Source organism: Thalia democratica, chromosome 2 (assembly GCF_965202585.1).
Source record: "Thalia democratica chromosome 2, ktThaDemo2.hap1.1, whole genome shotgun sequence".
Lineage (NCBI taxonomy): Eukaryota > Metazoa > Chordata > Thaliacea > Salpida > Salpidae > Thalia > Thalia democratica.
Genome location: NC_139166.1, coordinates 100,169,471 through 100,241,559, shown reverse-complemented (window position 1 = coordinate 100,241,559; position 72,089 = coordinate 100,169,471). Strand labels below are relative to the sequence as shown.

General features: G+C 24.5%; 3 protein-coding genes across 3 annotated transcripts; all 3 read left to right on the top strand.

Moving 5' to 3' along the window:
- The first annotated feature begins 23,432 nt into the window (after positions 1–23,432).
- Positions 23,433–36,590, top strand: LOC145829709 (uncharacterized). The gene is made up of 22 exons (XM_082937568.1): positions 23,433–23,690; positions 24,309–24,487; positions 24,836–25,039; positions 25,329–25,486; positions 25,849–25,990; positions 27,210–27,449; positions 28,206–28,379; positions 28,691–28,875; positions 29,186–29,412; positions 29,685–29,895; positions 30,162–30,297; positions 30,645–30,825; positions 31,147–31,349; positions 31,736–31,912; positions 32,240–32,413; positions 32,732–32,916; positions 33,321–33,547; positions 33,831–34,041; positions 34,297–34,432; positions 34,952–35,132; positions 35,524–35,726; positions 36,215–36,590. Exons 1-22 carry the CDS (start codon positions 23,494–23,496, stop codon positions 36,247–36,249), a joined length of 3,966 nt encoding a protein of 1,321 aa, XP_082793694.1. The 5' UTR covers positions 23,433–23,493; the 3' UTR covers positions 36,250–36,590.
- Positions 36,591–43,877: 7,287 nt separating this feature from the next.
- On the top strand, positions 43,878–49,693 carry LOC145849814 (DNA/RNA-binding protein KIN17-like). Its single transcript, XM_082954882.1, has 7 exons — positions 43,878–44,069; positions 44,496–44,602; positions 44,903–45,010; positions 47,386–47,510; positions 47,886–48,071; positions 48,319–48,507; positions 48,909–49,693. Exons 1-7 carry the CDS (start codon positions 43,892–43,894, stop codon positions 49,207–49,209), a joined length of 1,194 nt encoding a protein of 397 aa, XP_082811008.1. The 5' UTR covers positions 43,878–43,891; the 3' UTR covers positions 49,210–49,693.
- Positions 49,694–49,780: 87 nt separating this feature from the next.
- On the top strand, positions 49,781–68,265 carry LOC145829703 (hyccin-like). The gene is made up of 14 exons (XM_082937559.1): positions 49,781–49,921; positions 50,322–50,409; positions 52,290–52,471; positions 52,816–53,035; positions 54,830–54,937; positions 55,829–55,971; positions 58,111–58,264; positions 62,725–62,869; positions 63,088–63,189; positions 64,049–64,100; positions 64,562–64,683; positions 65,431–65,498; positions 67,140–67,272; positions 67,822–68,265. Exons 1-14 carry the CDS (start codon positions 49,794–49,796, stop codon positions 68,079–68,081), a joined length of 1,905 nt encoding a protein of 634 aa, XP_082793685.1. The 5' UTR covers positions 49,781–49,793; the 3' UTR covers positions 68,082–68,265.
- The last annotated feature ends 3,824 nt before the right edge of the window (positions 68,266–72,089 follow it).

The window sequence follows — 72,089 nt, the reverse complement described above, 5'->3', positions numbered from 1 at the left end:
AATAAAAACTGTTTTATTTTAACACAGGTTTTAAAAACTTTAAATTTTTATATTTTATATTTTCTTACATACTAACGGTCTAGGCATTCTTTTTATAAAGTTTTTTATCTTACTTAAATTATCATATTTACTAGAAAACAGTTGTACTTTGACGCAAATACTTTAAACGTTATCTCAGACTAATAAATAAAAAAAAAACAAAAAGGGTTTATTTTAAAAAGATATTCTTCAAACTATTAAAACTTATAACTTGTAGTACTTTTTGGAGAAAATAACATAATCTCATTTGGGAAAACATTTTCGCGTTGAAATATTTATCAGGATTGACTGTAGAGAAAAAATATTTTTGTTTGATGTACCTAAATTCGCTATATTTCTAAATTTGTTAAAAAATATTGTTGTAATAAGTTTTGCTAGCTGTAAACGGGATGAAAAAAAAAAACTAAATTCTAAAACTAACTAAATTGTTGTAAATTTTATATATATATTTTTTAATAACTCAGCGCCGTTTTATATTTTTTTATGTTTATAAGTAGCTTACTTGCTTTGTTAAGAGTTAAAAACAGTCCTTTAAACCTTGTTTTACAAAACTGCTAATTTGTTTATCCAACTAATATCCTAAAATAAAAAGATACCTTTTTTTCAATTTATTTTCGAAATCAAGTTTTAAACAACTTATTAACACTGTGATTATACTCGTACAAATTTAAGCATTTTTAGTTTAAATATTAAATTTTTGTACTGAAACCTAATAAAAAAACAAAACGAATTTTAAAAACTAACTGTACTTATAAGTGCTTAGAATAACTTACAACTATAAACAATTGATTTAACTTTATGACTTACTTAGTAAATCGTTGTTATAATCGATTTAAAATTAAGAAGTCAAACTAAAACCATCCTACCTTTTTTATAAAACATACTTTTTGAAAATCATTTAGTAATGTAAAAAAAGCAACTCTTTAAGGTTGAAGTTACAATCAGTTCGATACTTTACATTTTATAACAGTGACAAAATAGTACTTTTATTTTAACCTTTTAGAATAAGAGAGCAAACAAACTCAACAAGCTTGTGATAAATAGATTTAAAAAACGTTTAATCATTTTGATTAATCGAAATCTCGGAACAGGTTCACCAAGAAAGCTAGTTTAAACTCAACCTAGTTTATATAACAAAACACTATACTTTTACTCTTTGTATAATATTTAAAATTTCAGCCAAAAATTTAACAAACCTTGTGATAATGTTTAAGTAAAGAAATAATTAAAACAGTTATGAAACTTTTATAGATAAAATTAAAATGGAAAACATACATTTTGGTATAAAGTGAAGAAATAGTACTATAAACTAAAAATTTGGTTTGTTTATATACGAACAGCTCTAAATGCAAATCAGTCTCTTTAATACTCATTAAAAAAGTAATCAATAAAATTACGACGAAAATTTTTTATGACGCTGTAATTAATACAGTTCCTGAAAAACGTATTGATTAAAAAAAGTTCCTTGAAGTATTAGTGTTTATGTTTTACGTCGTAAGAAAAGTATCATAAAGCCGTTAAAAAAATTCCGGTATAACCATTGGAATGATTATTGTTTTTAACTAATCGGAAAAAAAATATATTGAAAACCAAAAGATTTTTAATGTAAAATTATCTTCTAACTCAGTATAAAACGGTAAAACAAACTTTAAATATAAGGTCTTCGTTTTCTTTAACAACAACAGGTCTAATCATTTTATTGATTAAATATTTAATTGTAGCCAATTTATCAATTATACTGGGTATTAATACACAAGCATCTATAAAGTGCTGTACTAAATAAATCTTAGAACCAAAAATAGGAAAAACTTCTTATTATCAAACAAGCATATTATTTATCGTACTTTTTGAAAAAAGCAACACTAATCCCTTTTGAAAAAAACATTTTGCGCTGTAGAATATACTATTAATGACATTTTTGTAAGAAGTAAGACATTATATTTAATATTGGGAAATTCACATTACGCAAAATAACAACAGGAAACAAAGTAAATAAAAACAAGACCAGGAGATTAAAGTGGTTAGAAAAAAATACATTTATAACTTCTTATTCAATTTAATGCTTTCTCAGTAAAATTTTACCATATTCGTAGTTATTAAATTTCAATTTTTTTTTAATTACCTGACAAATAACTAGGAATATGTTCGTAATAGTTTTTAAGTTTTTTTAAATAGCCAAACCAATAATCAAACAATACTTAAGTTATTTCAACATTTAAAATTAAGTAATTGGTTATTTAACTTATAATAAATAACTATATTTAGATAAAAATAATTAGCTAGTGATAAAAATCATCATTTTTATGTTAAGCGTACTTTTTATTTTACTCCTTAAATCTTTTCAAAAATTTCTAAATCAAAAACTTGGAAAAACTTCTGTGGGTAAACTAATTTGTTGAAAAAGATTTAATGTATAAGGTTTAAAAGATATTATGCAACTAAACTTTGTAATCTATGTCAATTTTCTACATGCTTGACTTGAAAAATAAAGTAGTTTGAATTAGTTACTGAATTTAGAGTTGATAAAAAGATGGCTTGAAACTAATAGTTGTTTTGAAGTGAGAAATTATTGACAGGTTAAATAATTAGTAACTTTGTACATGTCAATAATGTATTAATTATTTACAGTTCGTAAAGTAAAATCTCTTTCAACATGTGTTGTAGGCTTGCCATTAAGCACCTTAATTTATTATTATCATCTGTTTAGACTACGCGTTTAAATAAATTATAAAATTCAAAGCTTTGTTGCGCAAACTTCAAAAAGTAGGCCAAAACAAAAACCATAGTTTATTCTTTTTAGTGTTTAAATTACGAAGTTTAATGAAATATAAATTTTAAAATACTGCGTAAACTTTAAAAGCCCAAACACAATAATTTACAATTAACAAAGAGATAAAACAAAACAAAACAAATTTAAAACATTAACTGTAGTTAAAAGTGCTTAAAATAATTCACAACTATAAAATAGTTAATTTAACTTTATGCAAAACTTTATTTATTATTATCGATTTAAAATTAGAAGTCAAACTTAAAACCCTCCCAGTATATTAATAATATAACATAACTTTTAAAAAATATTAAATTATGTAAAACATAAGGAATTCTTTAAAACTTTACGTAATTACAAACAGTTTTATATTTCAAACTTTAATAAACTAGAAATATATTAACTATAAAAAAAGTTAAAAAATTAGACAGCAACTTACATTGATAAATTTGTGATAACCTTCTGTATACTTTCTTGTTTAGTATTGATTAGTTTGTTAAAGCGAAGTCTTGATACAGAGTTTAAAATCAAACACACAATACTTTTACTCTTTGTATAATATTCTAATTCTAAACCGAACAAATTACAAACCATTGTACTTGTGATAATGTTTTCCGTTGAAATAAGAATTATTTACTACTGGTATTTCCAAACTAAATAATTGTACAAAACTTCCAGAACTTAAACGTTGGTTTCAGTTTCTTAAACGTGTTTGTGTTTTTTGTTGAGTTGTACCTAAGAGGTAACGCCGTAAATAGTTTAGTGTTTTAATAATGTAAGTTTCTATTAATATTGGTTGTACCCAAACAATTTTTTTTATATATTTAAATAACAATTAAAAAAAATATATACAATATACAAAGTCGATGATTTTGTAGAACAAAATTAAGTGAATTAAGTGTCTAATAAGATTTAAAGTAGTAGTATTATGAGTTTAAATTGTTACTTACTATAAATAACTTTTACTTTGAAACTAAAACTAGTTTAGTGAATAGTTATAATAAACTTAATACAACTGTATGAAAATATTTTGTACTGCTCTAATTTTAAAATTGATGAAATTATTTTAACTAGAACTTATATACTTAAAACCTTTTACGTCTATCAACCGTCTGCTTTATATAAACAAACTAAAACAATTTATTTAATTATTATTAGTTTTCACATTGAGTCTTTTTTTATTGTTTTTGAACTACAGAAAATTTAAATTTGTAAATAAAATGGCAAATTTTTATGTTGTAGTAATTATTTAAAATTTGCTAAATATCTGCAGTTTAATAAACTAAAAAGACAAACAAAACAACGTAAAGTAATCATTTACAAGTTTTCAAAGCATTATTTATATGAGGACAATAACATCTTTTTCATTTACATCATATTTCAAATTAATATCTCAAACATAATAAAAATAGATAATAATTAATCATATTAATTATTATGTCAATATAGTGAAAACGTTTTTAAATACTATTTTAATAAATGTATGCAACTTTTAACATCACACTAACGCATTTGCAAACTAGAAACTAAGATTTTGCTTAGGATAAAAGTTGTTTTTAAATGATTTACACTAAAAATACTTTAAATAAATTCAAAAAAGTATATTTTAAAAGTTTAATGAAAACTGCGTTATGACTATCAAACTTAACTTGTTTAAGTTAAATAGTTACTGTTTAGAAAATTTAGATTTAAAACATATTTCTATAAACAATCAAGTTACTTTTACTAAAAATGTTGACTACACACGAAAATAAGTTAGAAGTGTTCGGTGATAAACAAAAATTATTATGTTGCTAGCTTAAAATAAACCGGTTAGTTATTTCTAGCCTAAGTGAGATTGATAGCGTTTTCAAAATCTTTACATTAGTTAATTAATAAACAATTAATACGAATATATGATTTAACACATGCTTAACTTGATAATTAAAGCGTTTAGATATAAGAAAATTTGTTTACTGTTACTTCTTTAATTTTCAACAAGCAAAAAAAAAACTAAAATTCTTAAAGATTTTGGTATTCGAATAATTCAAATTAAACATAAAGAAAATTATAGAACAGAATATATATCATAAAAAACTTCTATGACTTATTTATTTATAAACTTTAGCCCAAGTTAACTAAACTTGCAGTTTAAAAAACATTACAAATATTCGAAAATAAAGTCAGTTTTCAATATTAGAAGCATTAAATTAGTTGAAGTCGTTTTAGATTTATTTAATTTTTTTTTATGGTCACTTAAAATGTTTTCATTCATACTTGTATTACCAGCTTGATTGTTAAAATCCTTAAAGGTAATTTAGTTATGTTACACTCTTATGAAAAGGTTTCAAGTTGAAATACTATACCAGGGAAATGAAAAACCTTAAAAAAATGTTCATAAATAAAACTATATTTTTTTTTTGTATGAAAATAAAAAATATTTCTGCAAACTAAAATTACGGTTTTGATATATTTATATACGAGCTACTCTAAATGCAAATCAGTTTCTTTAAAACTCATTAAAAAAGTAATCAATAAAATTACGACGAAAATTTTTATGACGCTGTAATTAATACAGTGCCTGAAAAACGTATTGATTAAAAAAAAAGTTCCTTGAAGTATTAGTGTTTATGTTTGACGTCGGAACAAAACATATAAGAAAAATTTTAAAAGAAACTTTTTGCAAGTAAACATTTAAAATTTCTAATGTTTTTTTTAAATATATATTTCGTATAATTAAAAAAAAAACATTTGTATGTATTACTGAAAATCAAAAGCTTAAATAATAAAAAATTTTATGCAAATTCAGTATAAGATAAACTAAACAAACTTTAAATACAAAGTCTCCTTTTTCTTTCATAACAACAGGTCTAATCATTCTATTTATCAAATCTTCAATCGTGGCTAATTTATCATTTATACTAGGTATTAGTACACAAGTTCCTACAAATTATTGATAATAAATAAATTTATAAAAGCAAAAAAAACGTTTAAAAAAATTTGTTACCAAAAAAAATATGACTTTTATTACTTACAACATTAATCACACTTCGAAAAACATTTTTGTTTTGTGCTAAAATGCTAACAATTTAGTAAAAGAAAATATTATGCCTAAAATTGTAATATTCCAATTAGAAAAAATATCAACGGAAAAAATGTTTCAAAAATTAGACCTGTGTTTTAAAGTAGTTAAAAAATTATAACTATTTTTTTAATTTTCTGCTTTTGTTTAAAAAAAAGTGTTCTTAATTATTTATTTAAAATTTGTTTAAAAATATTTATGACACATAAATAGCATCGTATTTTTTATAATATTTTTTTAAGTATTATAAGCCTACAGCTAAAAGCTTTAGACAAAGAAGTATCAAAAGGTACCTAAGTTGTTTAAAAACTTAAAACAAGTTAAATTTATTTAGTTAAGATATAATTAACTAGAGTTAAAGTCGGTGTTGTTTATTTCAAGCGTACTGTATATATGTTTCTCCTTTACAGTTTTTTTTTAATTCCTTAAAAAAAAATTGGAAAAACTTTTGTGGGTAAACTAATTTCATGAAAAACATTTATATTTGATGAATTATGTTTATAAAAGATTTTGCAACTAAACTTTGTAATCTATGCGAAGATTTTACACATGCTTAACTTGATAATTAAAGTGTTTAGATAATAGAAAAAAGCAAAGCGTCTTGCTTGTGATAATGTCTACTTTTGCACCAAAAATCATTTAAACTGGTATTTTTAAACTGAAATATTTGCATAAAACTTTGAGAATTTCGATGTTTAGTTCGTTCGAATTACTTGCGCTGTTTTTCGGCTTAAAAAATTGTTTTATAGATATAAACATATATTAAAATATGAAGCATAATAAGAATACTTTAGTTGTAATGAGCATTTACTTTTTTTAACTGAAAACTTTTATTAATAACTAAAACAAAAATAAAATTAAAACAAAAACCAATACTAAGCTTAAAAGTAATTTTATATTAAAAATGGGTATAAATTATTAACTTATAGAGTTGTTCTAAAACTGATATCAAACTGTAATATAAAAACAGTAATAAGAAACTTATTACAACTGAATAAGCATAAGAGACAGATTTTATATCGTTTTAATTAAAAAGTCAATATTTAAAATTCTTAACTCAATTTCAATCCGTGTCTAAAAAACGAAACTTTTTCGATTTGATTTATGGCAAAAAATTGTCTGTAAAATAAAAATGATTAAAATGTTATTCAAAATACTCAGCTTTTGAAGTAAATAAGTATTAAAACTTTAGTTTATTAAGTAGCACTTAATAATTGTTTTAAAAAATTTATTACGTGAAAAAATTTTTCCCAAGTAAAAGACAAATGTTAACAATCAAAATATTGTTCAAACAAAAAATAAATTGCATATCTACAGAGCTTCTTAACTTGAGTTTAAAAGAACAATATTTTTAAATATCTTTGTGTTTAATTATAGCTTAATATCATTTCTAGTTTTATTAAAAACATCATATATACGCTTAATATATATCAGATGTAAAAATTTATTCTTAATAATACATTATATTTTTATTTAACTCTTACACAGTTGGTTTACACCACATAGATAGGACTATTTATAAGAAATCAACAAAAATAAAGTGTTTTGGTTTTATCTGTCAATTTCACTGCATTTATTTTTTTTAATTTTAAATATAAAATAAAAGTTTATCTACTTACAAAATATATATAGTTAAGTTGATTTTACCTATTTCTTATATTTGTTAAAAAGAAAACAAAAGATAACAAATGAAAAGCCTTGTTTAGCAACAATTTGATTTTTAGAACATTTTGTTTGAAAATATTATTATAGTAGCTTAAGGCTTTTTTATTTAATTGATTTATTTCAAATCCGCTACAAAAGTGTTACATTTTCTTTTTTTTTTTTTTTTTGATTATAAACAGACACAGTAAAATATTTTTTTTACAAACCTGAATTACAATTTTAAGAATTTTCATAAGTTATAAAAGTTTTAAAACATACAATATAGAATCAGTACAAAAAAAAAACTATGTAAAAAATTTAAAAAAAGTACTATACATTTTAAAAAATATAGAAAAATAAAGTTAATCAATAGACAACACGTTTATTCTGTAGATAGCTAATCTACTACAAAACGTTTGAAACTATAAAAAAGCTTTTACTTTAAACTGTAATGATTGAAAGCGTAATAACTCAATAAAGTTTTACATTAAAAAAGTACGAGCGATCGATCAAAACTAATACTCTTTAATAATTGTATGTAGTTTTTACATTTAAAAAAGTTAGAACAATGGAAAACATATTTGTATATGTTTTGAGGTGTTACGTTTCTAACAGGTAGAATAATTAGTAACTTTCTAGATGTCAATGACGTATTGATTATTTACAGTTTGTAAAGTAAAATAATTAGTAACTTTGTAGATGTCAATAACATATTGATTATTTACAGTTTGTAAAGTAAAATTTCTTTTAACATGTGCTGTAGGCTTGCCAAAAACACCTTATTTTATTCTTATCATCTGTTCAGACTACGCGTTTAAATAAATTATAAATTTTATTGCGAAAGAAAATCAATTAAACTTTTAATTTTAAAGGTGAAAACTTTGTACAAAAACTTATAACATAGGATTAAAAATGTCAAAAGTTATGTTAAACTATTTCATTACTTTAGTTTTTACTTTTAAAAGCTGCCTTTAACTTTACTTTACTTTCAATCGGTTTTGGATATTGTAAGTAAGTCTCAAGTGCTTCAACTCAACTATTCCGGTTTTATTTTTAACAATGTGCTAAATAAGATAAGATTAAAGATTAAACCATAAGGTAAAAACTGTTTTTTATTTATAACAAAGTATTTTATGTTTTAGATCATAAATGTGTGAAAAAAAAGTTTATTAGAACATACAAAAAAGAATTAAAAATTGATTATGACAAAATAAACATGATTTACGTTAGTCTTTAATTAAATTTTTAGAGGAGAATAAATATTTATTAAATAATGAAAATGTTTTTAAGTTATACTTTATGTTTTAAAATTTAATAGAAAGGTTTATAAAAAACTTATTTAACAAATTAAGGTAAATTTTTTTATGATGCTTTAAATTTACACTCCCTAAAATAATTTAAGACTTATAACGAGATACTTAGAATACAAATTTTAAGATACACAAGTAATATTTAAACTTTGTTAGCTAAAGGCAGACTAAAAAATGCAAATTAAAATAGAGCAAAATTACTTATAATTACTTACAGCAATTTTAAACTTTGGAAAAAAAAAACTGAAATCATTATGTACTTTATAACATAGTCTACATAAACTTTTTCTTTCTTAGAAACCAATAATTTAGTCACTCTATTTTACAAGTTTTAAATCTTAACTAAATTTTAATTTTCATTAAATAATATCATGAAGTTATGTTTATTTTGACGTTAGTATTTTGAATATTATCTTACACTAAAAAAATTTAAAAAGTATCAAAACATATTTGCTTCAAATAGTGTTTTTTTTAGCTATGAAAACATATTATTTGTCAAGTTTTTGAGAAAATAACATTAATCTCATTTGGGAAAACATTTTTGCGTTGAAATATTTAATAAGATTCACAGTAAAAAATTGTAGTTCTATTTATGTTAAGTTTAGTTTGCTGCAACCGTTTTTTTTTCAATAACTGAATTCTTTTATATTAAATCGTGTCAAAATTAAGTCTGCGCTGTTATATTTAATTGAATATACATATTTAGTTTACTTGTTTTGTTGAAAGTTAAAGACTCTCCTTTAAAGTTTGTTTTACTAAACTGTCAATTTCTTAATTGAACTTATATCGTAAAATAAAAATTATTTGTATTTAAATTTTTTTTGGAATTAAGTTTTGAAAACTTTATTGAAACTTTCAAAACATTGTTTGAATGTATATACTTTGATAATACTGATACTAGTACAAATATTCTTATTTTAACAGACTGCTTTTTTGTACTGAAAACTACAAGAGAAAATAAAATAATAAAAAAACGAATTTCAACAAACTAACCGTAGTTAAAAGTACTTAAAAAAGTGCAAAACTATAAATAGTTGATACAATTTCATACCTTGTTTAAGAGAACGTTATTTTTATTATTGATTTAAATTTAAGAAGTCAAACTTAAACCCTTGCCAACATATAAATAATATATAACTTTAGAAAATATTAAATTGTGTAAAACATAAGGATTTCCTAAAAGTTTTACAGAATTACAAATAGTTTGATACTTTACATTTTAATATACTAGAAAAATATCACTTATATAGAAGGTCATAAAGTTAGGCAGCAACTAATATTGATAAATTTGTGATAATCTTTTATAAACCTTCTTTTATTTAATACTAATCAGTTTGTCTAAGCGAAATTTTATATAGATTTGATTAAAAAAAAAATTTAACGCAAACCTAGTTTAAAATACAATGCACAATAGTTTTACTATTTGTAACACTTTTCAGTTCTAAGCCATACAAATTACACATCGTCTTGCTTGTTATAATGTTTTCCTTTGTACCAAAAATCATTTACATCTGGTATTTTTAACCTGAAATATTGGTATAAAATTTCCAGAATATTGATGTTTAATTCAGTAAAGATGTTTGTGTTTTTTAGCTGTAACACAGAGTAACGCCGTAATTAGTTTAAATAAAAAAAAATGTTTTTTGGTAACAATTGTTGCACCCAAAATTCAATCTTTTCGTTTAAAAAAATATTTTAAAATAAAAAAAGAATTTATACATAGTCGATAATTTTGTAGAAATAAATTTGTAGTTGTTGTGTAATTACTGAAGCGTCTAATAATATAATTTTATTCATCTCGTTTTTAAAAAACTTTTCATTTAAATTTTACTTCGCAGACTTTAAGAAACTTTTTATTAAAATTAAACAGTATTCATTTTGTTTTGTTAAATAAATCATGTTTCCAATTGATATAAAAAAAATTCTTGTTTTTTTTTTGTGTGATTAGAAGTTATATTATACATATTTATGATCCAGGTAATAAAACAACTATGTTATATTTAAAAAACAGTTTTTATTTTGTTCTTAAGAATGTAGATAATTCTTAATTTCACGATTTCAACAACAAACTGGAGTTGAATAGTAGCATTTGAGACTAACCTAAAATTACAAAAAGTAAAAAAAAATCTTGCAGACACTTTAAAAAGTAAGCAATAAAGCAATTACACAGTTTAACATAACTTTCGACTTTTTTTTCCTATGTTATACGTTTTTGTATAACATTGTAACTTTTTAAACTGAAGTTTTAATTGATTTTTGTTTGATCTTACCTATTGAAGCTTGCGCAATAAAGCTTTGAAATCTATAATTCATATGAATACGAAGTCTAAACAGATAAAATGAATAACTTAACGTGTTTTTGGCAAGCCTACAACACATGTTGAAAGAGACTTCACTTTACAAATTGTAAATAATCAATACACTATTGACTTCTACAAAGTTACTAATTATTTTACCTGTCAACAATTTATCACTTCAAAACAACTTTTAGTTTCAAACCATCTTTCTATCAGTTCTAAAATTTAAAACTACTTCAAATTACTACTACTTTCACTGTGCTTAAAAAACAAGATTTATTGTTAAAGTTTTTATGTTGTTATTTATAACTTTCTCAATAAACTGATTGGTATACAACGTTTTGAATAAACTTTTTTAATTTGGTTACACTTGCTATTTGTAAAATTTAAGTACTGTAGATTTTATGGAATCATTATTCCAAAACTATTCAAATCAATGTATGGTGTTTATTTCTTTTATTGTCTAATTTACAATGTACGCCTGCTTCAAGTTTTTTAATCCTAATTGTATATTTAAATATTTGTGTAAGTTAAAGAATATATAGAATATTTATAAAAAAATTATATTGTAGTTATTTTTTTATTCATTACTTTATTTAAAGTGTTACACCTTTTTTAATTTAAAAGAAAATGCTTAAGCTAGTAAGCAAACGTTTTAAAATTTTGAAAATTCTTCGAATAATTAATTAAACAAGATTATTTATTTGTAAGCTTTTGTTTATAACTAAAATAAAAAAAATTAAAAAAGTCTTTCAATCTTGGGTTTTTTCGATGTTTTTTAATAAGTTAATTAATAATTTTCAACAACTTTTTAGCTATATCAAAGTATGTAAATATGTAAAACATATCTAAATAGATAAGTGTAAAAATAAAGTATGTAAATGTAATTCAACTTTTAAAATTATTTTTGGTTCTACGTTTAATATCTACAAATTTTAACATTTAAACATAATGTAATAAGTTTTGCAAAGTATAATTAGAATATTTTAATTTATTTATTTATCAATTTAAAAGAGAAATAAATGCACAAAGTTTAAAATAAGAAAAGTAAATATTTAATCGTTTGATTCTTTTATTCTTCGTATTTAATTAATTCTTCTAGTGATTTTAAATTTATCTATGTGTGTTAAGTGGGTCCAGAAAAATTACATTAAGTGCAAATTTTTTACATAAACACCTATATTTTAATCAGACATAGAAATAGCTGTGACTGAAGTCGAAGAAAGACAAAAGAAAAAAACCAAACTTAACTATATTAACAAAAGACAAGTTAAAGAAAATAAACTTCAATAGAAAATACCCTTGCATATATTTACTTACATATATTTTTATTGCTAAGATTTTTATTTTATTTCAGCAGAAATTTTTCACTTATTAAAAATACTAGTAACTTATGAAATTTTAAGTATTTTTATTTAACTACTACTTACTAAACAAAAACATTCATACTTATTTATATTAAAGCTAAGTATTTTGAAAAGCAGTTCAATCATTATTTTATATTACAGGCAACTGTTTGCTATAAATCAAATCGAAAAAATTTCGTTTTTAAGACATGAGATCGAAATTGAGGTAAAATTTCAAATATTGATTTTTTAATTAAAACGATATAAGATATGTCTCTTGTGCTTATACAGTTGAAATAGGTTTTTTATTACTGAATAATACAATCACAATTTAATTTTTATTTTAAAATAACTCTAAAGGTTAATATTTTTTACCCATTTGTTATACCAAATTTATATCAAGCTTGGAATTTAATTTTTTTAATTTTAAATAAAAATTTTTCAGTTTTAAAAGAAAAATTAATGACAATGTACAGCTAATATATTTTCTAACTAAATCTCATTACAACTAAAGTATTCCTATTATGCTTGGTATTTATAATATATATTTACTTTTATAAAATAAATTTTGTTTATTTACAGCTAAAGAAATGTGCAAGTAATTCAAATGAACTAAATATTGAAATTCTGTAAGTTTTATACAAATATTTCAGTTCGAAAATGCCAGTTGTAATTTATTTTTGGTGCAAAGAAAAACATTATCACAAGCATAATGGTTTGCAAACTGTTTTTTTAGTAATTATCTAAAAATTTTATTTATCAAGTTAAGCATGTGTAAAATTTTGGCATAAATTACAAAGTTTAATTGCAGAATAGTTTTTAAACATAATTCATTTAATGTTATTCATCAAAATAATTTACCCACAAAATTTGTTTCAAGTATTCGATTAAAAAATTTTCAAAACTTTGTTTTTAGATTTGTATCAATTATTTATTTTATACAGATGTATACAATTTTGTTCAGTAAAATTTATCTAATCACCAAGTTTACTTCATTTAAAAAATTGTAAGTAATGTTTAAAGGAGTAAGTAAGAGTTAAAGAAATTCACGAAAAAATAATAAACTATAAAACTTTTATATATTTCTTCTGTTTAGCTTGAATTTTTGTTTAAGTTAATTTTTTATTCAACAACATAAACCATAAAATTTTGACTAATTTTTTGTTTGCTCAATAGACACTAAGCACATGATAATATACAGAGAAATGAAAAAAAAATGTAATTGAATAAACTGTTTAATAATTCAATATGAGAAAGTTTATCAAGCTTATGTCAATCTTACTTAGGCTGGAAATTACTAACCGGTTTATATTAAGCTAGTAACATAATCAATTTTTTTCAGCACCAAATACTTTTACTTTTTTTACTTGGTATCTATGTTATTTCTTAATAAAAAGTTTATAAAAAATGTTTGTTGAAGTATTTGCAAGTAGAAGTGGTTTCAAAATAACTATTCAAGTCAATAAAATATAAGTTTAATACCTCTGTCTAAGTTTTCACAAAATTTTTAAAATAGAATTTTTAAAAGTAATTTTAGTGAAAGTACTTTAAAACCAATCATATATAAAATATTTTATCAACATAATTTAGCAAAAGTTTAGTTTCTAGTTTACTAATACGTTAGTATACTGGATAAAAGTGCTGAGTTTTTAACTATATTTACATAATAATTAGTATGATGCATTAATTAATTAATTAGTAAAGTTAATTTATTTTTCATTATTCTCGACATAATAATTAGAAACGTTGTTTAAAAAAGAAGATAGTACTGTCCTTGTATAAACTATGCTTCGTAACATTGTACAAGATTATTCAATAGTGTTCAGGTTATTTTTTAAACTTTCGTACTTTTAGCAAACTTAAATTACTAGTAAAATTGAAAAATTCACAATATTATTCACAAGTTTGAACTTGCTAAAGTTCACAAACAATAAAAAAATTACTTTACGTTAAAACTATTAAGATAAAAAAATTTTTTAAAGTGTGTTTATATATAACAGACAGTTGTTGGAAATTTAAAAAAATCATTTTTTAAATTTGAGGTTTATGTTAAGTTAGGTATTTTCTATTGATTTTCAAATTAGTGCGGTGAAACATATGTTCATACAGTTGAATTAAGTTTGTTATAACTGTTCTTTAAATTAGTTTAAGTTTCAAAGCAATAATAATGTATGGTATGTAGCAATTTAAATTTATAGTTTTAATATTAATATTTAAAATCTTATTAGACGCTTCAGTAATTAAACAACAACTAAAAATTTATTTGTACAAAACCATCGACTATGTGTAAATTCCTTTTTACTCTTGGAATATTTTTTTAAAGAAAATGAATAAGTGTTAGGTAAACCAGTCCTAATAAGAAACACAAAATTTTAAAACACTAAAGTCTACACTATTTACGGACTAACCTTTGTTTTACATCTCACAAACAATTTTTATTGAAGAAATATTTAAGTTACAGAAATTTCAAAAATACCAGTTTTAAATTATGTTTGTGCAAAGGAAGACACTATCAGAAAGCAAGACGGTCTGCAAACTGTTTGGTTTAAATTTAAAATGTATTATAAAGAATAAACATATTTTGTATTGTTATCTAAGTTAAGTTGAGTTTAAATATTTAATTAATTGGTTCCAAGATTTCGATTAAACAAACAAATTAGTATTAAATAAAAATATATTTTAAATGGTTATCAAAATTTTATTAGTTCTATTTGCTGTCTAACTTTATAACCTTAAAATAAAAGTACTATTTTATCGGTATATAGATTATAAAGTACAGAACTATTTGTAACTTCATCCTTAACAGAGTTACTTATCTTTTATATAATTAAATATTTTTCAAAAGTTAAGTATTATCAATATGCTGGGAGGCCAATAAGTTTGACTTCTAATTTCGAATCAATAATAACAAATAACCTTTCGCTAAGTTACGCATAAAGTTCAATCAATTATTTATAGTTGTGAATTATTCTATGTTCTTATAATTAAGGTTAATTTAGAAGTTTTTTTTGTTTTGTTGTTTCTCTTTTAGATTCCAGTTTAAAAAAAAAGGCAATATTTTAAACTAAGAATGTTTTTATTTTTATGATTATCATCGAAGTTATTACATGTTCTAAATTGTTTTTAAAAGTGTTTTAAATTTGAAACAAAAAGGGATTTAAAAATATATTATATCTCTATTTTGCGATATAAATCGAAAAAACAAGTTAAGAGATTAGTTGAAAAAAAAACTTCAAAATAATTTAATTCGCTTTTGTATATTATTTGTTAGTTTAGACTTTTTAATAAGTAGAAATTAATTTAAAGACAAGTAAAATTTCATAGGAGCTTTTAAAGAATTAAACAACGTAGATATCATTAAAAACAACCTATAAAAAAGTATATATTTAATTTCTTTTTTTAACGGTTTACAGCTAGTAAAACTTAACAAAGTTACAATGACTACAGTTGTTTACTGTCAATCCTATTAAATATTTCAATGCAAAAATGTAAGTGTTTTCCCGAGTGAGATTAATGTTATTTTCTCAATAAATACGATAAGTCATATGTTTACTTATTTTAAAGAAAACATATTTTTGAAATAAATCCTATTTGTTAATTTTTAAAGTTTATTAGTTTAATGATTTAGTTTGATAATGTTTAAAACACTCGCGTCAAAGTACACATATTTGTAAATTACTGTAAAGTAAAAACGATAATTTAGCTAAAATAAAAAACTTAATAAAAAGAATACCTAGACCATCGTATGTAAGATAATTAAAAATTATTTAAGTTAAAAGTTTTTTTAAACTTCTGTTTAACTTAGCTTTATTTTAATCTGTTAATTTAGTTGAATTTTTATTAACTAAGTTTTAAAACTATTTATATATTGTTAAGCTTTTACTTAAATATATTTTCATAAATCGATAACTTTTCACTGAGTGAAATCTAAAGCATCTTCATAAAATCTTAATTTTATTCGTAATATATTTTTCATAAATTTTTTATTTAAATTTTATATCACACAACAAATTTAAGAACTTTTTATTAATATTAAGCATTATTCTTTTTATTTTGTTAACAAAATCATTTTTGAACTACAGAATAGCGTAAATCATGTTTTTGTTTTGATATAAAAAAATATGTATTTTTTTTAACAAAAACTTTACACATTTATGATCTGAACAGCAAAACAACGATGTTATACACAAAAAACAGCTTAAATCTTATTCTTTGAAATATAGGTAATTCTAAATAAATTCAACAATAAGACTGGAGTTGAATTTTAGCATTTAAGACTTACTTACAATATATTCAAAAACGATTGAAAGTAAAAAAAAATAAGCAGTAATGCAATTACACAATTTAACATAACTTTTTACTTTTTCTCCTATGTTAAACGTTTTTGTATAACATTGTGACTTTTAAAACTGAAGTTTTAATTGATTTTCGTTTATGCCTACGTTTTGAAGTTTGTGCAATAGATTTCAAGTTGTATTTCAATTAAGTTCGTCGTCATAACAGATGATAAGAATAAATTAAGGTATTTTTGGCTTACAGAACATGTTGAAAGAGATTTTACTAAACAAATTGTAAATAATCAATACATTATTGACATCTACAAAGTTACTAATTATTCAACCTGTCAGTAACGTTTTACCCAAAACAACTATTAGTTTCGAATTATCGTTATATCATTTTGAAAATATAAACAACTATTATTAATTTTAAACCATCTTGATTTTTATTAAGTTTTCTCTTTAATGTTGTTTATAGCTTTTGGTAGCTAACATCTAACTCTTTTTATTTGGACGGTATGTATCTTAAATGTTCTTCACAGTTTGTTGGAATACTTAAAAAAGTTAGAAATTATTTTGTAAATTTAATTTTAAGAAAATTATGTTTTTTATTAAAAACAAAAGGTCAACTTAGCTTTTTGAACTTTTACTTAAGAGCTGTAGACTATATTATCCTGTAACAAGTAAGACTAAACATGTCTAGTTGACGTTAGAGCTGTTCACAAATATTTGTTTCTATGGATTTTTACATTGGTAAATTATAGTTGTTAATTATGATAAACATGCAGAATATTTTATCAATAAAAATTTCCGAAAAAATAATATTAAATTGTTTATGTTCTTAATAAATTATAAATGACATACTGCTTTATTGTTTTATTGCAACGAGAAACACTAAAACTTGTTAAATTAAAATACAGGTTAACTTTAATCTTTCACAATAAAATGTAAAACTATATCTATTAACGTTTACAAATATTTAAAGATTTAATTATTTAAAGGAAAGGTTTATATAGTTTAACATATTTTATTTAGCTGCTTAAGAGTTAGTCTACCTAAAATCCAACAGGTTTTTATCAATTATTTTTTATACAGTTGTATACAATTGTGTTTAGTAAATTTTATTTCGTAACTAAGCTTACTTCATTTAAAAAATTTGTAAGTAGTGTTTGTAACCGGAGTTAAAGAAATTAAGTTAAGCTTAAACTCAAACATAATAAGCTATATAACTTTTATAAAATGCTTATTCTATTTGTTAAGCTTGACTTTATTTAAGCTATTTTTTTATTTAACAAAATAAACCATAATATTTTGAATAATTTTTTGTTTGCTCTTTGGAAACTAAACACATGATGATATACAGAGTTATGAAAAAACCTACAACTGAATAAGCTGTTTAATAATTCAACGTAAGCAAGTTTTTGAAGCTTATGTCAATCTTACTTAGGCTGGAAATTGCCAACCGGTTTATACTAAGCTAGTAACACAATCAATTATTTCATATCCAAACACTTTTTTTTTTTTTTGCGTGGTATCTACGTTATTCTTAATAAAAAGTTTACAAAAAATATTTGTTGAAATTTTTGCAAATAGAAGTGGTTTTAAAATAAGTTTTTAAGTCAATAAAATCAAGTTAAATACCTCTATCTAAACTTTCAGAAAACTTTTAAAACAAAATTTTTAGAAAGTAATTTTAGTCAAAGTACTTTGAATCCAATCATATACTATTTTTATAATATTTTTTATTGTTCAATGCTGGACTCAGACACCAAAACCTGAGTCACTTAAACAAGACAGACACTGACAATAATGAAAATAAAAACATTTATATTCAACACAAAATAAACATATACAAAACACCAAAAATACCTAAAATTAAAAAAAACTTATTAACAAGATTGAACTTACTTGATTTATATAAAAGGCGATAACTTAGTACACAAAAAATCGTTTATACAAAAAAAAATATTAATTTAATGTTGTGTCAGTGGGGTATATATAATATATTTCCACAAGATATTGTAAGCAAAATTTTAGTTTCTAGTTTACTAATGCGTTAGTATACTGGAAAAATATGCATACAAATGTTGAAGATTTTACTATATTTACAATAATAATTAATATGAAGGATTATTATCTAATTTTCATTATTTTAGACATGTTAATTTCAAATTTTGTTTAAAAAAAGAAGATAGTACTGTCCTTATATAAAGAGTTTTTAATAACTTTGTACAAGATTATTCATTAAATTTTTTTTTTAACTTTCGTATTTTTAGTAAACTTAAAATTATTCCTACAGTTTTAAAATTTACATTATCATTCACAAGTTTGAACTCGTTCAAGCTCACAAATAATAAGATAAATAACTTAACGTTAAAAATAATTATAATTAGAAAATTAGTTTAAGAGTGTTTATATATAACAGACAGTTGTTGGAATTTTTAAAATAATCAATTTTTAAAAATTTAGGTTTAAGTTAATTCATGTATTTCTATTGATTTTTAAATTAATGCAGTAATACATATATTCATACAGTTGAACTAAGTTTGTTATAACTATTCCTTAAATTAGTTAAAGTTGGTTAGCAATAATATTTTGGGTAAGTATCAACTTAAATTTTTAGTTTTAATATTATTAGTTCAAATTTTATAAGACACTTCAGTAATTAAAGAAAATTTAATTTATTTATACAAAATCATAAATATGTATAACTTAATTTTTTATTATTGGAATAATTTTTAAAGAAAATTAATAAGTGTTGGGTTAACCAGTTCTAATAAGAAACATAAAAATTTTAAAACACTTAAGTCTGAACTTTTTACGGATTTACCTCTGTTTTACAGCTAAGAAATATTTTTTACTCAACAAATATTTAAGTTACGATAATTTTTAAAATACCATTTGTATTGTTTTTTTGGTGCAAAAGAAAAAATTATCATAAAGCAAGGTTTGTAAACTGTCTGGTTAAAATTTGGAATGTGTTATGAAGAGTAAACATATTTTATATTGTTATTTAAATTAGGTTGAGTTTAAATTATTTTTCTAAGTAAAATAGTTCAAAGATTTCGATTAAACAAACAAATTAATGTTAAACAAAAATGTATTTAAAACGAAAAAGAAAAGTTTCTTAACTATTTTATTAGTTGTCACAATTTATTAGTTTTAATTGCTGTCTTATTTGATAACCTTAAAGTAAAAGTACTGTTTATAAATATAAATTATAAAGTAAAGATCTGTTCGTAACTTCTTCCTTGAAAGAGTTACTGATCTTTTACATTACTAAATATTCTACAAAAGTTATATATAACCAATATATGGGAAGGTTTTAAGTTTGAATTCTGAATTTCGAATCAATAATTACAAATAACCTTTCGCTAAGTTACGCATAAAGTTCAGTCAATTATTTATAGCTGTGAACTATTCTAAGCACTTTTAACTACGGTTAATATTTTGAATTTGTTTTTGTGTTGTTGTTTCTCTTATAGACTTCAGTACAAAAAAAAAGCAATCCTTAAATTATTAATTTGTATAAGTTTTATCAAAATATATACATTCGAACAGTTTTTAAAAATTTATTAAAGTGTTTAGAATTTGATTGTAAAAATGAATTTAAAAAAATTTTATTTTTAAATTACGATATAAATTGAAAAAAAGTTAGTAGCTTGGCAAAACTAACTTTAAAGGATCGTTTTTTGCGTTTCTAAATTTATTTTAAAGTTTAAACTTTTAATTTACTAACATAACAAGTTAACTGTATATGAATATCAGAAATATATATAACAACACACACACTTAAATTGGAAAAATTAAAAATGAAATATACTACTCAAGTCCTTTTAAAAAAAAATATACTACTAGTTAAATTTAAGTATTACTACAATTTATTGCAAACTTACGAATATCGTATTTTAAATATAAAAAATTTAACAAACAAACATAACTTTTTCTTTACTGTCAATCATTTTAAATATTTCAACGCTAAAAGCAAATGTTTTGCCAAACAAGATTGATTCTCAAAAAATCGACAAGTCAAGTTTTCATAGTTTACAAAAAACATTTTAAAATAAATGCTTATAGTTATTTTTGATCCTTATTACTGTAAAATGACCTTAAAAAAAGTAACTTCAAAGTACACATATTTGTATGTTTTAAACAAGTGAAAGCTATAGTTTAGCTAAAATTAAAGACTTAATAGATTAAATGATTAGACCGTTGATATGTAAAAATGGAAAGGTATAAATACACTTTTTAGCTTTTAAAATCTTTGTTTAAAGATACATCAGTTTTTAGTTATTGCATCAAAGTTTGTAAAAATTTTATTTAATAGCCTTGTTCTCTTTTCATTAGTTTTTTAGTGTAGTTATTTTTATTTAATAATTTTTTCCAGTCCGTGTAAAATCATAGCATTTTAAACATATCTTCTTTTTTTATTGTTTACTTTTTTCTTAAACTCTTCTTTTAAATTTAAAGTATATAGTAGACTTTAAGAACTTTTTATTGTTACAATAAATATTATTGTTTTTTGTTATGATTAGCAAAATTAACTTTTGAACTACAGAATTAAGTATAACAGAGCATAACTGAAACAGTTATAGTATTTAAGAGTTACGTATGATATCTGAAAGCTTTTTCAAACTACAAAAGATCACCATTTAAATTGTTTAAAATTGTTTATGTAAGTAACTTGTATAATAACCATTGAAATTAAAAGAGACTGACAGTAAAAAGTAAGCATCAAAGCAATATTTTGACTCTTATCTTATATTATACGTTTTTGTATAACATTGTTACTTTCAAAACTGAAGTTTTGATTGATTTTTGTTCGAGCTTACCTTTTGAAGCCTGCGCAATAAAGCTTTGAAACTTATAATTTATTTAAATGCGTAGTCTAAACAGATGAGAGTAATAAATTAAGGTGTTTTTTGGCAAGCCTTCAACAGATGTTGGAATAGATTTTACTTTACAAATTGTAAATAATCAATATGGTATTGGCTTCTACGAAGTTGCTAATTATTCTACCTGTCAATAATATCTCACCTTAAAACAACTATTAGTTTTAAACCAACTTTCTATAATTTTAATTTAAAAACTACTTCAAACTATTACTACTTTCATTGTGCTTTAGAAAACTTAGATTTTTTCTTAAAGTTTGTATGTTGCTTTTCATAACTTTCTCAATAAACTAATTGGTGTACAACATTTTGAATAAACTATTTAATTTTGGTTACACTTGCTATTTGTAGGATTATAGTAGATTTTATGAAATTCTTTTTCCAAAACTTTTCAAATCAATGTATGGTGTATTTTTCTTTTATTGTTTATTTACAATGTTCGCCTGTTTCGATTTTTTTTAATTCTAATTGTATACTTTAAACCTTTGAAAAAGTTAAAGAGTACATTAATATATTTTGTAAAAATTATGTTGTATATTTTTTTATTAATTACTTTATTTAAAATGTAACACCTTTTTCTCATCAACTAAAAATGCTTAAGCTAGTAAGCTAACCTTTTAAAATTTTGAAAACTCTTCGAATAATTAATTATGGCTAAACAAGATTTTTTATTTGCAAGCATTATGACTGAGATAAAAAACTAGACGAAATCTTTTAAACTTTGTTCATTTTAATTTTTGTTAATAAGTTAGTTAGTAATGTTCAACATCATTTTAAAGTATATGAAAGTATGTAAATATGTAAAAATACATAAGTAAGTAATTTAGTAATTAATTTACGATTATTGATTATTTATTATACTAATTATTAATTTATGATAAATAAAAAGTTTACTGTATAACTGTAGACTATTATTAAACTTATTTTAGGTTTTACGTTTAATACGTACAAATTTTAATATCTTCACAAAGTATAATATTTTTTGCACAGAAAGATTATCTAATTTATTTATCAATTTCAAACCGAAATAAATGCAACAAGTAAAAAAGAAGAAAAAAAATAGTTAATCTTTCATTCTCATAACCTTCGTATTTTATTAATTTCTAGTGATTTTAAATTTATCTACGTAAGTTAAGTTCATCCAGAAAACTCACAATAAATGCAAACATAATAGCGGTGACTAACATAAACTTTTTCTTTAAAGATAAATGTTGTGTTTTAAACTTTGTACACGAACACCTATATTTTAATCATCGACCATTTCTTAAACAAAAACAAAAAGAAACAACCCAAACAAGTTTTTAACCAAATAAAGCAACAATATTTTCGGTATTTTCTTGCCACCATTTAACACAAATCACGTTCGAAATGTTCAGCTTTCGCATGCCTCTGTGACGTAACTTCCTCTTACTTAATTCACGGAAAATAAAATACAGTTGCATAAATGAAAATACACTCTGTAAAAAACATTCACACAACAACATGTACTTTTAGAGTGTGATTATTGTGTTATTTATTTTTAGTTACTGATAGTTGTTTATTAACATAATTTATGATTTGGCTCTTACTAGTAAGATATAAAATTTGTTTACACGGGTTATATTAAAATAAGAATAAAGCAAAAAAAAGCTAAATAAAATAAAAGATTACATGTTAACAAACATTCACTCCACAATGTGTACTTAAGGAGTTTAGTTTCTTAAACTGTTTTGTTTTAATTGCTGGTAATTGTTTACTGACATAATTCTATATTTCGGACTTTAATCGAACTGTTTAAAATAAGAACTAGACATTTTTTAAACAGATTATCGAGTAATAAGACAAAAAAATAACTGCACACTCAACAAACATTCACACAAAATGTATGTCAAGAGTGTGGTAGTTTTGTTGATATTCATCAACTCGGCCCTGGGTCAAGATGATTGCGAAATGCCGGATTTTCAAAGGGCCAGTTTCGGCGTGGTGGAGGTTTCACCATCGGGGGTTTTCCTGAGAGTGGAAGTGAAACCGATGGAAACAACTACAAACGGATTCACCGTGGCAATCGTGTTCCCCGAGTTAGTTTGTCTTTGATTAAATTCTAGTTTAATTGCACCAACAAAAAATAAACTAAAATCACATATTTTGATTTTAGATTAATTTAATTTCAATTAATTTTTGTAATCTGTTACACAGTGCAATGTACGAGATTCATCAACCTTTTATTTTTAATATCATTACAGAAAAGCTTTTATAAATATAAACAATCATCAAAGTTCTTGAAAAAATTATATTTCTCAAACAAATATGTTAAATATTATAAAAAAGTTTAAATTATTTTGTAAAAAAAAAGCAAATTTAAAAATTAAGTCATAAGATAAACATTTAATGTGGTTTTTTTTTACTTTACGCTACTTTTAAGGTTTTAAAAACAACTGTTAACTTAGAACTAATTGTTATAGTCAGTTTTTTTTATATAAAACTGTTAACTGTTGTTCATAGACTTGACAGACTAAAACATCGAATACTAGTCACTAAAAGTACAGCAACTTATATTTTTCTTAATTTATAGAAAAGTAACTTAAACTTTTCTAATTTAAAATCCAGATGTCTACTTTTTGAGTGTATATAAGCAATTATAGAGCTTTTTATGATGTAGACTATAAACGTTTAACTAAAACAAATCCTTAAAAAAGGGACTTCCCGCAAAGTGCGACAATCAACGGTGGTCACGTGATAGTGACCAGGGCCAGGAATAAGAGGATCTTATTGGCTAATAGCATGGCACACAACCGGGATATATCAATGTTTGGGAGTTACACATTTTACCTGCAGATCAGAAACTTGAACGATTTCAACCCGAGAATGCTTACAGGTTTAATTCTCTGAAGTATATTTTAAACAAATCTGCAAAAAGTTTAATCTTTTAAAATTGTGTTTAAATTATGAAAATATATTCTTATAGTTTAAGTGTTTGTATATTTATACGTAGTAAATTTAAACAACAAAAACAATATTTGACGCAAAAATGCAAGTTTATTACCGAGATTTAAAAATTTTAAACTAATTAAAACTTTATTTTATGTAGTAGTTTTATAATAACAACTGAAAAACTAAGTAAAACAGTAAGGAGGTTTTCAACAAAGCAGTTAAATAAATATTAAAAAAAAAGCTTGTACAGAGCTAAACAAGCAGAATTTTGAACTAAAACTTTTTATTCCAGCCATGGTCGGGTTTTACAACAAGAGGACAAATTTCGACGTGTCCTGCATCTTGACCGAGAACCCAGTAGTGCCGTTACCAAGCACCACAACCAGGGCAACCACGAGACCACCTACAACTACTACAAGGAGTACTACAAGGAGTACCACCACAGAAAGAGTGACTACCACCACGACACCGCCCTCTCAGGATGGCGATTGTGAAAGTTTGTGTGTTAACAGTTAAATGTAAAGAATTATTGAATGATTATTGAATAGATTTAAACAAACTCGAGCTTTTGCTCTTCAAAGTTGTGATTTTTTTTAGAAGTCATAAACTTAAGTTAAACAAAGTTGTTGTTCTTTAAAGTTTTAAAAAATAGTTCAGCTAGAAATTTTTTGCAGTTTTATGTAAAACAAGCTGTATTACGGACAAGTTGGAAACTTTTATAAGTTCTTTAACGAAAATCAATTTAAATTGATTAAAAAACTGAAAAGTATAACTTATTTTTTTAGTCTTGTCACAAGACGGCTACGTCATAACAAACCCTGGATGGAGTCAGGGTCAAACTTTCAATTTTCAGGCGAAAGTTCAGAAGAGAGCAGATGTCCCACAGAGCATCAACGACTGGTCGATTAAACTGGAGTTTGCCAAGCCCGTTGACAGAATTCAGGTATTTTCTACTTTATGTTTTTATATGATTTTACAGCTAAATATGCTTTTTAATAAAACATTTATTCGAACAAAAACTTGTTGAAAAAGTTACTTGGCTTTCTCTTACTTATCTGCTAAGAATAAGCTTCACTGTATTTAAGCTATACTTCACTGTATTTAAGCTATACTTCACTGTATTTAAGTTATTTAGGATAAAATTTTCTTTAATATCATCGTGTCTGCTAAAAAAACTATAGAAGTTTAAGCTTACTCAAATGATTTGTTTTAATAACACTAATAATTTTTTCAAACTAAAATCACCTCCTGCTAACAAGCAAAAAATATTGTTTTTAACTACTTAATAATGTTTTTAATTTAAAGGCATTTGGAGGCAATGCAGAGGGTCCCTTCCAGGACGGAAAAATTTGGTTGATAAATCCTTTCCAGTATAACAGTAACGGGCAGACTAATATTGAGCAAGCATTCCAAGTTTCAACCACATCTGCTAGTGAACCTATTGATTGTAAGTTGATATGTTTTATTAGTTTTAATAAAATTAGTTTAATATTGAGCAAGCATTCCAAGTTTCAACCATATCGGCTAGTGAACCTATTGACTGTAAGTAAATATGTTTCATTAGTTCTAATAATATTTGCTTAATATTGAGCAAGCATTCCAAGTTTCTACCACGTCTGCTAGAAAACCTATTAATTGTTAGTTTGAATTTTATATAAAAAAAGTTTTAAATTTATGAAATTTGAGTAGCACACTAATCATACTTTTACTAGTTAGAAACGATTAAATTAATAAAAAAACGTTTATGACAGCCACTTTAGAATAATATTGTAAATTTTTATGAAATTTTATATGTTTCAACCAATCTTTTTAGTTGTAAGGTTTAAATTAGGCAAAAAATAAGGAAATAAAATATTTTTTGTCTATGACGTCAAAATTGTATTTAATGACTAAAAGCTCGTTTTGGCTTGTAAGAAACTGTCAACAACCAAAAGTTAAAAATTCTTAACTGGTTAACGTGTTCAAAGTATTAAGACTGCTTTCACAATAACATATTTTATAGTATTTTTTATAGTTTTAAAAGTAATTTTACTAAAAAGTAAAAGTTGTTTTTTAAAAACATTTAATGGCTTTAAATATACAAAACTTTTGAAAAATTTAATATATTTGTTATAAAATATATATTGAATATTATCAATGATAGTTTAATATGATTACTATAAGGTAAAACTTTTTTTTTCAGAATATTAAAATCACTTACGACTATTTTAAACGCTAAAATATTCACGATACCATGATAGGTGAAGTATCATAATAGTTTCTGTAGTTCCAAAAGTTATTGTACTAAAAAGTAAAAGTTGTTTTTTAAAAACATGCAATCACTTTAAATATATTTATTTGTCTTTGAAAATATTTGTTATAAAATTCATTCAATATTATCAATAATAGTTTGATTTATTTAGTATAAACTAAAACTTACTTTTCTCGGAATATTAAAATCAGTTAAGCCAATTTTTAGGCACTAAATAATTTAAAAAAATTCATCAGAAAACAAATAGTAAACTTCTGATACTTTTGCGTATTAATTATCAATACAAGTTCGAAAACTTATAATTAAGTAAAACCAAACAATGAACATTTTCCAATCAAGTAATTCTTTATTGAACGTTACATGATACATGCAAAAGTTATTGAAAATTTTTAACCAATAACTAATTCTCACACAGGCGTCGTAACGTTTTGCAACAACGGTGCCACCCCTAACACTGACGTCACAGTAATTCCCCCTGGTGGTGGTGACGTCACAACGGAAACCCGCACGACGGAAACTCCCGTCACGAACGAACCAGCCACTAGTAGGACAACTTCATCTAACAATCGGGCGAGGTGCTCAAACAACGCTCCTTTCGGAAACCTTCCTAGGAGGTCGAAACAGACTAACCCGAACGGTTTCAAAAGATCACCTTGTGAGTTTTTTTCGGATTTTTTTTATAAGTTTTTTAAACAACTTTGCTAGCTCTACGTATACTTCTCACTTTAAGGTGTTTCTTTTTGATACATAAAACATTAGCATACTAATTTGAACGGACTCACAAGCATCAATAGTACACTATTAGCTATTAGATAAGTGTTTACGATCTTACCATGTTATAATAAATACCTTATGACTATTACAATGAGTTTTTTATTCTTTATAGTTTAAAAGACTGACTATTAATTTTCAAGTGTGATTAGCTATAAAATTTTAGATATAGAAACTATACAATATCAGACCATGTAAGTATTATTGAAAATTTTTGTTACTACTTTAATTTTTGAAGTTTTAATTCATTACTTTAAACTTTGCGGAGTGTTTATAAATTTCAAATTACAATAAAAGTTTTTTAAACAGAAACAAATTTTAGTCGAACTTTGTATAAACTAACATAATGTTTCTACCTTGTCAGTTCTTGTTGAGAAAATTAACATATGAGTAATATAATGATCGGATTTACCGATTTCGTGTCATATAGCGTTGTGAATTTACAGTTAGTATATACTAACCTGTCGATTGAGTAAACAGCCTAAACACTTTTACTTAACCTTTAGTTTCTGTGTATGATTACACTTCTTCAAAAAAACGCATGCAAAAATTAACATATAATATAAATAACTGCTCCTACGATTGCAGCTAAGCAAAACTAGAGTAAAAGATTGATATTTTCAATTACTTTAATTTTCAGATGCTCGTGTAACAAAGTACGATTACAATCAAGTCCTCCACTTGTCACTTTTGTTCTACGAAGCTCAGAGATCAGGAAAGCTTCCAGCTAACAACAGGATCGGATGGAGAGGCGATTCAGGTCTGAAAGATGGTTGCCAAGACGGTGTTGACCTCAGCAAGGGATACTATGATGGTGAGAAGTAAAAAATAGACCTTAACAAAGAAATAAGTATAAATCTATTTATAATTCTATTAAACAACTATCTTTGAAGAGCTATGGTTTCAGTGTTTACATGATATTTATTCTATAATAAGAAAGAGCTTAGAAGTATTCCATTTGACATTGCTAAAAGCTTACTAATATTTTCTTTTTATCATACTGTTAAAATCATTACTTCATCTTTATAACATCAATAGTCTCTTAAACAATTGTTTTACAACACTAATACATACCATTGTCTTTTTTACTTTATTTACACTTATTAACTTATTTTCCCCTTTCAGCCGGTGACAACGTGAAGTTCGGTTTCCCCATGGCGTTCACCATAACAACTGTAGCGTGGGGACTGGTCGAATTCACTGATGCGTATCAACAATCTGGGGAATTCGATAGGGCCCTGCAAATGATCAAATGGGGAACTGATTATTTCATCAACGCCCATCCCTCTAAATACGAGTTTTATGCTCAGGTTAGTATTTTTTCAATACATTTTTTTATAATATGGCTGTGCTAGTTGTGACGTCATAGCTTTGCGGAACGTAACCTAAGTTAGTTTGAGAAGAGAACTTATTGAAGAATATCAACCTAACTTTAAGTACCTAAGTACCCTTATAAGTTTGATTCTAAATTGATCTCATGACACTAGTATAATAATACTTGTAAAAAATTTGGTTACAAAACCAACAGTTTTTATGCTATATAACTATAAGTGGTACCAGCAAGCATTTAAATACATGTCAAGCTATGTAAAGTTGTACACAAAAGTTATTTTATTCCAGGTTACAGACGGTGGAGCAGACCACAGTAGATGGGAGAGGCCTGAGGATAACAAGAGAAACAACAGGTTGTACAAAATAGACGCGAATAACGGAGGCACTGAGGTAGCTGCAGAAACTTCTGCTGCGTTGTCAGCTACTTCTATCGTGTTTGAGAGGATTGATCCAAAATATTCTAAAGAACTCAGCAGGCATGCTAGAGAGCTTTACGAGTTTGCTGATGAGAAAAGGTAGTAGTCAACATATAATTTTGGAATAATTACCAAATTTTTAACTTGTATTTACTTTAAAAAATTAATATAGTAAATTTCTTAGTGCAATTTGCTTCTATTATCAGCTACTGTATGTATTTTAGATAAAATATACTTTTTCAAACATTAATCAATTAAATTTAACAAAGTATGATATAAAGTTACAAAGTAGATAGTTTAACAGCTTAATACAATCTACAAAACAAAAACTTTTAAAAGATATAACTTGAAATTGATGTTTAATATCACAGGAGAAATTACCACGATTCGGTGCCGGGGGTAGCTGAATTTTACAAATCATGGAGCGGTTACAACGATGAACTTCTATGGGCAGCAGCTTGGTTGTACAAGTCGACAAAAGAACAGAAATATTTGAATATTTTGAAGCAGAGATATGATAACTTTGGTGGAAGTAGGACACCTCCAGAATTCTCTTGGGATAATAAATACGCTGGTGTTCAAGTGAGCACAAGTACCTACTAAACCGATCATAAAATAGCTTTTTAAAAGTGTTTAAATGTTACAGAATCAATAATTAACATTACAAAATATTTTTTGATAAAAAAACTTTGCTGTTACCTTATTGTTTGATAGATAACACACACTAACATATAAGCGCTTTTTACAGCGCGTGCATGTTTCTATCTTAAAAGTAACAGCTGTCAATTTTATAATTTATTCAATTGTTATATTTATGATAACTGCAACTATTTTAATTTCTACATCAGGTGCTGATGGCTGAATTCACAAATGAGAACAAGTACCGCCAGCAAGTGTCCAGGTTCCTTGATAATGCTAACAACCTCCCCAAGACACCCATGGGAATGACATGGAAGCAAGAATGGGGTCCTAACAGATACGCAGGTTGATAATTTAAAATGTGTGAATACCTTTTTCAATTAATCATGCTTTTGAAATCTTTAAGGTTCTTTGTTAAAATTTTACAATTTAGAAGTTAATCTTTATGAATCAGTTTTTCACTATTTATTTAACAATTAAACAACTCAATTTTACTTATATGTTCTTTATAACAAGCTAACATAGTAAAATACAAACTTTATGCTATATTTGTTTAGTCTAGTCAAATTCATGTTTATAAGGTATTTCTTCGTATTCTATATAATGCAACTAAAAAACAAGTGTCAACATATAAACTTCACCTCTAAAGTTTTCAAATCCTGATATCTCAACACTTAAACATTGTTTTCCAGCAAACTTCGCTGCAATCGCCCTGTTTGCCGCCAATTTGCAGCCACCAATGCAGCAGAGAGACCGGTACATAGAGTACGCCAGAAAGCAGATCAACTACCTGCTAGGTGACAACGAGAGAAAGTCCAGTTACGTCATCGGGTTCGGAAGGAATCCCCCTAAGCAACCTCATCACAGGGCGAGGTATAAGTTATGACGTAGTAGACTTAAGTGTAATTTCAAGATAATCAGTTGGGTTCGGAATGAACCCTCCTAAGCAACCTCATCACAGGGCGAGGTATAAGTTATGACGTAGTAGACTTAAGTGTAAAATCCAAATAATCAATTTTGCTCCAAGCTTATACAAAGTTTTTTACCATAAGCTTAACTTTTTACCTGTAAACTGTTTATGTATCTTTAGTTTGTTTTGAAAGTTTCCTCAGTTGTACAGTATTTATACAGTATTTTACTCAGATTTAGTATTAAGTAAAGTACATGAAAATATAAAAAAAATCCCCTAAACAGTTCTTGCCCGACGTGGACTTCAACCCCAGTGCCAGCTTGCGGTTGGAACGCCCACAACTCACCAGGACCAAACCCCCATATCTTATACGGGGCCCTTGTTGGTGGACCCGATTTGAATGGTGACTATGTTGATGACAAGAAAGATTACAAGCAGAACGAAGTTGCCACTGACTACAATGCCGGGTTCACAACTGCTATTGCTGGTAAGATTTGTTATTTTTATATTATTTTATATGTATATATGCTGGTAAGATTTGTATACATAATTCAAATATTTTAAGATTGTTTTCTTATTCATTATATGCTATTTATATTGCTGGTAAGATGTGTTTTTTAACATGATTTTATATGTATATAGGCTTTTTGTTGTTTTAAACGGTTAAGCAAACAGAAGGTAACACGACAATAAACAACATCCACTTTAGCTTTTATGCGAAACTTGCATGTCTTTCACAAATAAAAGTCTTGTACTTTTTTTTTCGTCATATGTAACTAATCCCAACTGCAAAAAGTAATGAAAAACTTACACTATTTTGAGTATTCAAAAAAACCTTATGTTATATAAACTTAAATGTTTTAAAATTAACAGGACTTATCCAAGTGTCTTCGGAGTTGGACGAGATCAAAACCACTCAACCCCCTACAACCACCAGAAGAACTACAAGGGCGCCGTCTAACAGGGGTAGATGCGCACAAAACGCCCCATACGGGTTGTTACCCATGAGAAGTAGAATGACCAACCCAAGGGGATTCAAACCTTCTAACTGTTAGTTTTTTTTATATGCACTACTTTGTGCAAAAACTAGTGTACTATTTATCAATATAGTAAATATTGATTGAAATGATGGCAGCTCAAACTTTCTGATTGTTAGTTTGTAAGAATACTAGAGACTGTTTTTAAAGAAGTAAAGAGTCCTACTATATCATTAAAAATACATTGTTCAACTAAAAAGAATCAATTATTATATATAGTAAATTTATAATATTAGAAACATACCAATGTTTATTTTTACTTGATGTGATGTTTGTAGGTTTTATTATTAAATGTTTCATACTTAAATATTTAAGTTAATAATTATTTAAAACTTTTCAGTAAAGGGAAGAACAAAGTACGATTACAATCAAGTCCTCCACTTGTCACTTCTCTTCTACGAAGCGCAGAGATCAGGAAAGCTTCCTGCTAATAACAGGATCGGATGGAGAGGCGATTCTGGACTGAAAGACGGATGCCAAGACGGTGTTGACCTCAGCAAGGGATACTATGATGGTTAGTTGGTATTTTTGTTCATTCTAAAGGAGATTTGTTAAATAGTCAGATTAAATGTTCTGACTACATTAATATCAAAAATAAAACTTATAAATTGGCATACAGATTTAGACTAGCTATATTGTACTAAGTTTTTTATACGACAAAATTCATTATCAATAAAAACTGTATATGTATATAAAATAACTTAGATGAACGCTAAGTAGTATTGATTGAAACACTTTTTAACTGACTTTAAAAGTTAAGCAAATTTTTAAGCACGACAAGAGACATACCGATCGCTAATTGACGTATTGGTGAGCTAACTTTTTTTTTCAGCGGGTGACAACGTAAAATTCGGGTTCCCCATGGCGTTTACCATAACAACGGTTGCGTGGGGATTGGTCGAATTCACTGATGCGTATCAACAATCTGGGGAATTCGATAGGGCCCTGCAAATGATCAAATGGGGAACCGATTATTTCATCAACGCCCATCCCTCTAAATACGAGTTTTATGCTCAGGTTAAAAGTTAATTTATAATAAGTTTTTTTTTTTGTTTATGTTTGTTACTTTTAAAATATGTATGTGACGTCATAGTTGAAAATTAGATCATGATCTTGAGAAAACCTTTTACTGCAAACCCTGTTTAAATAAACATTGTAGTTATAATGTTAAAATAAAGGTCTTAAAGTCTTCAATAGTAAATCGACAAATAACGGCGTATAAACCGCGTTTTATAATATTTTATTTTTACTAACATTCAATTCATTAGGAATGATTTTGAAATTTTACATTAATGTTAAGTAGACCACGTGCTTGAAAATTTAAATTTTTAACTGTTACATACTTGTCATTTACTTACACAATTAATATGATGTGTAAACATTTCTTAAATGCATAACAATATTGCAACAAAATTACATAGGTTACAGACGGTGAAGCAGACCACAGTAGATGGGAGAGGCCTGAGGATAACAGGAGAAACAACAGGTTATACAAAATAGACGCGAATAATGGAGGCACTGAGGTAGCTGCGGAAACCTCTGCTGCTTTGTCAGCTGCTTCTATCGTGTTCAGTAGGATCAACCCTTCTTATGCTAGGACATTGATGAGACATGCGAGGGAATTGTACGAGTTTGCTGATGAAAGGAGGTATAAATGAAAATTAATTAAATTATATAAGTTTATATACTATTTATTTAAGTTATAATAGTGCTGTTATGTGTCTTGTTGACCTTAGACCTGATTGACTACATTTTTAAACACACAAACTGTATATAGTTTACTATATGGTTTTTTTTTTCTTTTAGTTGTCTTAAACCAGAGACCTAGTCACTGTGGATAAGAGACTCAAAACCTTAAGATCCTATTCAAAATTAAAACATTTAGGTGTTTGTAGTAGTCATATATATTAAACCTGCTATTTTCTCCACAGAAAGAACTACCAAGACTCGGTGCCAGGGGTAGCTGAATTTTACAACTCGTGGAGCGGATACAACGATGAACTCCTGTGGGCAGCAGCTTGGTTGTACAAGTCGACAAAGCAGCAGAAATACTTGGACATACTGAAGCAGAGGTATAATAACTATGGTGGTGGAGGAACACCGGCTGAGTTCTCGTGGGACAACAAGTATGCTGGAGTGCAGGTAATGACAATTTATGTTTACAAAAAGTACCACTTAAACATCTAGAGCTTCTATAAAAAAATTGAAATATATATATATGTGTAATTTTGGGTATGCTCAGTTTTAATAAGATACAAATTAATAAGGTAGTAAGAAATTTGCATCATCAACATTTTATTTAATTGAAAATTATGGAGTGAAAAATTAGTTGTATGTACTTATTTTAATAAAGTTACTTAAATTGTTTCATTTACAAGTTGCGAACGTTTCAAACAGGTGCTAATGGCAGAGTTCACCAGAGAGAACAGATACAGAAACAATGTAGCGAGGTTCATGGATTCTGCTATGAACATCAGAACGACACCCCAAGGGTTGACTTGGAAGTCAGAGTGGGGTCCTAATAGATATGCTGGTTTGTTAGTTAATTTTTAAGGTCCTGATAGTCCTATAGGTTTAGTATATTTAATGGCGTCCACGTAACTTTTGCTAGTTTGTTAAGTAGGGTCCTAATAGATATAATAGTTAGTAATATAGAAAGCTTACTTAATTGTATTGATACAGATCATTCATGTTAATACTCAACCAAATTATTCCAAGTAGCTTAAGTAAAATAAGTCAAGTAACTAAATTGGGAGTACGTTTTGTAGCATTTAAGTTAAGATTTTATAAACTTACTGTCACTTATGAACTAGACTTCTAATTTTAACAATAGTAAATGCTAAGTAAAACAAACCATTTATAATTAAAATTTATAATTAATTTAATTAAGGTAATTTGAAACAAACTTCATTTTTATCCAACTTTTTTGGATAAACTCTATAATCACGTTAAATTTACTACCTTAGCAAAAAATCTCAAGCAATTAAGGAAAAGTTAATTTAATTTAAGATGTAATCAAATAAAAATGTTGAGTATTTAAAATATTTTCCAGCAAACTTCGCTGCAATCGCGACATTTGCTGCAAACTTGGAACCTGCGATGCCGAACAGAAACAGGTACCTGCAATACGCAAAGAAGCAGATCAACTACTTGCTTGGCGACAACGAGAGAAGATCAAGTTACGTCATCGGATTCGGAAGGAACCCTCCTAGAAGACCCCATCACAGGGCAAGGTAATAATTTTGGTACTTTTATTTTGTACAACAAGTTAAAAATTTTGAATGTTTAATAAATATGTATAACACACCCTATGAGTAAATAGGTAAATGAGCGTTGATTATTAACATTTAAAAAAAGCGTTTATCTTTTAAAGCATTTGGTTTAATAAGATTTTTGCGTAGTAGTTTATAATTTTGGTAAAAGACTCCTAAATCAGTTTTAGAATTTCAAACATGTAAAATTTACATTTATAAATACACTAGAGTATCTATAAATTGTTTGTTAGTATATAATGTACTACTGCTAAACTGTTTTACTATTTTCTCTTGAAAATCCTTTTCACAGCTACTTTTTAAAATAGAATACACAAACACTGATGTAATTAAACAAAACATTTAAAAACAGTTCATGCCCCACTTGGAGATCCCGCCCCGTTCCAGTATGCGGTTGGAACAGCCTCAACAACCCCGGGCCCAACCCCCATATTTTATACGGGGCCCTGGTCGGGGGACCTGATGAGTTAGGTAGGTACGTTGACGACAAGAAAGACTTCAAATTGAACGAAGTCGCTACCGATTACAACGCTGGATTCCAGTCTGCTGTTGCCGGTTTGTTGTCAAAAGTTTTGTTATACATTTGTTTATTTTTAGTGCTGTAAAACAATTTAAACTTTTTATAAAAAAATTTATTAGCTGTGTTTGTTTTTGTTATTCAGAGAGTTGTTTTTCTCATAGTTGATAAGCATTTTAGGTTTAATAAGATACTGATACAGTAATGAGTAAGTACTTATGTGTGCTAGTCATAAAGATAAAGATTAAAGTTCTAATGTCGTTTTAGTCAAAACTTTTTTAAACTTAAGTTTCATTTGTTTTTTTTCAGAAAAAATACTTTTGTTAACAACTCAAATATTTTATGCTAAAATAACTGTTTATACTAACAACTTAAAACTAATGTGTCTCAAGATAAAACAAAAAACATACTCAAGATAAGCCATAGAAAGTGTTTATATTACAAGTCAAATATAAATCGAAAATTGTTCAAATGAAATATACTAATTGCTATTCAAAAACTTTAATAATATTGTCTTTTATCACAGGTCTTACTCATCACGCAATTGCTGGTCATCTTTAGAAAGTGTTGAAAAACCATCTGCATTTTGTAAATTTTAAATCTTTGAAGTTTTGTGATTTAGTACTTCGTGATTTTTGTGACTTATGATACATTTCAAGCGGTATATTTTATATTTTCAAATTCAAAAAGTTTGTTGTTAATCAAAATAATGAAAATTAAATTCAAAATTAAAATTTTACTAATTTTTTTATTTTTGTTTTTTTTTCTTGTTTTAAAACTAAATATTTCTAAAAGTATAAGACTTTAATAAAAAAAAACGTTCAACAGAAAACCTTGTTTGTTTAATTAATGTACTATTCAAATGAAATAAACTGAAGAACTTATTTTGTTATCAACTTTTTAATAAAAAACAAAATAATAAATAATATAGAATTTCATCATATAATTTTAAATGTTTAACTAATAAAACTCGAACTTGTGATAGTTTTCGTATTTATAATTAACAAACGTATTTTTGAATTACAAATAAATTAGCATGGCAACAATTCAACTATATAAGTTTTGGAATATTTATTTTTAAACTTTAAACAACTTAGTTAACAGTTCTCTGTAATGTAAGTTTTGAAATTATTTTATAACTATATCATCAGTCATTTTTTACTTAAAAAATAACTAAATAAACTATCAGCCGTAAAAAATGTTTAAGTTCTTTTTGTAAACTTATCTTTATGTTAGCTTAAATTTAAGTTTTAAAAGTGCAAACAAAGAAGTATGTTCTTTTTCCTTAATTGCAATGCATTTTTTTTTTACTTTGAGAAATAAATTAACGAACTTACCAAAGTTTTAAACTACTAAAAAGAAAAAAAAAATTTAGAGCAGTATATAGATTAAATACCCTAGTAATTTGCACATGTTTGTTGAAAAGGTGCAGCTTTTAGCTAACTAAAATTGTTCATAACTATAGATCATGGGTCTGCAAACTGCGGCCCTCAAAGTCAAAATCTTCGGCCTGCAAGCTCCTTTCCAAGCACTTATATATTTAAAACCAACTAAAACTTAAGATTTTGTAAACTAAACTTACAGTTAGACCCTTAATTCAAAATAAATTTTCATTAGTGCTCTAATAATGCTTTATTTTTCATATTCTTGAGCTCAAGTAATATTTTTATACTGGTTACTAGAACTTTTTTAAATAAATGCAGCCCTCAAAGGTGTTTTTTTTTTTAAGTTCGGCCTGCGAGCAATTTTTGCTAAAAAATAGGCCTGCGAGTCCACAAGGCTGCCGACCCCTGTTATAGATAAAACAACATCAAAAATCTTTTTCCAGGGTTTTGTTTGCATTAAATTTTTAAAACGCAGTTTTTTGTGTGTAACGAGAGTGTTAGAAAAATTTTAGCGTAGTTTTTTAAACTTTCAATAAGTTTTGAAAAACAATCAAAAGTAAAGTATAAGTAAAATAATCTTAAATTGGTCATTACTCATTAAGAAAATATAAGATTGTGTCTTGTTTTAAATTAAACTAACACAACAATGTTTATAGTAATTTCTTAGTAATTAACTGTTAAAATAAATATCAGATAAAAGAGTTACATTGATTTTTTCGTTTTAGTTATTGTAGCAATGAATTTTTCATATTATGCTTAATTTTGTTGAACAAAAATGTTGAAGTTAATGCTATTAATATATGCATCAAAACTGTAAGTTTAACAAAACTTAGGCTTTATATGAAAAATACGGGATAGATACTTGTTTTTGACTGTTAATAGCTTTGAGATAACTTAAGCTTTAGTTTTTTTATTAAAATTATCTTTATAAAATCCAGTTAAAAACTTTGATATAAAATGGTTTAGTAAAATATTTTTAAAATCTTAACTTTTGTTAAGTTGTTTCTTTAATTCCAAGTTTAGAGGCAAATAAAAAGTTTTTATTTGATAGTGTTAAATGTATAGAACAAATTTAAATTACAATGAGGATCGATAATGCAGTTTTTAATATTTTATTTGTTTTTATAACGTTTTTAGCTTAAACAACTAAAACATGTTATAAACTTATTCATTTCAAATTGCTAAGACGTTAAGCATTTTTATTTAAGTGATAATTTTCTAATTTAGAAAAAATGCTTACATTGAACTCTGGTAGAAACTTTTAAAACAAGTTAAAAACTAGCAATTGATGTAAAAATAATTTTGCTAATACAAAGCTAATAATTAATGAAATCTTTCGTAACTTTTATTTTAACTATCATTATATGTAAGTCTAATCTATATATTAAATTAGGCAAAAGTAAAAATTTTAGAGCTGCAAAATTAAAAAAATAATTAAAAATTATAAAAAATAAACAATTTTAAACCAATATTTTTTTTTTTAAATACTATTAAAGTTATAACTAGTCTTACTCTGAAGTACAAAGTTGCAAAACTCTATAAAGGAGTTTTGAATATATACATAACTTTATATGATTTTTTGCTCTTGTAGTTTTTTGCTATACTCTTATCGCCACAATGATAACTACTCTTAACAATAGCTACGCTTAACAATATAAACATACAATTTTTTAATTAAAATAAAGCTCCTTTGTTTGTTGTTCCTTGTTTTACACTGCGTTATATTCATTTTTTGGTATCTAATTATTATGGTAATCTGTCATATAAAATATTAAAGGTACTAACTACTAACTAATATTTACCAAGTTTAAGTCATTAAAATTTCAAGTTCAATTAAAGTAAAAAGGGTTGATGATATAAGCATTGTATTTTTGCAATTAAAAAAAATTTCAATTTAAAACTAGAATTTACTCATAAATATTTTTTAATAAACAAAAAAGATCCGAAACGCTATCTTCAATAAAATATTGAAAACGTTCTAAACAAATTTAACTTTGCTTAAGCAAACAATATATAATTTTTTAAGTTTTTTTATCTATTTATTTTGTGACAAGTAAAACAAAATTTAGATAGTGTATTCACTGCTGTTTATATATATATAGTATAAGTTGAAGTTGAGCCCTGAATATTTGCAAAAAGACAAATTAGTTCTTTGAGCTGGTTTTAGTTTTAGTAACATGTAAACATTATGTTTAAAGCAAAACTATTAAAAACTACAGTCACTATAAATAGCATCTATCTCTTGAGTTGTATATTCTCAATTAAATTGTTACATTATGTGTACAAAAGTATGTATAAATATACGTATTAATAATGTAAGGTAAAAACAACAAATTATTTAAGGAAGAATTAATTTGGTTTACTATTTTTTTCAATTTAAGATGGTATTAAAAGGTTAATTTTTTTTGATATATGTGTCAGCCATTTTTTTATACATGTGTCACCCAGAGAAATTTAAATAAAGGTTTATATAAGCTTAAAACTGTATTAGTAATAGTTTATTTATTTTTTAATTTTTAAGCTTTAAGTCTTTGTTTTTATTTTGAAGTATTTGAGGTTTATTCAGTATAGGTCAAGAAAAAACCTGTACAAAACTAATTTGTCTATGCTAGAAAATAAAAAATAAAGCAAAGCTTACATTAATATGCTGTTGTTTTACTAACTTTTTAACTTTTCTCTTAATTGAATGCTGCTTAGTTGATCTCATGGCCAACACTTAAAAAAAAGTATAAACTATCAACTTACATAAACCAGATTCTCACACACAGGGTTGCCACTCGGTCAGGAAAAGTCAGAAAAAATTTAAAAAATGACAAAATTCAGGAAAAGTCAGAAAAAAATGGGGGGTTTTGAAAAAAAGTCAAGAAAATTCGGGAAATTTGATAAAAAAAAAATCAGTTTAGACTTACAAAATTCCTTATTTTCTAAAGCCTTTAAATGGTAAAAATTAATTAGAAATCCTTTAAAGTCTGAAAAAATTTCCAAAATTTTCCTAGAAACTTACAAATTTTTTTAATTTTATTTGCAATACCTTCACCTGGTAAAAATTAGTAAAATATCCTTTATAAAACTACAAAATTTTTCTATTAACATATTGAACAAGTACCCTACTTGTTCAAGCAGATTTTGTAAGCTTTTTAGTATTGATGATCTGTAGCAAGGACACTTCCATAGTGAAACTGTGATATATACACAAAAGTTTATCTAGCATAATTTTAGAATCAAATTGTTTTTTGTTTAAATAATTGAGTTCTTTATAACTAAGCAGTTAGTTTAGTATTTTATGTAACAAGTAAATGCAGGGTTTGTGCGCGTCAGGCTAAATCAGGCTAAGTCAGGCTAAATCAGTTTTTTTGAAAAAAGTTGAAAAACCTCAGGCTAAATCAGTTTTTTATTTAAAAATTTGAGAATATCAGTTTTTCTCAGTTCAAGTGCTTGAAAATCTTTGATTAAAAAAATTGAGAAATTTTTTAAGATCAAATGAGATGTGAATTTATTTCTAAATAAAGATTTAGTTATTAAAGACAAAATCAGTTAGTGTTTGTAAAAATAAACGCTTATAACCATTTGTTGAATCTCTAAAAAAATTTTAGAATCTTCATTATTTTGAGTAGATTATGTACGTCATAATTATGAACATTTATTAAACAAATACAGATTAAACATTACAGTTTAGTTCAACAACTGGCTGTTTGTTTGAATTTTAATACTCCTGTAAGCGTTTCATTTTGATTTTTTTTAAACACAACATTTCACGTCGTTTTAATGTAAATCTTCTGGTTATAATGTTTTTACTTAGTGATTAATTAAATTAAACAATGTATTTAGTAATATATATTAAATTTTTACACTAGTAATAGATTATATATAACACTTTTTTTAAAACTTATTACTGAATTTGTTATGTTAAGAGCATAGGGAGGGGTCAATAACCTTTTTCAACATTTTAGTCTTATTTTATTGAGTTATAACTAAGCTATGAGTTGCTTTTTGCAGATTTTTAAAGCTCTAAATATTTTGAGATAAAGCTGATTGAAGTCGGAGACTATAATAGTGCTAATCAAGACCCTCAATACCTAAAATTACTTCTAAAGGGGATTTTCCTTACTTTGAAAAAATGTCAGGCTAAATTGGTCTCAGTCAGGCTAAATGAAAAAAATTTCGCGCACGAACCCTGTAAATGTAACTTTACCTCTTTATAATTTTTACAAAGTTGTTTAAATTTATAAACTAAGTTATAAGAGAGGCATATGCCAAGATTACTTATTATTTGTAATTTTTGTAGAGTAACTTAAGTTTTTAAAGTAAATAAGAGCATATTTAATTGTTACAAATTTTATACTAAATTATAAGAGGAAATATTTTATACAACAGATATATAGTTTACTTTTTATGTCTTTTTTATACAGTAACTTAAGTATATTCTTTTTAAATTGATCATTTATTTAAGGATTTTTTATTAAATAATTTGGGTTATATTTTATTAAACTAAATGAACAATTAATATAAGTAAAACTGTTTGAGAAAAGTCAGAAAAATTTTGGTAAAAAGTCAGGAAAAAGTCAGGAAATTTTTCTCAGCTTGGTCAGTGGCAACCATGTATATTGCAATTCAAAGATATTTAGTTTTTTTCATGTCATTTAAAAGTTTTTCAGAAGTAGTTGAGAAAAATTCAGACTGTGTTTGATTTTTATGAATTTCATGCTAGTTTAAGTATCTTTTTTTTTGTTAAATTCATATTTATAAATAAGTCTTTTTGTTTATACTTATAAAATATTTAAAATGGATTAACAGTGTTTTTAAATTTATTTGCACTTTTTTAACATATTAAAAAAAGCAGTTAACCTTAAAGGTTGGCTCTTATGATTCAAAGAGTAGTAACTTTATTAAAACATGATTAGACAATAAATTTACTAAGTATTATGTCTTTAATTACATTAACTAGGAGTTTTTATCCAAAAAATAACTATTTTGGCTCTTTGCAATAAAACTATTTTGGCTCTTTGCAATACAACTATTTAAGCTGAAGGCATTCAATAATATCAGTTTTAGCTAACAGAGCTAGTAGTGACAGGTTGAAATAAAAAACCTAGTCAGGATATTTTTTTGTGAAGTCAAGTACATTTTAATTTATATTTAAATTATACTGCTGTATTTAAATTATAAATACTAATATTGTGAGAGTTTGTAAAGATGAAATTAGTGAACAGTACTGCTACTTTTATAATTGCTTATCTAATAAGTAAATTTAATATTTCAATACTGATTTCTTTTTTATATAATTTTTAAAACCCTTCTCCTATTTATCTTAAATCAAAGAACTAAAGATAGAGGTAAAGACATAACAGTTCATTGTAAATAGTTGCAATTTTATCATAGGTAGTGTTTAAAGTTTGAAATAATTGATAATGTTGATTGCAATTTATGATAATAAAAAGCTAATATTTAAACTTTATAGCTATTTTTTCTAAAATGATTAACCTGCTTTAGAGTTCCTCAAAAAGATAAAAAAGGTTTAGTTGGCAAATCAAAAACTTAAGTATAGATATTGCAAAAAAATTTCAAAAAAAGTGTTTTACCCCCCTATGCCTCTATGTGGTTGACAGATATACAAAACAAATCCAATACTATTTTGTAGTTTAATTTCAAAGAATATAGTTATTCTATCTTTCCATCTAAAATTTAGCAAGATACATTAATAAAATAATAAAATAATAATACTAGGATATATAGAGTCAATCTGATGTTTTTCAGTTTTTGGCTCTTATTACTTTATTTTTTCACAATTTAGCATACTTTAATGCAAATTTAATAGTTTTTGGTCATTTTTTTGCATTTAAGTCCCATCAGGTAACATTGTAAGTCCCAGACAAGATGTCAACTGTATCCATAAAGTAGGTGTAACTTGATAATTAAAAGTTTTTATTTGTACACCTGGTCCTAAGAACAATTATAATTTAAATTGTTTTTTTGTTGTTCAATAAACAATACCAAGAATTGAGGGCTTTTGATAAGCTTCTTTACACTATAAAATTTTGAAAACCTCAACTTAAACCCAAAAAAGAGAATAAAATTAAATCTTCAATAAAGCTCACACAATCCATAAATGCAAACCATTTAAAATAATAATGAAATAATTGTAACAATCAAAAGTTATACCATTTGATTAAACTTATTTCTTGTACAATTTGAAAAAAACAGCTACAAAACAGAAGTTATAGAACAACTTTAAATTCATATTGTAAAAAATGACCTTAATTTTCTTTTCATATTTTTAAAATAATGTTAAAAAAAGTCATACTTCTAATTAAAAAAAAGACACCCTGACACTTACTTTTTTCATTAAATAATAAAATTACATATTAAAAGTGATGTTAAAATTATTTATTTTAAATTTTTTAATACTCTTTAATCATTTGATAGCTATTTTATTTCACAATATTTATGTAATTAATTTCAAATGTTTCTTTAAAAATATTGGTTGAAATTGATGTTTATCAGTAGAACTTCATACTTTTAAGTACAATTTATTAAATACCAACTTGCAAAATTCAAATTTTGTTCTATATACTTTTCAAAAAACTAGTTAAGTTTACATAAATTAACTGGTTATGGTTTTTTAATTTAAAAATTAAATATATAAAATTACATTTGTTTTAACTTTCCTTTAAAAAAAAATAAAAAAAAATTAAGTATGCAGAAATATTTTGTAACTGAAGCTGTGTTATAGCAGACTTTATTCTAAAAATTAGTTGTAGTAGCTAATAGTAACAGTTGAAATATAACATACATTTTAGAATTTAAACTAATCTGTAACAATGGGAAAAGAAAAAGGTGGATTTTTGACCCCAAAAGCAATTTCCAACCGTATTAAGTCAAAGGGGCTGCAGAAATTGAGATGGTACTGTCAAATGTGCCAGAAACAATGCAGAGATGAAAATGGTTTCAAATGCCACACAATGTCAGAATCACATCAGAGACAACTACTTATTGCTGGTTTGTATTGAAGTTTTACTTATTTTATCTAATAAGTTCACTCAAATTTTTATGCAATGCTTTTTAAGCACAACATTTTGTTGTTGATTTGTATTCTTGACAAGTTTTATTTTTTTTTAACCAAAACTACTTTCTTAAATTTCTATGCAGTGACTTATCTTTGTTAGATATATGCTTATGATTGTTAGTTTGCAATCTTAATTCATTCAAATTTATTTTAAATTTTATAACATTATTTAGTTTGTGTACAAGATCTAAGATATTATAAATAATTTAATTCAACACAGCTGAATGTTAGGTTTAAAGTAAACATTTTTTATTTTTTATTTATATTTTATATAAAACGTTTACTTAACTAAAAATTAGTAAGAAAAAATTTAAAGATTTTTAATGCATGACATTTTATAAAACTAATTATAATTTCAGGTGAAAACCCAGCTGCTTTTAACAACATGTTTTCTGATGAATTTTTAAAGGAGTTTTTGAAGCTGTTGAAGTGCAGGTTTGGAACTAAAAGAGTTCACAATAACATTGTTAGTTGGTTTTTACTAAAACTAGTGCAGTGTTGAAAATAACTTTAATATAAATAGTTCAATTTTTTAAATTAAAGTAACTATTATATAAAAATATCTTCTTTTGATAACCTGTTATAACTATATAGCAAATATATATTTCAACAATTAAGCATGAAGTTTTTTAATTAAAAAAAAGTTATATTATTTTGATTTGTTTTAAATAAAGTATATAAATGCATGTAAAACTCTTTTTATGTAAAACTCTTTTAAAAACAATTTCTTATTGATAATTGTAATACAAAGGTTTTATATTTTTAGGTGTACAATGAGTACATTGGATATAAAGAACACATTCACATGAATTCAACTAGATGGGAGACATTAGGACAATTCACACAGTGGCTTGGAAGAGAGGGTATTTGTAAGGTTTGTATTGTTATTTCAATTAAATAAACATAAACAGTGTTTTGTTTGTTTTAATAAAATATTTTTTCTTTTTAAATTTAGTTCCGACAGAGTTTTCTAAATATGGCAAAAAACTTTTTCTTAAATTTGAGATAATTGTCTCAAAAAACGTAGAAGGAGATGGATTTTTAGTCAAATAGTCTTTTTTTGCCTCCCATAAGGAACTTATTGTAGCTTCCGACTTTGACGGGCTCAAAAAATATTTTTAGTTTTTTAAATTTGTAAAAATCAACTTGTAGCTTACTTAAAACTCAACAAAATAAAAACAAATTGGGAAAAAAAGTGATTAAACCTCCTATGCCTTTAATATGAGTAATACAATTAAGTTATATAATATATATGGTTTGTAAATTGTTTAAAAATATTGTTCATTTACTGTACAGAGTACATAAGTTATATTTTAATTAAAATAAATAAATTTACTGAGATAGTGGTAAATTTATGGTTTTTTGTGGGTATTAAACTAAATCAGTTATTATACTTATTGTTTGTATGTGCTAGAAACTAAATATATTACAATTTTTACCCACTAGTTTTTGATAGCATATATTGCCATTTACCCTATAACTAGGGGTAGGGAGTACTTGGGTGATGTTTGCTTGACACATCAGTTCATATGATTTGGATAGTTTTTGCTTCATTAAGAAGAATCTGAATAAAAAATTCAAAAAAACAAAGTATGCTTGCAGCCCAAAAAACTAATTTCAACCTAAAAAATCACATACTTTTTGATTTTTTGACTTAAACAGTAATAAAATCACTTCTACATGTCCTAAACTTATAATTTATGTATTAAATGAAAGCTTATACTTATTGACATATATTTAAAAACATATTAACTGCTTTTGATGTTATAAGACTTCAAAATCACATCAAATGTGCAAAATTTGTCTGTAAAATGTAGGAGTACAGCACATTTTTTTGGTTGTATTGTGAAATTAAAATAAGTAAATATGATTTGGATGTGTTTTTGACTAGTTGAAAAAAATCTAAAAAATAAATTTTAATTTTGCAAAAAAAAAGTTGCTGCCCAAAAAACTGATTTCAACCCCAAAAATCACATATTTTTTGATTTTTGGGCAGCAACTTTTCATTTGCAACACTATAATTTTTTTAGATTCTTTTTAACTAAGCAAAAACACATCCCAATCATATTTACTTATTTGAATTTCGCAATATGATCAAAAAAAATGTGCTGTACTCCATACTCCTACATTTTACAGACAAATTTTGCACATTTAATGTGATTATGAAGTCTTATTACATCAAAAGCAGTTAATATGTCTTTAAATATATGTCAATAAGTATAAGCTTTCATTTAATACATAAACTATAAGTTTAGGACATGTAAAAGTGATTTTATTACTGTTCAAGTCTAAAAATCAAAAAGTATGTGATTTTTGGGGTTGGAATTGTTTTTTTGGGCTGCAAGGAAACTTTTTTTTTGAAATTTATTTTTTTATTCAGATTCTTCTTAATGAATCAAAAACACATTCAAATCATATGGACTTGAAAGAATACTACAATATGACCAAAAAAAAATGTGCTGTACTCCCTATTCTACTATAACTTATTCTAACAGATTAATAGTTTTTGTTTTTTAATTTGAAATAATTAAATTAAAAAATATTGAACTTTGTTTCATTAAATTCCATATTTATAGAAGCCTTTTAAGTGTTTCATATTAGATTTCAATTACAAAAGACTAATAAAAAAATTTAAAGTAATTATCTTTATTATGTTTGTTTTAATATTATAAGTCCTTTTATTCGATTTAATTTAAGCATTATTAAAGTTTATTGCCAGTTAGGAGCTTGTTAAGTAATTTTGCTGTGGTTTTAAATAAACACTAATGTTTTTGTAAGTTTTAATTTTAATTTTATAAACTGAGTAGTAAGTTAGTTTCTGTAAAAAAATTGATTCGTTTCACTTTATTACTAGATTGTTAAAAAAAACCTTTGCTAACATTTTTATACTAGTAAATACTTTTATAAATAGTATTAACATTAGTTAGTTAAAAGAAACAACGATTTTTAATCAGAAAAGATCACTGTTTTTAGCTGTATGTAATGAAAGTTAAAAATGCTAACAGAAAAATAGATTGTATTAGATTTAATTAAATGAAATAAATTTATAAGATAAAGCCAATGCTCAAGTGTGTTTATTTATAAATGCATTTAAACTTCTGATTATATAAAACTTAAAAAAAATTATTTATTAACTTAATTAATATTAAGTTTACTTAAACTTATTTCTTTAAATATTTCTGTTTATTTTTTAAACTTATATTAAGTTTAACTTATATTAACAAACATTCATTTTAACATTTATTGCAGGTTGATCAAACAGAAAAAGGATGGTTCATCCAATACATAGACAGAGATCCTCTTGTGTTAAAGAGACAAAAAGAATTAGAAAAAGCAAGAATGAGAGAACAAGACGATGAAGAAAGGCATGCTAGGTGAGATTTTAATTTATTAATCAATTTATTAAATTAAGGTGATTGTATTTGGTGTTTGCTTTTTAATAAGTTTTTAAATATATATTAAAACAAAAATTGGTGTCTTCACATAATAGTTTTATACAACTTTTAGGTTTTTTTTTTGTGCTAATTTAAGGTATGACGTTGCAATAAATCAGTGTTGTTCTTGTAATTTTTTTTTGACACATAATAAAAAGTAATAGTTGTAAAAACTCAAGTTGATATTTGAGCAAAACGTATCAGGTTTTGAGATGTTCCAACTGTTGTGTTAATAAATTTTTAATAATATACTAAGTTTAGGAACATTTAAAAACCAATTGTTGTGCTAAATTGTATATTATTAATAATTTCCAGGCAAATAGAAGAAATGATTAGGAAAGGCCAGGAGAAGGAAGGATTAAATCCAGGTAAAACTGAGTTCACAGAATTGATAAGGTCAAACGAGGAAGAGAAAGTTGCTTTCAAGTTCGGACAATCATCCAAACTGCAGTCTGCTAAATCTACATCGAAGCCATCTTCTGTTAAATCTGAATCTTTGAGGTTAGAGTTTTAGTTTAGAAATTTGTCAAAATTATTTTTCTGAAGAAAGTAATTATCTACGACTATTGTTTTTAATACATTATTATATTTGTAAAGTTTACTTCTTTAATTAAATGACTGTTTCATAATTACCTTAAACTACTATATTTTTAAAATAAAAGTTGCTAGAAAAATTGATAGTGTATAATTTATCATAAAACTTTAAAAGCTTTTGAAAATTAAAACGACGTTTTGTTTTTAATTTTAGTTCTTCATCTGGAACCAAAAGGAAAAGCCTCCCCGAAAAAGAAAGCCATTCCAAAGAAAAGAAGAGAAAGAAATCGGCGTTCCACGAACTTGCCGAGAAGGAAAAATCGAGAAAGAGCAAGTTCAGAATGGAGAACTGGATTTTCACTGGAATTATTGTTAAAGTTACCACTAAAAGGCTGGGAGAAAGGTGATTTATTTGTGCATACAACTATGTGGTTGTCTTAAAATGTTTATGCTAATTCCATATTTAATTATTTTTTGATTTTTCAGTGTTTTATATTTAGTCACTTTTGTATTATTTAAATCCTTTAAAATCATCTTTATACAAGAATAGTATTATATAATACTTTTTTTTAAAAAGTATTACTATTTAAAGTTTCATAAACTGATGCTATTGTAAGCGGTTTTATACAAGTAATTTGAAATAAAAAAAAGTTTGATATTATCATGAAGTTAAAAACCGATCAAAAAGTTACTAACTGCTTGAAAACAAATTTATAGAATAAACTGTTGTTTAAACAAACTGTAAGACTAAAAAAATCGAATATTTATAATCACATTTTAAGACTTAAATTATTTACCACACAGATACCACAAACAGAAAGGAGAAATAATCGAAGTCACGGATGACTTCACAGCGACCGTCAAAATGATAAAAAGTGGCGGGAAAATCAAAGTCGACCAAACGCACCTTGAAACAGTGCTGCCCAACTTTGGCCGGAAAGTGCTGATTTTGAACGGCGAATACAGAGGTTGCACTGCCAAGCTGGAGAGCATTGACGAGAAGAAGTTCAGCGCTGACGTTAAGATTTCAAGTGGTAAACACAAGGGCGTCGAAGTTAAAGGGATCAAGTATGAAGACATTTCCAAGAAGGCTGATCAGAGTTGAAATACTTTTAAGTAGTACTGATATTTCGATATTTTTCAAATTTTTGAGCCTTGTTCTGGTTTTATTTGCAACTTTTAAATCTAATTTGGTTTGTGACAATTTAAAGTGCTATTTAGTTTAAAGTATTAGTATCAAAATAATTAAGATGTTGTTTTAAACTTTTTCAGATAGTTGTTAGATAAATAATAGTTTTTAAATTGCTTTTATATTGTTTTTGAGGTATATAAGTTTTTGAAATGTTAGCTCATAGCTTTTGTTTATGTACAAATAAATTTATATATTTTAACAGTTTGTATACTTTTTCTTCAGTTTTTTTATGTTTATAAATTTTAAAACTGAATTAATTTTTTACATCTTTTTGTGACTTTTTATTATTTCAAAATATATTTTCCTTAATAGTTACTGGTTTATTTACGAATGTTTAAACTTCAAAAAATGCTTTATAAGCTTTATCTAAGTGAATATTTAGCTCAAATTTGCTCTAATGCTCAATAAAATTAACAATGCATAAAGTTTTACATTTATTTTTCAAAATTTACCAAAAAAACAAATTAAAATGTTTAGAATCACATAAAAAATTAAAAATGACAACCAAAAAAGGCCAAAAAAGTAGTCCAACAAAAAATTACGCTGAATTAAGAACAGCTTCTAAAAAGTCTCTCAAAAACGGAGATGTGAAAAGGACGTCATTTTTTGAAGACTTGACAGAAAAGTAAGTAGTAAAATTTATATTTTTAATTTATTTGAAAATCTGTCTATACAAGTTTGAACTTTTGTAAAACTTAAAGAAATTTATTATCAAATTGAACTTATTAAATAACCAAAAATGTTTAAAATAAAAAATACTTTAAAAATTTAAATCATCAATTTAAAATACAAAAAAATTGGATCCTTTAATTGTTTCCTACAAAACACAATTTGAGTACTTTACTCAAGAATAATGATAAAAAAGTGTTTACAAGAGTTTAAAATTGTTTCATAAAGTTTTTTGGACATATTATTTTTCAGTTTATTTTTAGCTAACACTAACAAGCAAAGATGTACTTGTTATAAAAACACAACTACAAGCAACATTTTGTCATTAATTTTTAATAAACATGTTTCGCATGCAGAACAAATTCGTTACTTGATGATGGGAGTCTCACTATAATGCAACATTCGAGAATAATGAAAACTCTGACAAACGAAAAAACTGAAAAAGTTGGTAAAAATTAATTATTATTTTATTGTACTATAATGCAACATTTAAGAATTATGAAAACTTTAACAACTGAAAAAAATGAAAAAGTTAGTACGAAATTACTTACTTTGTTATTTTACTACAACAAAACATTCAAAATTAATTAGTAATATTTACAAATAACATAATAAGAACTTAAATATATTTTACTATTTTTGTTCTAATTTTATTTTTTCGAAGTGTTGACAACCCATAATGTTTGAATAGATTTTTAGTGAAAGTTTAACAATAACAATGCCATATAAATCATAATTATATGTCAGAAACTGAATGTTTTGATGTAAAAATACGTTGACTTAATACTGACTGCAAAATATAAGTTTTTTTTTTTCAGAACTATTATATTGTAATGTTAGCTTTCATTACATGTGTTTACTATTTCTAAAGCGAATTAAAACAATTATAATTATTTTTAAGTTTTGTTATCAACTTTGTATCACTTATAAAACGTTGATAAAAATATTTATGTAAACAAACCAATTAAGTAATGAGCAAAGTAACTGAAAAACAAAATGTTTTTTATTTAAAAAGAGATATATTAGTCTGAAGTATTTTTATTCTCATAGGACTAAAGTTTTAACTAATTTGTTATGCTAGAGTCATATAATCAATACATTTTTATATTAAATTATAAAAAACAAGAAAAATTTTACAAAGATAAAAACTGAAAAAAGTTACATGTAAACTTTTTGAATTTCAGCATACTTTTAAATTAACTTAGTTTACGAGTTTTACAAAATTCATTAGGTTATTAGTTTGTTAAATTTACTATAAGAACAGAATCTTGTTTTAAACATTCAAGTTATATAAAAATAAATAAATACTCTACTACTGTTTTGCCAAGTATGAAACCTTTAAAAAAAATAGTTTGAAGGAAACATATTTTTCTGTATGTAGTTGTAAATACATAAAAATAAATTAAAAAAGTTCCCAAAAATGGTGAAATTTTGGTATAGATAACTCATCTAGGTAAAGTTTGTAAAGAGTTTATGATATAGAATAAAATACATGCTATTTCTAATTTAAACATTGTAGATAATATTTGACAAAATATAGTTTATACATAAAATACTTGACGTTCAGATATTACAAGTCTGCCAAATAGCATAAATACATTTTTAAACATAACTAACTTCAATAATTTATGATACATAATACAGAACATACTAATTCAAATTAGAACATAGTTTAATAAACTTTTCACAAAAAAAAAACTTTTCTTCATTTAAAACACCAGGTAATACAAAACTGTTTGACTGAATACTAAAAGGTATTTATTTTTAAGCGTTTAATAGAACTAAGTTTAACAAACATTTAATTTAGTTGATTTAAAGATAATACTAGACTGGTTAACTGGATACAATACTAAATTGCATAAATACATAGTTTCACATATATAGCTTAAAAAGATATGATATATAATACACAATTACTTATTCAAACTAAACATTGTTTAATAAAACTTTCACAAAACAAAAAACTATATTAACATCTTATTTTTAAACCACTTAGTTAATACAAGAATGGTGGATTGCTTTAAAATTTAATTAAACTTCATTTCTATATATACAAGCTCAAATATAGTTTAATAACCTTCAACAATATAATTGTATAATAATATTTTCAATCAGATAATACAAGATTGGTTGACTGAGTACAAAGTAAAGTTTTTAACAAACTAACATATAGGTATCGTAGTAAAGTTATTTTAATGTTTAAGATAATACAAGATTGGTTGACTGATCATATAACTTAATTAAACTTCATTTCAATATATACAAGCTCAGATATAAAACAATAACCTTTTACAATATAAATATATAATGATGTTTTCATTCAGATAATACAAGATTGGTTAACTGAATACAAGAGCCTTTCAAAAGATCAAAAGTTGAAATATGCAAAGGAGCTCTCGTACGCCGAAATTGCCGCCATCGAGAAATGCTTGTTCACCCGTGACGATGTATTATCCAATCAGATCACTCCGATCTGCCACCAGCTGCTAGAGTTTTTTCGCAGTGAGTTAGTACAAAAAAATTGTTGTAATATAATGCTTTTTTTTTTACTTTGAAAAACGTTCACTTTTAGTTAGATAAGTCTGAGCACAATATAAAGCCATCTAAATAGTACCCATTGAAATAGTAAATGCTTGCTACTTTTAAGTTATAAAAGTGGTTTGTTTTTCAGCAATTTATAGTTGGTGTGTAGAAATTTTTTGCATTAATATATTTACTATCTTATTAAGATCATTATTGCATAAATTTTCAAACTTAATTTACGTATACAGATTTTACAATACTTCACAGAAATACTCATTTTATTTTTTTTTGTAGGTAATTGTTTATCAAGTTTTATACTAACAACAGACACAAACAACTGCGGTTGTACGCGATTGGTTTATTCCCGTGCCTGATTGGCTCATACTACCATCACATCGACCAATCAAATTGGAGTATTTCAACGCTGATACTTTCTATATACCACATGCTGATCGATGAAAAGTGCAAGATGAATTTATCACTTCCGAACAGCGCAACTATTATACCTAACTTGAATGTGAACTCACATTATCATGATTCTAGTAAGGTAAATAATTTTATTATATGTTTGATTTGACTGTATTCCTCTAAAACAGTGCTACAATAATTCCTAGTTTACCAACAGTTTCACATTTTCATTATGCTTTCAAGTTACTACTTTGTTTAATTTTTTTAATTTAATGACTACTTTTTTTCATTATCGTACAGTGCAACTATTGTTTCTAACTTTAACCCGCATTACCATGATGCTTCTAAGGTATAAGTTTGTTAAAATTATTATTTCATAAATAAATTTGTTTATTACAACAAATGTATCTACTATTACTCTATAACAAATTCACACTTGATGCTAGCAAGGTAAATGTTTTGATTTTATTAATAGTTAAATTTAGTTTTGTTCCTACCAAATAATTTATATAACATATACAGCCTTATTGTGTTGTCTGATTAAAATCGCAAAATTTATGTTTATTTATTTATTAGTTAAATTATATATTTTCAAAAGTGTTAGTACTATATTCAAGTTTGAACTAGTTAAATTATTTATTACAAAATATTTAACTGTGTAAAAATTTAATGTACTCAGTCAACCAATCTTCTAATATCTGAGTGATTTAAAATAAGCTGTTAAATATTTATTTTGTATATTTAGATAAATTTTTGTTTTGTGAAAGCTTCTATCAAATCTTCTGATATCAAAGTTTGGTAATGTTTACCTGTAGTTTTGCATTTTAAGGGCCTAGGGGGGGGGAGACAATTTTTTTTTACTTAAAATAACATTGTATCTTATATGAAAACTTAAAGTACAAAATACAAGCCAGTTTTTATAGAATTAAAAAAAAATATTTAACATTTGAGATATTGTAATTTTTATAAAAAGTTTCCGATACAAACGTATGGACCGCAAATTTTTCAACGCCGATTATCTCAGAAATTTAAAAAATCACTAAAAATCTATCTTCTCCTTCAACTTTTGAGCTAAAGACCTCAAGCTTTCAGGAAAGGTTCCTTTTGTAAGTTAAAAGACTTTAAATGTTGGAATTTTGAAAACTTTAAAAAATAAAAGTTTTAGATAAATAAAACAAAAAAATAGGTGGTTTTTTTAAATAAATTTTTATTTTTTAAAATTAAAAAAAAATCCTGTTTTCAATCTTTTTAAAATTTAATAATACACTTACTGTAAAAATTTGAAGAAGATTGCTTAAAAATGAAGGAGAAGATAGATTTTTAGTGAAAGGGTCTTTTTTTTTGCATTTTTAGTTTGCGCCTTCCATTAGGAACTTATTGAGGTTACCGACTTAGATCGCTCATATATCAAAAAATACTTTGAGCTTTTTCAGGCGGTTAAAAATGTCTGATTGCTCAGATAAAACTCTATAAAATAAGAACAACTTGTAAAATCAAGGTGGACCCCCCTATGCCCTTAACTCATTGACTACATATAGTAATTAAACTTCAGTTTTAAATGTAATGTTCTTTTTATATAATTTTTGTTTGTAATATACTTTCTTATTATATCTATTGCTAAACTTTTTTTTATTTTTGTATAAAAATGTAACAGTGATTAGTAAGGAATTAAAAATACTGCAAATATTTTAAAACTAGTATACTTTTATGCTGTAATTTACAACTATTGCAAAACAAATTTGTTCAACTTTCAATGAAGTAATATTGAATCAAATAAATCAAAACCTCTATTGATTAAAAAAATAACTAACTAATTTTTTACAGTTTAATTACTACTTGTTTATCGGGGTTTGAATCATTTTAAGTTTAACAAGATAAATTAAAATAAATTCTTAAAAACTAACCGAATATTTACCATTGTATCTTTGAACAGTATCCTTTTAGTGAGATAATACTGAATCATCCCAAATCTAAACCACAGTTGATAAGAATGAGCCAAGCTGAAATATGTGATGATATAAATGCTTCTAATAGACCTACTGTTAGTTTTATATATGAGTTTTAAACATCTCTATACATGTGTACGATTCATTGAAAATACTTGTATTTTAAGTTAATTGTGTTGAAATAAATGTTTTTTAAATAATTTTTAGATCTATTATAAAAGATAAATATTTAAAAGAATTTGAGTTTATAAAAGAAGTGTACTTTTATTTTCTAGTAAAAATTGTTATGTTAGTGTATTAGTTTATTTAAAAATTAACAGAAAAATGTCGCAAACTGAAAACACAAACATATTTTATTATGAAGACACACAAAAACATTATTTATAGTTTAGAAATATTTGAAATTAGTCTTTGTATTATTTTCTTTATTTATTGTTTTTATTACTTCGTCCTTACATTAATACTAAATGCATAATTATTTAAATATTTTAATTCTTACACTATTACTAGATACATATAAGTTTTTTAATTGCTTACAAATTAAAAAAATATATATATTTGCAGCTATTTTCAACTTTAAGTCAAATGTTGAATTACTTAACATTATTTTAAGTATAAATTTTTATTATTGTGACTTAATGCTATAAAAACTTTAAAGTTTTTTGTTATTGATTATTTTGCAGTTTTAACTTTACCACAATTGTTTTTTTTTTTTTTGTAGTTTGTTTATTTGAATTTAGGTTCTCGGAACTACTTATATGCTAATTTGAAAGTTTTGCAATAAAGTTGTTTAAAGTTTTTCTTGAAGTACTTTTTAAATACTCTTTTTGTAAGTAAAAGATAATGATTTGTTAATTGAGTATCTTTTTTGATTTTATGGTAGTTTTTAGTGATTCGATTATTGAAATTAATACAAACTTTTTTATACTTTGTGTAAATGATACAATAGAAATAAATAATTTAACTCTTTCAAATATTACTTACAGATGTTCGGTTATTTCATGCGAGTATTCAACGATTGGATTAGTGAAATAAACTCAAATTTCTTGGCATCTTTATGTAGGTGCAGCCATTACATAGCTACTTCTGGTTATAAATGGATGAAAATTCATATCGACAACAGTAAATTGTTAGTAATAGTTGTTAGTTTGCCCATAAGATCTTTAAGTAGTGTTTTTAAATGTTAAAAATATTAAAAGAACCTCACTATAAAACATAAAACAGTAAGTTATTAAAATTATCACTGTAGTTATTACAGATAGAGTAGTTCTTTGTTATTGATTATAAATGTTTGTCTTTTGAAATTAAAGTTTTAAAAAATAGTTGTACAGTCTAATTCTAAAAATACTTCAGTCTAAGTTTTTTTTAATCTCAATCTAAAATTTAATTTTATATTATAAACAACTCATAGCAATTTTTTTAGTAGCTAACTAATTTTTATACATTATAAAAGATAAAACAAAGAATAGAATAACAATGTTAAGATTACTAATATGATAAGAAAATTATTATAAACTGTATTAAAAAAATTACAGCTTTAATAAGTACTTTCGATTTAAATTGATTTTTTTATGTACTGGAAGTTAGTTTTATTTTTTCTCAACTCCTTAGAGATTTAGAATAAATTAATTTATTACAGACATAAAACTTTTTTTTTTCTAAATACGATTTTTGGTTTTTAAAAAAAAATTTAAGCTACAAACGTATGTATTAACCCTTAAAATCCGTTTGTTTATTGTCTAAGAAAACAAAAAGATAACTTTGGTTAAGGAAAGAAAAAAAACTTTGGGTAAAATATTCTGTTAGAAATTGTAAATTCGAAGTTTAGTTTTAAATTGGTTTATAAAGTTTTTCATATTATAAGAAGTTTTAGTACAAAAGTTATCAAAATCCAGTTGTTTTTGTATTAATATCAGCATCTCATTTAGCATATTGAAAATAATAAAGTTCGACGCAATTTATCACAGTTCTTAAACTATAACATAAATAATTTTAAACACAGTAACATAAATTAAAACTTTTTGATAACTTAATATTTTTCAACTATTAACTTCCCAAAATTCTTGTTAGATTTGCAAATTTACTATACAAATTTTTAAACTTAGTTTAAGAGCTAATAGCTCAAAAGTTTGGAACATTTACAAAATTGCAATGCCTGTTATTGATCAATACTACTTTTTACGAATCAGTTGAACCATATTGATTATGACTTACTACATCTTCTAGCTGCATATCAATGGTCATTTATCGTTCTACATTATTACTCATACTTAATTCAGATGTTAACTTTAAAGACAATTGTAACTTACAGTTTGAAATAAAACCGGATATAATTAAACAGCAACTAAAAACTTACTTGTTATATACTTTTTTTTTACAAAGCAAATTTTTATTTTTTTTGTGTTTCATAAAGATTCTTACAAATTTCACATTTACAAATTTTCATCAAGTCTTATAATATTATACATCGGTCAGTAACTCAAAAAGTAAGCATTCATAACAATAAAATATTCAGTCAATCATTACTACCTCTTTACAGATCAATTGACCTATATCGATTAATTAAGCCTAACTAGAGTGGCCATTTATCATTTTATATTACAGTTTAAATGATGCTTACTATTGAGTGTAGATCTTAACATGAACTTACAACTTTTTAAACGTGGGTTGACTTTAACAGTTATTTTTTTTATACAAACTCTTTATAAACGCATATATTCTTACTTCAAGAAAATTTTCAAAGATTTTTTTGTATCAGTTCACAGTAAAATATAAGTGATTCTCAAAAACCTATTGTTAAACTCAATTTTATTTATTTTGAGAAAGTTTTTAAATACTTTCTTATTTACCATAGTAGAATCAAAGTGATTCTTATAATTTCATTTTTTTAAAGACCAATAGCAAACCGTAGTATTAAAAAAACTAACCTTAATAAGTTGAAACAAATACATTATACTTTTAATTTTTATATATTAAATTTTATGAATCTTGTTTTTGTATCAGTTCAAAGTAGAATTATAATGACTCTCACAAACTTCATATTAACAGACCAATAGAACATCGCAGAATTCAATTGAAACTTGGTATATTTAAAAACAGTAAAAAATACATTACACTTATATTCTTATAGGTTCTAAAAATAACAATTTAAGATTTTGTTGTGTATCAATATGAATCTTACAAATATAATATTACTTCTCAACAAACCAATAGAATGTTGTTTACAAGTGTAGAATCAATATGATTCTTACAAATGTAATATCAACAGACCAATAGAACACAGAAGAATTCAACTGAAACCGGATGTGGCGTTGCTAATGTTGAAATCGGTCAACTACTCCATATACAACAGTCAGTATAAAGTTGGTCGGAACGCCGTTGAAGCATTCCACTTCACTGCCAAGTTGAAACTTATACCTAGTGTGAGTTTTTTATTTATTAATAAAAATAATAAGCATTTTATTTCACTGCTAAATTGAAACTAGTTCCTAGTGTGAGTTTTTGTTGTAAACTAAAACTAAAATAATAAACATTCCATTTCATTGCTAAATAAAACTTATACCTAGTGTGAGTTTTTTATTTATTATAAAAATAATAAGCATTACACTTCACTGCTAAATTAAAACTTGTACCAAGTGTTAGTTATTATTTATAAATTGAAAGTTACAATTGATAAATATTTCATAAGACTGCCAAATTGAAACTATTCTCAGTGTTATTTATTATTTATGTAAATAAATATGAAACTGAAATTAGTAAGTACTTTTTCTTAAACTACTTTCAAAATATAATTAGTATGTATTTATTTTTGTTGCAGCTAAATTGAAATTAATACAAAGTGTTAGTTTTTAATTGATTTTATTGAAGTTGATATGTGTTTTATTCAATACTTTATTGAAGCTTATCCAAAAAGTTAGTTTGTATTTGTTGTTGATAAAATTAATAAATATTTCATAAGACTGCTAAATTGAAACGTATTTCCAATATCAAGTTTTGTTAAAATATAACACTGTTCGAACTTTTTTATCTTTTGTAACCTTTTATTTTTCTTTTTTAGTTTACTTACCTAATGTAACGAGCTTAAGTTTAAAAAAGATTGTTTATACATATAAAAGTCAATATATACTGCAGTAAATAAACATCTAACGTTTAAAAAGTAATCAATTAGCGTTAAAAGCTTCCTTAAGTAAAAACAAGGAAAACTCTTTTTGTATAATTTAATGTGGTTGGTATTGAGTTTCACTGTTAATATTTTAATTTTTAATGATAATGGAAAGTTTATTAAATCAGTATCTTAATTTTTAATGTGTTTATATACTCTAATGGCTTTAAAGAAAACTATTTTTCATGAATAGTTTGCAAACTATTTAGTACAAAATATAAGTTATTTGTGAAAAATTCAATATTTTCAAGAAGTAAAAAACTTAGTTTTACAACAAATCACCAAAATTTTATTTTTTACTAATTTTTCACCAAATTCCTCAACAAAATACATTATTCACGAAAAAAAAGTTTCACACTAATCGAGTATTTTGTACTCAATTTTTAATGTATTTTACAAACAGTTTCTGTTTAAAAAATAAATAATTTAGTACAACATATAAATAATTAATTAAGGAAATAAGATTTTAAACAACGGTACAAAGTTGTTATAAACCATATGCTTTTGTTCAGTCATAAAATATTTCTCATTTTAAACTTATTCTGTGTAAAAACTTAAATGATTATTTTGTACTAAATATAGTTAATGAAATTTATTAAATTATTAGACTTACATTTAATGTTACTAAGTTAGGTCGTATTACAGTTTAAAATGTTATTAGTGTAAACATTTTTTGTATAAAAAAGTAAATAACTAATTTTTTTAAGCTATTAATAGCCAATATAGATAAAAAAGTCCTAAATCAGGGGTCGGCAAACTGCGGCCCTCAAAGCCAAAACTTGTGGCCCGCGAGCTACTTTTTAGCGTAAAAAAAAATTCTAAAAAATTTAAAAGTTAACGGTTTTGCAACTAAAGCTTAAAATTAGACTTTTAATTTTATAAATACCTATTTAAGGTGCTATTTTACTGCTTAATTTGTTATATTTTTTGTTTTAAATAGTATTTTTCTAATTATTACTATATTTGTTTTTGAATAACTGCGGCCCTCGACGACTTATTTCTAAAAAGTGCGGCCCGCGAGCAATTTTCTCTGCGAAAATTGGCCCGCGAGTTACAAAAGGCTGCCGACCCCTGTCCTAAATACTAGCTCAATATATTAAAAGCTAATGGAATATAAATAAAATATACAGCTAACTTTAATTTTGATCTAATATGTTTAGTCTACATTCCATGTGTTTGTTTATTCCTTTTTAATTTATTATGAAAATCGTTAATGGAGTTCCCATGTATGCACACAAATTAAGTTTCCATAGGGAAAAAGTAAAATTTTGCTCTTTTAAAGTAGCAAATTAACTGTAAATGAGGCGCATTAGGCTAAAATTGTTTTTTAACATTTCTTTCTCTTTAAATAATTTTTGTTATAGATTTTTATTTGCTTAAATAACGGTTTAACTAAAACTTTCTTAAAATTTAGAGGTTGTATAAAAATAATAGACAGTTTAATTAAATTAATATGGGTAGAAAATAAAACTAAGTAATTTATATGAATACTTTATTTTATTTCTCTTAAAATGCACTGAAAAAAGATTCACGAGTAAATTTAAAAACAATTAAATTGAGTTTTTATTGATTATTCGACTTAATTACCAAAATTCACTGTTCTCTTTTTAACCTTCACAAAGAGTCTTGTTTGTACTTAAACAAAACCTTGCTTCTCTATTTAAAATTAAAGCTTTTGTTTTACCACAACGATTTTTTATCAACTTTACTTGAAATTTTAAAGTAAAAATTAGTAAATAAATAGTTTTTTTCATGTTTTTCTTAATAGCTTTGCAAAAAAAAAATCTAAGGAGTTTAATTTCAAATATTGCTTTAACATTTATGTTCAATTTATAAGTCTTTGCTATTTATAAAAATTTAAACAAAAATACATTTTCCCTTTAAATTTTTAATTTAACAGTAGGTTTTTGCTAGGAATCACAAAACTTATCTCATCTCTAAAAGTCAATAAAACCAAAATATTTTCAATCAAATTATTTTCTTAAACAAACGTAATCTCTTTGAGACAAGTAAAAGGTTACATTTATAAAGATTGTATTTTTACAATACGTACTTTGTGTTTAAAACAAAATATTCTTTTTAATGTAACTAATGAGAAGGTTGATAATTTTAGTTTTAGAACTAGAACTAATAATTTTTCATGACTTTTAAATGACAAAGTAAATTAACGTAATTTTTTACCAAAATTTTAAATCTAATATTATAAAGTGTATATATTATAAATTGAAATAGTTATTAAAAAAAATTTAAACAATGGGTTTCTTGGATAAGTGTTGAAAAATTTATTTTATAGTTTAAAAAACGTCGTTTTACGATGATATTTTAGTTATTTTTTAAATAAGTTAACAATACAATTTACATTGTATTTATATCAAAAATAATTTTTATGCTTATATATTTTTGATTTAAACTATATTTAACTCTTTATATATTGTTACAACTTGATATTAATACATTTATATTATTTATAATTATACATTAATATAACTGCTCAACTCTTTCTTATTAGAAAATAAATTTTAAGTGTGTGTTTTAGAAAATCAAACAATTATATTTTGTTTTTACGTTATACCTTAATACAAATAACAAAATAAAAGTTTCTTGTATTCAATAAATTCATAAACACTAGTTTTAAAAGCAAATAAGTAGACATTCACACTTAAGTGTATGAAATTGAAATATTTCTTTGAAGTAGTTTTTATTAAATCGATTTTATCGATGTTTTTCACCTTGGCTTCAAGAGAATCACAAATAAAAAGTTCACAAACAAAACACATTGAAATAATTGTTAACTCTAGAAATAAATAAAACATATGTGTACATTTGTTTTTAACTTTATTTTTCTTTCAGCTTAAATGACTTACCTATCAGTTAATAATTTTCAAGTTTTCTGGGAGGTTTTAATTAAAATTAAAGTCTTTTAATTTTTTTATACACTTTTAAATTTTTATGTTTACAAACTTTAAACAAGACTATTTGAAAACTAATTAAAGCATGCAAATGCTGCATAATTATTCAAAACTATTTTTTAAAATAGTTTAAAATTAGCTGTAGTTGAAATTTAATTTCGATAAGGTAGTTAGGCACTTTTCTTTTTTAGGGATAAATATAGTAATTTACAAATTGTGATTCACATATTTTTGAATTCTTTCCAAGAAATAAACAATACCAAATTTTATTTTCCTAAAGTTAAGACATTCTATGAATAAATATTTAACTGTTTTATTTCAAATCAAATACCCTTTTTACAGATTATGGTTATGTCTGAGTGTATTTTGGACAATTTATAAAATTTTATATCAAAAATTAACATAATTATTGAAAAAATATGTATAATCTTGTGTTTATTTTACTTACAGATTATGGTGATGTGTTTAATAAAATAGTTTTTGTTTGTTAATCTAACATAGTAGTTGATAAAATTATTTAATACAATTTTTTATTGGCAATAGAGAAATGATAAAATTTAACCATACAAATCACTGTAGTTATAAATGAAGTAGAATACATTCTAAGATATATTTAACAAATGGTACATTTGCATTAAATAGGGATAATTAACTATTCAAAATAATATTTTATTTTAAAACAATAAACAATTACTTTACAGATAATGGTGATGTGTGAATGTATACTTGACAATTTGAACATTGAAACAAATATAAGTATATAGTAACATATAAAACAAATAGAATATATCAGTATTTATTTTTTTTACAGATAATGGTAATGTGTGAATGCATACTTGACAACCTTAATATTGAAACCAATATGACGTCACTTAGAATCAGCCACACAAATTCCAGCATCAAACTGAACAATACACCAAGATTACAGAGGGCTAATTCGCATATGAAAACCACTGGTAATTAAAAAGTTTTTCATAGTTAAATTTTCAATAATACTAGTATCAACCTTTTTAAAACCAATTTATGGTCTTAATATTTTTTGAAAAAGATTAACTTTTTGTTGGTGTGCTTATGATAAATAAACAATCCAGAATTTGTTAAATTTTGAAAACAAAAAAAAATAGTAGAACGAGACTTCGCTACAACACAGATTAATAAATAAATATATTTTAAGGTATCACTATGCAGTCCATCAAGCATCACAAATGGAATCATTTCAACGAAGAAGTTTCAGCGGATTATATGCCAAGTAGACTTGAAGTTAATGAAATGCAAGGTTAATTATACTTACACTAGTTAAATTTTTATACTAAATAAATAACTAGTTGTTGTGTAAAGAACAATGGTAATTAATTGTATGCCGTCAAGACTTATGTATGCCTTTATTAAATATTACTTTATATAGTTTGTTGTATGTGTTAAATATATTCAAAGTAGGGTTGATTTTGCACAAAATTAAAAACAAAGTAAATATGTTATATGTTAATAATTTACAATTGTGAAATTTTTATACAATATATTGCCTAGTAGGATTGATGCAGTACAAGCTGAAATACAAAGTAAATACATTACGACATAGTGTTAAGTATCAATTAACAATGTAGTAATTAATATGTAGTAAAATAAATGTATACTATATGAAGTTAATCTAAATATTTTGTAAGGAAAAATGTACTTATCAAAACAGTTAAATATTTTTCAGTTTACTTAAGTAATTTAAGGTTTTTAGACTAGTATATACATTTTAGTATTATTTCGTACTTACTTTTATAATTTAATATATTTATGTATTATATGTGTTTGTTAAAAAAGTTGCATAAATAAAAGCAATGTTGTTTTGAAGAAATTTGATCTAATAATTGCCACTTTACTTTAAAATTATAATCGTTAAGTAGTATAAAATTTTATTTAAAAACCTAATTGATGTTTACTTTTGCAATTAAGTCGACCGAATTGCAGTTAGTTGTTTATAGCTTTATCTTAAATGAAATAATACTTGATCATTTAATTTTACATTTATTTAGTTTATAACTACGTTTTTACTTAATGTAATAAATTTAATGTTTTTATTTAATGCATTCTCGTAAGTAGAGTGTTTTTTAAATTTATAAATTTTATAGTATTGGTTTTAACAGGGTCTTCAAAGTCCAATAAAGCACTTGACGAAGTCACTATAAGATTAGACAAGTGAGTTACAAACTATCATTTGTTTGGTTGAAATTGTTTTTAACTTGGCTTACTTATGAAGTTTCTTGACAAGTAGTATTTAATTACGTTACTTTAAATTAAATTTAAATTTAAATTAAAAAACAATAAAAGCTTATCTTGGCTATAATATCATAACCTTGGTTAATTAAAAAAAATTGAGGTATTACTTTGTCCATTTTTCTAACAGTAAAAAAAATAGTTATTTATTATATGTTATATATATATGAGTAAAGTATTAATAGTTATGTTTTTTGCACACTTATTTTAGTTATAACACTTTAATTGGTTCTAATAAAGTTTGAACAAAATAAAAATATATTTTGTTTTTTAAATTAATTTTTTACTTAACAAATAATTCCAATAAAAAAACTTAGTATTTAATTATTACAAAACAACTTAGTACTTTGTATTATTTTAATATTAACATGTTACTTATACAGTAGCCACAATGCGAGTGTAGAAAAATCCCCTTCTACGAAAAGATCTTCCAATTTGAAGAGCAAATTTAAAAAGCAGAGCATTTCGAATGTGATACCAAATTTAAAAGCCAAACTTGAAAATAGTTAGTATTAGTAATAATGTTTAAAAAAAATACATTTAAAAAGCAGAGCATTTCGAATGTGATACCGAATTTGAAAGCTAAGCTTGAAAACAGTTAGTCTCAGTGATATTATTTGAAATAAATAAATTTAAAAAGCAGAGCATTTCAAATGTGATACCAAATTTGAAAGCCAAACTGGAAAACAGTTAGTAATAGTTACTTAAAAAAAAAACATTTTAAAAGCAAATTATTTACGTGTAATACCTAATCTCAGGACTAAACTTTAAAATTGTATGCTGTACTTATTTGAATAAAAAAATTCAACTGTTGCATATAGATATTATTCAAATTCTAAAAACTGTGATTTAAAAAGTTAGTTTAGTAAAAACTGTAAGTCTATTCGTGTCAAAGCATAAATTTAAGTTTTAGATTAATCGTTATAAAAAAAACTTAAAATTAAAGTTTTGATATTCTTCTGATGTGAACATGTTTATAAAGAAATTTTACAGTCTGTTATATTGTTTTTAGTACATTTTTTTTTCTAACTGTAAATTTGCATTTTGTTTTCCTTATGCTATGATGTATTGCAAAGGTCAGTTCTTGACTTGAAATAAGTCACTTGTTTAAACTTTAAAGCTTTGAATATTTAAAGAAGATTGTTTATATACGTATATGAAAACTAATCTAATACAAATTTATGTATGTATAAAATGATACCCCTGTTTTATATCGATAATTAAGTTTATTAAAGTGTTTCTATTTTTGTAGGTGATGTAACAAAGAACTTCAGATTAAGTAAAACAAAAAGTGACAGCAACGCTAATGAAGGAAAAAAGGTTTACATTCGATTATGTGTTGTTATAAATTTTAAAAACTATAATTTGATAACAATAAAATATATTGGCAGTGATGCATTTTATATAGAAGTTTATAATGCCTAAAGTTTTTATTTTAATATTTATTATGTTTAAAACTATTTAATTTTTTTTGGCTTAAACTGTCTTTTTTAAAAAGCTATCTAAACTGTCGGTAGAATAGTAAAATTAGAATAATAATAACTGTCGGTAAGTAATTAATATTTGTTATTAAGTATTTAGTTTGAACTTCCGGTTTTGTGTATAGCAACTGAAAATTTTTAAGAGCTTTTCATACTTAAATTGTTTAAAACTTTGTTTCTAAAATAATGGTTAATTACATAATATATTGCAGAATGTTTTTTGTAAACATATTATCAAGTTACAAGTTATTAATCACCTTTCCTTCTTTTATAAAGTTTCAAAAATTTTTTTTAGTATTTAAGTACAAGGTAGAATGTATTCAATTCATTATATAGTTGTAGCTTTTACACTACAAACGTATTATCAAAACATATTTAAAGAACTTATTAAGAAAGAAATTTTTTAAATAGTTAATCTTATAAGCTTTTGTTGTATAATTGTTATAATTTATAAATAAAACTCAGATAGTTTGACCTAGATAATTACATAATACACGAAAAATACTTAGAGTGATGTAAAACTAAAGTCTTTAAATCTTAACTTTAGTTTTAAAATTTCAATCCCTAATAAATTTTAATTCATTAGAACCCAAATTTTGAAACATTTATTTGATTTTATTATCTTTAAATAACATTATATATAGTAAAAGTTTTAAATACGTTTCATATTTTAAAAGTCAAATTAATCACATTGTATAACTCCGGTAGAAAAATATATAATTAAGTCCATAGGGGGGGTGGGTCCAACACTTTTTTTACAAAAATAACTTTGGCTTTTATATGAAAGCTTTAAGTACAAACTACAAGTCAGTTTTTATAGAACTCAAAAATATCATTTAATTTTTGAGATATTTTATATTTTGTAAAAAGTTTTCGATGCAAACGTATGGACCGGAAATTTTTAAATTCACTAAAAATCTATCTCCTCCTTCATTTTTTAAGCAATCTTCTTCAAATTTCTAGAAAATGTTCCTTATATTGTAAAAAACAAACATTTCTTATGAATTTAAATAATCTAAAAAAATTAAAATTTTATGACAAAGTTAAAAAAAAAAGTTTTTTTTAAATTTAAGGTATTTTAATTAAAAATTTTGAAGTCTAAAGTAACGTATTTTTTTTATTGTATAATTATTAGACAGTGAAAGTTTGAAGAAGATTGCTTGAAAAATTTACGAGGAGATCGATTTTGGATAAGATAGTCTTTTTTCGTTGTTTTAGTTTTCCCTTCCCATAAGGAACCCATTATGTGGCCCGAATTCGACTGATCATATCTAAAAAAAATAATTTGAATTTTTTTAAACGGTAAAAATCAACTTGAAGCTTATTAAATACTCTATAAAATGACATCAACTTGTAAAAAACATGGCTTACCCCCTAATGGCCTTAAATTGGTTAAATGATTTATATAAATTGGATTCATCACATTATATTTCCCCTGTACATTAAAATAAATAATACGATATTAATATTTTTTTTTCAGAAATCAAATTCATCACATTGTATTCCTCCAGTTGATCAAATTATTATCGAAGATGGGAAATCACCGAATGGGAAAAAATCACCGAAAGTTAATAAAAAGAACAGCGCGCATTCCTCATATGACATTAATAAAGGTTTGTTTACACTTGTAAAATTTACCTTACTTTGATTACAAGTGCTTCCAAGTAATTTGGTTAGTTTGAGTAGACAAAACTTTGTAAAATTGGTTTTGTAAAGTAGTTTTCATATTTTATATACTTAAAACTTAGTCGCCTATCTATTATCCCGAAAAATAGCAAGTAATGTAAATGATCATGCATTTAATAGTTTGCTTTAAACAGTTTTTCAGTTTGCTGTTAAATTATATCTATTAAACTCTCAAAAAATTCAGTCTATCGAAGGCTTGTGGTCTGATGATCGAATTGGTATGATCAACCCTTTTGTTAACATGAGCTTGTCTCAATTCATACGAAAGTCCAGGCTTTTGCTCTGCAGACTTTCGCCAATCTTTTTATTGATTGTATTGAACTCCCAATGAATAACAATAACCTACAATGTTACTACTATACTGTGTTTTGCGAGGCCAACAAAATTATCTAAAATATCAATTCGATCATGTATCGTTCTTATTTAATCACTAATTATCTTTCAATATAATTAATCTTACAATAAATAAATCACAGGCCTGAAAATCAACGGATCATCTCCGAGATCCTCCTCCAAGAAGAAGAAGCGGCCCTCGTCAATCAGCCTCAACAAGATGAGTCCCTCCTCGGTCACCGAAACCGACTTGCTTCTGCAAGAGGGGAATTCCCACAAAAAGAAGGGCAACTCCCTCAACAGAGGATTGATGGGAAATTCCCTGGTTGGAGAAATTTCGCCGCAATGCGATAATTTGCTGTTCGCGGACGAGGATTTGAGTGGAGATGATACGAGATTGTAGAAAATCAATTAATAAAAAAAAATTTATTATAAATTATTTTTTAATACGAGATTGTAATAATAAGTTAATATAGAGTATTTTAAGTTATTTGTTAAATTATTAGGAAGTTAAATAATTATGCTTTTTTTTAATATTTTTGTTTGTGTTTTCACTGTATTTTAAATAGAAACAGCTTACAACTATGTTACACAAAGTCTAAAAAAGTTAACTTTATATTAAAAAGAATTTTAAATTTTTTCATGGTTATATCAAAATTTACCTTTAATAAAGCAAAACTTTAAAATATTGACTTTTGAAACAGACTAATTTCTGAGTACTTTCCTAGTCTACTAAAAAAATGAAATATATATGACCTTAATAATTCTTTGATTTTTTACGAGACCATTAAGTTTCTTTCGAATTTAAAAATCTGATATGTTTTTAGATATTTTAACGAACGAAAGTTGTTCTTTTAAAAATATTAAATTAAGTTAAATTCTTTATAAAGTAGTGTGCTCTAGTCAGTTTTTAAACATGTGTTTTTATTAAACTTCAAAAAAAAAAAACAATAGGTTCTTAATATTTAAAAACTAATAAACAATGTTGAAAATTGCAAGTAAATTTGATACATTTATAATGTTTTTATGCTTATATGACAATAAAAATTTTTATATTTTAAGTGCAATTAGTTTACATCAAAATTTCTTTCTATTTCCTTTTTAATTACTATTTTATTTTTCTCTTGCTATATATGCATCACACTTAACCCTTGCTAAAGTTATTTTAATATTTCATGCTATTTACTAAACTGTTTTATTTTTTTTTCAATTACACTTTCACCAAAACTAATTACTTAATGCCAATTTGATTTCTGCTGTATTTATCCACATACTAATTAAGTTTTTAAAGACTAATTTTGTAAAAACAATTTTAATTCTTCTTTTAAATTTAATTTTATTATTATGGTGTTGTAAATTTTTGAAGGGTTTTAGAAATTTATTCTTCAACTAAAAGTTTGAAATTTATGCATTTCAAGGTACTGAGAAATGTTCACTGTATTTTATTTTCATTTTTATGTGTAGTTTTATTGCAAACCTTAAGTTAATAAAAATAAGTTAATTAAAATTTTTAATAATTTTCTGTTTTTCTATTCTATACCTAAAATAAATAACTTTTTTTTGATGAATTTCAATTTACATTTTGAATAAAACAGTTACACGATTTATAATGTGTTTGTATTTTGTTTTTTAATTTTTTAAAGTTATGTCATGAAAAGTTAGTAAATGTCTCAATATAATTTGTTTTAAACCTAATTTATTCATTACTAGTGAAATTTTCAAAAAAAACCGCTAAAAACTAATAGTTAATATCAGTGGTTTTGAAAACTTTAAAAAGTTCTTTGTACAGTACATACATACATTGAAAACTTAATCTTTCAAGTTATATTATCTTTAATAGTATTTGAAAAACTAAAACAGATTTGTTTTAAGACTGTTAGCTTTTTAAATGGAACAAATAAAAAATAAGCTTACTTATAAATATCTCATTCATTTTTTACGCAAGAGACACACTTTAATAAAAACAAATCTTTCATAATTCAGTTAGTTTGTAAGCTCATTAGGATACAATTTATTGTAACCATAAGTATTTATAATGTGCTAAAGTTTATAAATCATTGAGCTCATCTACTGTTTTATTTAATATGTTTTTTATTCTTAGTACAAAGATATATACATTTTTTTAAATTTTGTTCTTGGTACATTAAGTTTTACAAAAAGGTTTTACACCTTGAATTATAAGTGCTTATTTAGTTAATAACTTTTTTTTTATATAAAACTTGTTCTGAAATAGTACTTAAAGTTTTTTTAAAACGAAACAGGCCAAATATATGAAAATAAAATTTATCAACTCAGTAAGTTCAGTTTACAGTTTAGAAACTACCTTAATTAAAACTTAAAAAATAGTTTAAGAAAGTAATCCTAAATTTGATATTTCATATTAGGCTGCTCATAAAAATTATAAGCAAACTAGTTTTTATCATAAAAAAACTTAACATAAATGTCTATAAAAAGTATTAAGTTTCCATCTGTGTATATCTATTTTTAGTCATAAAAAATTACTTAAGAAAATTACGATGAAAATTAAGACGATTTTAAATACTGTAGCAGATTAGTAAAAACTAAGATATAAAGTTCTCAAATTTAAAGTGTATATATATATTGCAGTATACAACAAATAGTCATAAAAGAATAAACAATTGTAAAACATGTTCTAAACTCAAAAAAGACCAACTGAGAAATCTTATGATTACATTAAAGCAAAAAACGTTATGAATTTTTTACAAGTTTAAAGATGCATATGAATATAAATTATATTTGAATTTAAAAAGGCATCAAACCTTGTAACTTATATATTAACTAGTTGCTACTTGAATCAGATACTTAATTAAAAAGTTTAATTTATAATATTCTGTGTTGCACTTGGTGCTTACTTAGTTAATCTGCTTTTACTAATCTGCTAGAAAATACTTTTATTGAAGGTCTCAAATAACCTGTATGTTTTTACAGAAATAATAGAAGATGCAAAAAAAACTTTTTGTAAAAGCTAATGTATTTATTTAATCTTACAACTTATTTTTGATATTAGATTACTTTTCAAAGTTTCAAACTTAATTATTTTACAGGTACATACGATTTTAGTTCATGCAGGTCTTAAAAGCTTATTTGAAAGTTATGTTTACACATTTTTTTAAGTTTACTATAGTAAAATCTTGTTTTAGTTCGTTTTTAATACATTTTAAAAATAAATTGAAGCACTCAATTTTTAGTACACAGTTTTTATTCTGTTTATCATTTTGTTTCATTGTTTTTAAAATTAAAAAAAAAAAATTATGATAACTTTGGGTAATAAAGTAATCTTTGTCACTTATAAAGTAGTTAGCTTTACCCGTCAAAAAACTTTAAATACATTGTTTTCATATACTTATTAGAGTTGTGTAGTGTTGTGCAACATAGGTGGTGAGTTATAGTTATTATGGGGCATATCCTAGACATTAACATGTATATGTGGAATCGATAACCGAAAAGTTTTTTAGTGTTAAAGATTTTAAATGTTTTTTTTTTGTTGTTATATAAATATAAGAAAAACAATAAACAGCAACATTTATGTTTATGACTATAAACAAGTGAATTATATTTGATAATAAAAATATTGATTTCTTAATAATGATAAAACTTTTACAGTTTAATTATACAGCCTTTAATAATAAGAACAAAAACATATTATTTAACCATCTAAAAGTACTATACCTGGATATAGATTTTAATTAAAATTAAAGCTCTAATAAACAGTTTAGTTCGTTCTTAAAAAATCAAAGGGTTAAGTTATTGTTTCAAGTTAATGTCTAAATAGTTGTTCTAAAATAGAAACCTATATATAAGAGTTGCAAGATAGTTACCCACGATAAAAATAAAGTTATTTGTAAAATGTTAATTTTTTTTTGCTGCCTACTAGCTTAACAAAGTACGTTTATAGTATCTTTTACTAGAACAAACCAGGCTAAAAGTGTCTGAATTTCATTTTGAAAGTTTCATTTTAATAAAAAAAAAAATAATGTTCAGATTTTCTAAATTACAGCAAGTTGTAAACAATATGCTTTATGTTATCTAAATTATTTAATTTTTGAAGATTCGAAAAAAAAGGTTTTAGCTATTTAATTAGTTATACCACCTAAGTACACAAAACCAATGCAGCTAAAAAATACTGCTTAAAGAAGTTGTATAAAACAATAAAAACTTGTTTTGTAAAACATAAGGTATTAATGTATGACCCAAGGAAAAGACACTTTTATAAGCTTAAAATAATGAGAAAAAGTAAGTGTTGTATTTTTATGTTAAAATTGGTAAAACCTAAACTTATTTTTAATGAATATCTAAAATCTAAAAAAAAATTGACAGATATAAACAAAAAGAGTAAAATAAAAACAAAGTGTAACTAGTTTAATGTCCTTACTATGTGCCTACAAGTACA

Excerpts from the sequence above, each read along its gene's own strand:
- LOC145829709 (XM_082937568.1), top strand. The coding sequence starts at position 23,494 with ATGTATGTCAAGAGTGTGGTAGTTTTGTTGATATTCATCAACTCGGCC. Across the intron at positions 23,691-24,308 it reads GTGGCAATCGTGTTCCCCGA|GGACTTCCCGCAAAGTGCGA; the intron begins GTTAGTTTGTCT and ends TCCTTAAAAAAG. Across the intron at positions 25,991-27,209 it reads TGCTAGTGAACCTATTGATT|GCGTCGTAACGTTTTGCAAC; the intron begins GTAAGTTGATAT and ends ATTCTCACACAG.
- LOC145849814 (XM_082954882.1), top strand. The coding sequence starts at position 43,892 with ATGGGAAAAGAAAAAGGTGGATTTTTGACCCCAAAAGCAATTTCCAAC. Across the intron at positions 44,070-44,495 it reads GAGACAACTACTTATTGCTG|GTGAAAACCCAGCTGCTTTT; the intron begins GTTTGTATTGAA and ends TTATAATTTCAG. Across the intron at positions 48,508-48,908 it reads ACTAAAAGGCTGGGAGAAAG|ATACCACAAACAGAAAGGAG; the intron begins GTGATTTATTTG and ends TTTACCACACAG.
- LOC145829703 (XM_082937559.1), top strand. The coding sequence starts at position 49,794 with ATGACAACCAAAAAAGGCCAAAAAAGTAGTCCAACAAAAAATTACGCT. Across the intron at positions 50,410-52,289 it reads CAAACGAAAAAACTGAAAAA|ATAATACAAGATTGGTTAAC; the intron begins GTTGGTAAAAAT and ends GTTTTCATTCAG. Across the intron at positions 64,684-65,430 it reads AAAAGCCAAACTTGAAAATA|GTGATGTAACAAAGAACTTC; the intron begins GTTAGTATTAGT and ends CTATTTTTGTAG.